Raw genomic sequence first — 72,089 nt, 5'->3', positions numbered from 1 at the left:
CACTGCGCGCTTCCTCTCCAAGGACACTCGGCTGTGAACATAGCCGTGGAGAGGGGCAGACAGTCAGGCCAGAAGATCCTATTGACCACCCACTGCCTGGAACTGTTATTTGGCCAGGCCCAGGGGCAGGCATACAAAGAGGCCCTCCTCCTTTCCCACCCCGCTCTGCACTGAGTGCCCAAAGATCAGGAGAGTGGGACTGAAGTGCAACCAAAACTTAAGAAACAGATTTGTGAGAAAACTAAAAATGGGATGTAAACATCTACAACCTATGTACACATGGGCCACAGACTTATCTAGGTTGCAGAAAACACAAGCGGCCTAGGAGTCAATGAACCACCGCAGCCTATGGGACTGCTGTGTGCAACATCCTCCACCCTAGATCCCCGATGGTAAGGGGGAGGATTCCAATGTAGACAGCTCCCCACTGGGGACTCTGCCTCCAGATGGCAAAAGAGCACGCCAAGTCATGTTTGGGCGGTGGATGACGGTAAGGAGATGAAGGGTGTCCAGCAGCAGTCCATACAGGAAACCCCTCTACGCCGAATGAAAAGGCACGGAGGAAATTTCCATGAGATGGCTCAAGTTATGGGACTCCAGCTCCTAATGGAGGACTCAGGGTCTGGGGCCATTAATGAGATGATAACAGGGCACTTAGAAAAACTCAAGAAGAGTCAACATGGTTTTGCGGAAAGGAAATTATGTTTGGCTAATTTATTGAGGTTCTTTGAGGAAGTAACAAGCAATGTGGATAAAGAGAAGCCTATGAATGTACTGTACTTAGATTTCTAGGTGACAAGGTGCCACATCAAAGATTACCATGCAAAATAAGTGCTCATAGTAGAGGGGGTAACATATTAGGATGGATAGAGGATTGGTTAGCTAACAGGAAGCAGAGAGTAGGGTTAATGAGTCTTTTTTGGGTTGGCAAAATGTGGCGAGTGGAGTGTCACAGGGATCAGTGCTGGGACTCAACTATTTACAATTTATATCAATAACTTGGGTGAAGGGACTGAATGTATGGTTGCTAAATTTTCTGATGACACAAAGAAAGGTGGGAAAGTAAGTTGTGAAGAGGACATAAGGAGTCTGTAAAGGGAAGTCAATAGGCTACGTGAGTGGCAAAAAATTGGCAGATGGAGTATATTGTGGAAAAATGTGAACTTCTCCAAATTTGCAGGAAGAATAGAAAAGCAGCATATTATTTAAATGGAGAGAGGTTGTAGAGCTCTGTGATACAAAGGGATCTGGGTGTTCTGGTACATGAATCAGGGAAAGTTAGTATGCGGGTATGGCAAGTGATTGGGAAGACAAATGGAATGTTTTTGTTTATTGCAAGAGGATTGGAATATAAAAGTAGGGATGTTTTACTCCAGTTGTACAGGGTATTAGTGAGACCACACTGAGAGTACTGTGTATAGTTTTGGTCTCCTTATTTAAGAAAGGATATAAATGTGTTTGAAGTAATTCAGAGGAGGTTCACTCAGCTCTTACCAGGAATGGGGGTGTTATTTTATGAGGAAAGGTTGGACAGGCTGGAATTGTATCCACTGAAGTTCAAAAGATTGAGTGACATATAAGATCCTGAGGGGTCTTGCCAGGGTGGATTCTGAAAGGATGTTTCCCTTTGTGGGAGAGGTAAGAACTAGGGGGAACGTTTTAAAAATAAGGGGTCTCTCATTTAATACAGAGATGAAGAGGATTTTTTTCTCTCAGAGGGTAATGAATCTTTGAAACTCTCGTCCCCAGAGAGCAGTGGAGGCAGGGTCATTGAATATTTTTAAGGCAGAGATAGATAGATTCTTGAACAACAAGGGATTCAAAGATTATCGGGGTAGGCAGAATGTGAAGTTGAGGCCACAGTCAGATCAGCCATGATCTTATTGAATGGCGGAGCAGGCTCAACGGGCAGAATGGCCTATTCCTGCTACTAATTTGTATATATGTACAACCCCTTTTTGCATCATGAAGCCCTGTGGGATTGATATGTAAAGTGCTGATATTCATGTCTGTATTATATGCAAATATCTGCCCTCAAGGGAATCCTGCCAGCTGCCTTGAAAATGCCTCCTTTTTGCAAGGAAGTGATTGGGGAGTTAGCTCTTCCAAATTAGCAGTTGTCACTTTCTTTGCACTGCCTGATGTGACAGATGTCACCTGGGCTGCTTTGGAAGGATGTAATAGCATGAAAGCATTATTCTAACAAAGGAAATATCCCTATAAACAGATGTTGTGTACAGTTCATTTTACAGCAGGTGGCTCAATTTTGTGGCAGTCTTTATTGCCGAGGGGTTGTTCACAAGAATACACTGAGCTAATCATGTCACGTAACTGGTTAATTTGGATTGATAATCCAGAGCTAATCATGCCATATAATGTTTGGCTAACTAGGGCTGATTCACAGAGAGATTCATGCCATTTAATGATTGGTTAATTCAGTTGAATTTTCCAGCGCTAATCATGCCATATAATTGGTCAATTGAGATTGATTCATTGAGCTAATCGTTTCATATAATGATTGGTTAACTGCTTCCTGGAAAATTACCATTGATGTGCATGATGTTTCTGAACAATAATTGTATGGAAACACTTGGAATGCAGTGCAATAGAGTTTTGGGGGTTTCTGGAAAAGTTGATACATGGCAGAATTGCCCCAGATTTGCACATATTGCAATAGCAGGCAGCAAAAAGGACTTTTTATCAACCAGCTGCAATGGTGGGCTTTGGCCCCGTATTGTCCCATTCCCGATGCATCCGGCCTGATTAATAATGCATTCCCGGGAAACACGCATGTTCGCTGGAGGAACCGGCCTCTGATTCACCCGCCTGTCGTCACCTCAAGCCTTCAATAACCCAGGCGCCATATTTAAAAGGTGCACCTGCACAGAGCTTGCACTCTCTAAGGCATCAAAAGATGCAGCAAAGTCAGGCCCCCCAAAGGGAGGAAACAAGCTACCCCCAAATTTAGTGACGCCTCCCTCGCGTGCCTATTGAATATTATGCAGGCCCCCCGTGAAGTCCTCCAACCCATCTCTGGGCAAAGACCAGGAAGCAGGGTCACCAATCCAGCATAGCAGGCGGTGGCAGTGGTGGTCAGTGTCAATACCGCGCAAAAGAGGATGAATGATCTCCTCTGTTCCACCAGGATAAGTCCCTCTTCTCATCACTCTCAACTCTGACACTCACAAACCCATCACACATCCACAGGGATTTCATTCACTGCCACATCACCATTCACTCTCTCACACACACAAACGCATGTGTGCGCGCACACACACACACACACACACTCACACACCCCTTCATCTGCCCTGTGGATTGTATCATCATCCCATCCATGACACGTCTCACCATCCACACATGACACGCATCCTTCTCATCTGGCCCTGGCAAACATCCTGCTTACACTCTCTCCAACTGTCTTCATGCAGGACAAGCTGGCACACAATAGAGAGAGGTCACAGACTGGTGGAGCAATGCCTGACATCAAGATCTTCACAGACTTTGAAAATAGAATCACCCAGCTGGCCGGTGATGATCTGGACCGTTCCTGTGCTGATGGCGAGGTTGGCGTGCTCAACCAAGTGAGGATCCAGCAATGCAACATCTGTCAGAGATTCATGCTATAAGTCCATTATCTCTCCTTTTCACAAACATATATGGGAAACAGCCGAGGGGGTCCATGACCTAGGTCCTTTACTCAAGCCCTGAAGGCACCTCAGAAGAAGAATATGAAGACACCCTGATTGAAGACCCGTTATAGCACTCACCCACACCCTCCAACAGCACAGAGACACACACCTCGGTGGGCCCTAGCTCTAGAGTAGCTTCAGGGTCACAATCTGGAGAGCACATCGCACTGTCTGATTCACAGCAGGCAGTGGCAGGGACTTCCCAGGCTTTCGGCACTTGGAGGGCTGCTGGATGCCAGAAATTTGCTGAGTCCGAGTCAGATGAGGAGCCTTTGGACTTAGACATGTCTCAGTTGCTGAGCTGCAAAGGCAATCTTAGGAACATCAGGAAGGGATGTTCACTGTGCTCCTCAGATTGCAAAGCGAAGATTCCAAAACGATGGAGGAGTCCGTCCGCCTTCAGTCTGAGGTGATAGTGCCAGGGTACCAATGCACAGAGGTCAACACTGGTAGGATGGCAGCCACCGTGGAGATTTTGGTCAAGGCCATCGGTCCTGCACTGCTGCATGGGCTGAACTCCATCACCGATGCCATAGTTGGCCTCCTGTCAATGTGACAGGGGTACAGGGCAGCTCCATCTCACTCCAGCTTCCCCTTCTCCTCAAGGGGTCAGCCACAGAACCTCGGGTACCCAAAGGGAGGAGGATCAGCAGGTGCACAACCTGGGGCCATCCACCCAGGTGACTCTGGGACTGTCCAGCCCATCTGAATCCCCTCTTCCTGTGACCCCAGTAGCTTCAGCTCCACAGGTCAAGGAGGGTGCCACTGCCCCGCAGCAGTGTTCCGCCCCAGCCTGTCACGCCACCCATTGCCGGTAGGGCTGGAAAATTCTGGCCACAGAAATGCCGTGATCTATTAATTTTAATAGCAGAAGATTCTGTGGTGATAGCATTGATGTAGGGTTGCTAATTATGTATAGAGCACAAGGGTAAAGTACTGTGGTGTCAGCTATGTAGTGGGTGGAGGAGAGAAGTGAGGGGCTTGTGGCATCTGATGTATATAAAAGTAATAGTGATGTAGGAGTGTGGTGGGAGAGGAAACTGTGAGCATAGGCGTTTATGTAATTTGTCAGGAGTTTATACAGCTCTTCTGTCAAAATAATAGTAAGCAATTGAGGGAACTTGTAGAAATTCCCGAGACCCCTGCCCGCAATGTTCTGATACTCGGCATCTCTATATGAGGGACAGCAGAAGCCTTGTAACATTAATGCTCCTGTTCTATCCAAAGCCTCGATTCGTTTTTCCAACTTGTGTGCTCCCAGTGCAAAACTTCACCCATTGTAGCAGAAATGCGGAAACTGTGCACGTGGCCCATATTTTGATTCATTCAAAGCTACACTCAGGGAGTGCCCAAACAGAAAATTTATCATAAAAGCAAAATATTGCGGATGTTGGAGATCTGAAACAAAAACAAAAAATGCTGGAAAAACTCAGCAGATCTGACAGCATCAGTGGAGAGAAAGACTGATGTTTCAAGTCTGTATGACTTCTTCACAACTGGTAAATTTATCATCTTGTACATATTGGGATTGCTGGTGTATGCTGACAGTTTAGGTATACTGGGTTTTGTGTATTAAGATGGAAATGTGTTTGAAAAAGTGTTTCTTAATTTGTTTGGCAGTTTATTTCAAATAAAAGCAAAGAATGGTCAGAAGACACAACAGGCTTATCAGCATCTATAAAAGGAAAAGAATATTGGTCATTTTGTGTGTAGGCTCTTCACCAGACTAAATATGCAGGTCTTTAACCAGTAATGGGTTTTTTAAATTCCAGTTTAAACTCTTAGACTTAAATGGTAGCTCAGCAGGAAGTCATGATTGAATTTAATGTAATGGAAGTCTGACTCTAAGCCTGTTTGTATTGATGAAATTCACTGACAGGTTACGTTGACAGATGCACACTGAACATAAACATTTCACACTAGATTTTGGTGATAACTACTGGTAAATTTTCAATGAAACAAATCCTGCTGTTAATCCACTTGCATCTAATAAACAGCAATATAATACAATTATTTTTCAGTAATTCTGTGGAGGAAAGTATGAGTGCTATACTGGTAGATTCCTAATTGATACATGCTGATGATTTTATGGTGCAGAGGGATTATGTCATTTACTATCTCATAATGGATTTTCCTGTAGCAGTGTTCATTGATCAAAGGAAGCCTTGTGCATGTCATTTCGTGACACAGTCAATTCTAATGAGTCAGAAGGGCTGGCAATGATGCTTGATATGAGGCCATTTGGGAGCACCAGGTTCTTCACCTTCCTCAAAATAATCAGGAAAGACGGTGAAAGATGGCTGCCCCAGTTGAAGGATAGCTCATCTCTTCTCTAAATAGCTCACCTATTCTCTAAATTTCTGCATAAAGCAATGCATTTTCATATGCATAAACATTTCAATCAAATAACCACTTATGATCTTATTGCACAAGAGTTGTAGTAATTTGCATAGGCAATACAGTGTCTTGTTAATTGGCCAGTGGTTGATTGGAGTACCGAAAGACAAGCAGAAATTTCCAAGTTATGTATTTTTGATATTTCACAAATCCTGCCTGTCCATGGTGTAAATGGGCTAATTTCTTTGGCTGCTCATTGAGAAGCCTCCAGCAGTCCCTTTACAGACCATTTGTTAGGTCACTCAACATCCTCTTAAAAATGTCCAGACCAGTATCAGCTCCCCTAGCAGGCAAACCTACCTGGAGCCAGATCTTGGATCAGAAGAGGCCCAGTTGATAAGTTCAAAATTAGTTTTGTAATACATGCTCTACATATTTGTACCTCAAAATTGTTATCAGTGGCCTTTGTGCATCATAGGATCATGGAATTGATGTTCTGCTTGAAAAGGGTGAGGACTTTGACTATCCTTTTCAGTGTGCTGCCCAAGAAGTCCCATTGGAGTGCCAGCATAAAAGGGCGAATAATTGGCCTATCCCATTTCAGGCCACGATTTCCCCATTTTGAGGGAGACGGTGGCATAATGGTAATGTCACTGAACTAGTAATCCAGAGGCCCAGGCTAACACCCAGGGACATGGGTTCAAATCCTACTATGGCAGCTGGCGGAATTTAAACACAATTAATAAATCTGGAATATAAAGCTAGTCTCAGTAATGATGACCATGAAATGATCATCGATTGTTGTGGAAAAAAAAACACTAATATCTCTTAGGGAAGAAAATCTGCTGTTCTTACCTGCAGTAATGAGGTTGACTCTTAAATGCCCTCTGAAATGGCCCAGCAAGCCACTTATTTCAAGGACAGTTAGGGATAGGCAACAAATGCTGGCCTTGCCAGCAACACCCATGAAAGAATAAAGAAAAAAATTGCTGAGAGGAGGAACTTAAAATGAGCCTTAGCAGGTGGGCAGTGAACATGCCTCATCTGCTGACCACACCTTACCCACTAACTGTGTTTCACTCGTGTCTCACCCACTGACTGCCAGTTGTGTGCCTAAAAATAAAACCATCCAGCTTGTTTGATGAAGTGATGCTGTGTTCAAACTCCAGACAATGACATAATGGGAAGGTTCCACAGGGAGGTGATGTCAGGCTTCATTGCTGGCTCTTTGGATTATTGCAGAACACAGAGGTATAGCTGCTGAACCTCTTGCATTCCTAGGAAAAAGAGGTCTGTCCTATGCAGCCTAAAATAGCAGTGGTGATAATCCAGCCATAATCTTGTATAAGACTGACATACGGTGATGGGTAGGGTTTTGGCCCCCTTATTGCCCCTTTACCGAAATGAAAATGCGACACTAGGGCCTGAATTTTACCCTTGGTGCCAGCGAGTGATCGGCGAGCCCGGGACTGGTCAGGAAACAGGCTCCCAACCACAATTGGCCCATGACCGCGATTTCACACTGGCTGGCCATGTAAGGCCCGCCCAGCATGAAACGTACCTTCCCAACGGTGGGAAGGGCCAGGCGAGAGCAGGGGCCTGTTGGGCGCCAGGTCCAATGGTGACCTGGCAGGTGTTTTAAAACAGCACATGAGCTCCTTGAAGGCTGCTGGGGAAGAATTGTACATTCTGCACTCTGGAGAATGAAGCTATGGCCTCAACAGCGGCTGGAGATGCCAGGCGGGATGGCAGATTGGGTGGGCACTTGGCACCCCCCCCCCCCCCCCCCAGGTTTTTGGACGAGTGCCTCACGGTGGTCTTGGAGGAGGTGGCTGCCAGGAAAGAAACTTTCATCCCCAGAGACCAGGCAAAAAAAGCTTGGGAGGAAGTGGCAGCCAAGGTCAGCAGCCACGATATTGTGTGGTGCACATGGGCACAGTGCTGCAAAAGGTTCAATGACCTGCTGTGCTCATGAAGGGTGAGTATTGTGTTGGCATGGATTAGTGTGGTGAAGTGTTAGGGGCTGGCCATCCCCCTGTGACACTCGAGGTGTTAGAGTCTGAGTGCCAACTGTCAATGACGCCAGAGCTGGCCAATGGGGTGAGCCCTGGCTGCTTGGACCGAATGCCTTGCAACTCTAGGGCCATGACTCGGATGTGCCCCATGAGGTGTTCCGCAGGTGGCGTTGGCCAGGCTGCAATGACGCTGCAGGTAGAGAGTGGACTAATCAATGCTCCTCTGTACTTTCAGGAGAAGACGACCCATAACAACGTTGAGAGCTTACGGACAGGTGGAGGCCCCCCTAACCTCCTAATATTGACCAGATTTGAGCAGAGCGCCTTGGAGCTGGAGAGTCAACACACTTTGTTCAGCCAGTTGTGGAGAGGCTGGGTGTCAGGCGAAGGTAAGAGTGCAGTGCACAGAGGTGGGAGTTTCAGTTGGTGCAAACATTCTTGTGTAGTCTCTTCATTGATGGGAGCCTGAAAACTGGATTCCTCATTGATCATTGAAAGACAATGGCACTATGATGTAGATCTCCATTGTCTCACCTGGGTGCCTGACATGCACAGTGACAGTGTGATGACTTAAACTAATAGCATGTTGTTGTTCTCCCTTAGATTCGCCAGCAGGCACTCATTTGCAGGACCCCAAAGAGCCACTCGTGACACCAGAGGACTGCTGGGTTTCAGCTGCACCTGCATCACACCCGCTCTCAGGACCAGACACTGGCGCAGATACCAATACCTCTTGGTCGACATTAGATCTTCGGTTAGAATGTTGGTGCACATTGTTGACAGCACTTCACACTCACTTGAGGTGCAGGCAGAGGTAGAGTTCCCAGGGCACCAACAATCAGAGGATTGCTGGAGACCAGGACAGTCCTGAGTTGAAGACAGATGTTGAGCCTCTGGAGTCGTCCATTAGGATGCAGATGCTGGATGTCCAGAGGGATGTGCGGGAGGATCTGGTGGAGATCCATGAGGGTATGCATGCCATGGTCTCTGGTGTGGAGGAGTCCATGCGGAACATAAGTGCTATGTTGACCCTCATGGCCGAGTGCACTGCCTCCTCCATTGAGAAAGTGGCAACTGTCATGGAGAGGCAGCTCCAGAGACAGAATGAGGGGTCCTTAGGGTTGCGCTCAGACCCGCAAACCTTCACACAGGTGGTTACTGCCAGTGTGGGAGATGGATGAGTTGCACTGGAGGTGGTTCAGAGGGGGTTCACTAGATTGATTTCAGAGATGCGGGACTTGTCTTACAAGGAGAGATTGAGCAGTTTAGGCCTATACTTGCTGGAGTTTAGAAGGATGAGAGGAGATCTAATTGAGGTATATAAGATGCTAAAGGGGATGTACAAAGTAGATGTGGGGCAGATGTTTCCCCTTGTGGGGCATTCTAGAACAAGAGGCCATTTTTTTAGGCTAAGGATGTAGATTTAAATCAGAGTTGAGGAAGAATTACTTTTCTCAAAGGGTCATGAATTTGTGGAATTCACTACCTCAGAGTGCAGTGGATGCCGGACGCTGAATAAATTTAAGGAGGAGATAGACAGATTTTTAATTAGTAACGGATTGAAAGGTTATGGGGAGAGGGCGGGAAATTGGAGCTGAGGCTGAAATGAGATCAGCCATGATCGTAATGAATGGCAGGGCAGGTTCAAGGGGCTGAATTGCCTACTCCTGCTCCTAGTTCTTATCTGGGCGCTTATCGAGTGGAATTCATTCCTGTTGACGAAGGCACCCGGCTGATCTGCTGGGACCTTGATGGCCACATGTGTGCAGCTGATTTCACCCTGGATGTGGGGGAGCCCAGCCATTGCTGCAAACCCTCTGGCTCGCTCAGCCTGGCTGGCCTTGTCCATATGGAAATGAATAAATGTCATTACCCACCTGAACAGAGCTGCTGTCACCAGCTTGATGCAACTGTGGACAGCTGATTGGGATGCTATACAAAGATCCCCCACTGGCCACTGGAAAGAGCCAGAGGCATAGAAGTTGAGGACCACTGTGACCTTCGGAGCTGCTGGCATGGGGTGTCCACCTGCACAGTTGGAGGTGATCTCAGGCCCAATCATCTCACAAATGGAGGTTACAGTCTCCCTGGAGATGCGGAGCCTCCTTTGGCACCTCAGACATATTGAGGTAGCTGCATCACTGCCTGTAAACCCTGGTGGCAGGATAGTAACATTTTCTGTGGCCCCTTCCACCTTGGACTACCTGCTGGCCCTGCGCTGCTTTTGCCTGCACCTCTCCTCCCATAGGTCGCTCTCCTGGAAGCTGCACTGGGATACCTGGCCTCATCTCCCTTCTACTCCCCTCTACCTCCTCAGAGGAGGTGCCTCCAGCGGAGAGCACAATCCCTATTACCAGGGTTACAAAAAACTGTCTGATAGGAAGGGTTCACATGGACTGAATCCTCTGGGGGCCTTGGAGACTCCAATAAATCCTGAAATGAAGGCTAGGAATGGTAAAAATGGAGCTCAGACAGGAGGTTATGCTGCCAAGTTGAAATAAGCAACTAGGTGCAAATTAGCCCCTAAACTCCTCGCTACTCACACTGGCAATGCTGCTGACCCTTTTTATCCCGCCCCTGGATGAAGTTTTGCAAAATATGGGCTGCTCGCCTGCCCGTTTTGCCCATGAGACAATTGTGAAATCGCATGGGCAACATAAAATCTGGATCAATTGGATTTTTAATGGCCTTAAGTGGCTTCTTAATTGATGGCGGGGTGGCTCCAACACCCATGCGCGCCCACCGACCTGAAGATTGAGCGTGATCAGGATGACGTTGGAGCGCTCGCCTGATCCGGTTGGGCACACGCCCGTCCACGAGGCACAAAATTCTGCCCTAGATGATGGAAAATAAAGGACCTGATTTTTACTGCCCCTACATGGCAGAAATGGGAAAAAGGGGCAGTTAAAATATCAGGAGTCACGTAGGTGCACATATCTCACTCCCCCTTCCAAGTCTCCAAATTAATCTGCTCTTTGAGCAGCCTTGCAGGTAACCCACAGGAAGTGGGGTATTGATTTAAAAATGCAGCTTAGATCTAATGATGCCATCCAATCTGCAACATCATCTAGAGACCCACGCCAGGAGAAATGTCAGCTCCCCCTGTCAGACAAACCTGCCAAGATCCAGATCCTAGATCAGAAGAGGCCCAGAAGTTAAGTGTAAAATTAATTTTCTCGTTTTTTTTTGTAGACCAGGAGGGGCAGAAGTTCTTGCCTGGGCCTCATGAGGAACCTCCCTTGAACTGAGCTACTCCTTTCTCCCTCCAATTCTGGCCCTGATCTTTGGCATGCTCCACACACCTTGTTCCACCACCAATGTCATTTAAATGAGCCATTTAGATCAGTAGGACCTCACACCCTGGTTGTCCAGTTTTCAATACGCTATGGTCCCTGCCTCCTGGTTAATATTGGGGCCAAGGGTCTGTTACTTCTATCTAGTTACTGCTGAATCTGCAACTTCCCTGATTTTCCAGGAGCCATAATTTCAGAGCTCTCAGCTGAAGCAAACTGAAGGCTTATGAATATTTTATACCTGAGATCATGTGATATTACTACATGGCCAACAACATTTCTTTGCTTTTGCACTGGTTTCTGCTCTCATCATCAACCATGGGCAGTAAAACTTCTAAGATGTCTATTTCAATATTAAAAAGGAACTTCAGCTCTCGTATAAAGTTGTATGATGATTTTGGCAACAAGCTTCTTTCAGTAGCTTCTGAATTTTCAACCTTAACAGATTTGAAACTCCTTTTAGTCGCTTTTGTAAGCTGACGTTCTGCCTCAACATACTTTCCTACCCGCTCCCTATATCCCACGACTCCCTGAAAGATCAAAAATCTGTCTATCTCAGGCTTAAATATATTCAATGATGGAACATCCAAAACCTTCTGACATAGAGAATTCCAAAGATTCACAATCCTTTGTGTGAAGAAATTTCTCCTCACCTCAGTCCTAAATGATCGACCCCTTATTCTGAGACTGTGTCCCCGTGTTCTAGATTCCCAAGCCAGCGGAAACAATATCAATGTCTATTCTGTCAAGCCCCTTCAGAATAATCTATGTTTTAATGAGACCATCTCTCATTTTTTTAAACTCCAGAGAGTATTAGTCCAATTTACCCAGCCGCTCATCATAAGATAACCCTTTCATCTCTGGAACCAATCTAGTGAACCTTTACCTCCAAGGCAAATATATCCTTCCAAGGCAAATATACCCTCCTTAAATATGGACACCAAAACTGTGCACAGTATTCCAGGTGTGATCTCACCAAAGCCCTGTAGAACTGTGGCAACGCTTGCTTATTCTTATACTCCAATCCTCTTGCAATAAAAGCTAACATACCACTTGCCTTCCTAATTGCTTGCTGTATCTGCAAGTTAAATTTCCAACTGAACACCAACATTAACTAATCTCTCACCCATTAAAGAATATTCTGCTTTTCATTCTTCCTATCAAAGTGGATAACTTTACACTTCCCCACATTATTCTCCATCTGCCACCTTCTTGCCCAATCTATTAAACAGCCTATATCCATTTAAGTCCTCTTTGCATCCTCCTCACAGCTTACATTTCCACCTAGCATTGTATCATCAGCAAATATGGCTATATTACACTCAGTCCCCTCTTCTAACTCAATAATATAGATTGTAAATAGCTGAGGTCCAAGCACTGATCCTTGTGGTACTCCATTAGTTACATCCTGCCATCCTGAAAATGATTTGTTGATTCCTATTTTCTATTTCCTGACCATTAACCCAGGGATACTTGTTTGTTTTGTTTCTGAGGTCCCCCTCCAATGTTATAAAAATTCCACAGACACCATATAACAAAGCACACAAGTATTTTTATGTATTAAAAATTAGTCACACAATTGAACATATGGATTATGATTTTTATTTTACTTACATCATGACTGCTATCCTCCAGTCATTTTCCTTCTTGGGCTGAGATTCTCTCCTTTCCCCGCGCTCTGACCGACCAGAGACATCTAATTATTCTTTTGATTTGTGAGTTCTTTGTATTTTAAGTGAGCATTTTTAAAAAACGCATATCGTGTATAAATATGCTGCTGGACACAATTCTAATTCCAATGGCACAGCAGATAGTAACCCAATTGCAACTCCCCCAGTCTTGTAAATTCACTGATGGAATTACGAAATCATAATATACAAATGCAATATTTGCATTAATAATTTAGTTTCATTCATTTCAGTTGCAAAGCAATTGTAACAAACCTTGTCTTGACCAATCTTTTTCCACTAAAATAGCAGATTCATGCACTCGCTCCAAGACATATAAACACTTTTCCAAATTTTGGCATTTGTGCAATGGCACTGTAATTATCCAGCACCGGTGTAGCCCTTGCCAGGTGCTGTTTTGCAAATAACACAAAATAAAAATAGTACAAACAAGGATGAGATTTATTCAGTGGCCCCCACAGCTCCACATTCTCTCCCCATGCATTGTGTTCAAACACCAACCACCACCACTGCCTTGTGCATGGAGCAGCTTGAATACTTATTCTCTCTTTCCATACTTCAACCAAAACCTGTGCAAACACAAGGAAATTCCAGCTTTGGTTCAATCTATTTGGATAGAATCCCTTGATTAGAATAGTGACATTATCACCATGTTAAACAAGACCTACTCACATCAGGTCTAGCGGATGTGGGCCATCAGCAGCAGCAGTATTGTATTCAACCCTAATCTGCAACCTCATGGCCCAGCATATCCCTCACCCTACCATTATCATCAGGCAAAGGGACCAGCCCTGGTTCAATGAGAACTGTGGGAGAGCACAAAAGAATCAGGGCCCAGCATACCTAAAAAATGAGATGCCAACCTGGTGACACTACAATACATGCTTGCTAAACAGTGGAAGCAGCATCACATAGACAGAGCTAAGAAATCCCACAACCAATGGAACAAGTCAAAGCTCTGCAGTCCTGTCACATCCAGTCATGAATGGTTGTAACAAATGAACAACTAATGGGGGAAGGATATTTCACAAGCATTTCCATCCTGGATGATGGGGGAGCCGAGCAGGTCACTGTAAAAGGCAAGGCTGAAGCATTTGCAATCAGCTTTAGCCAGAAGAGCTGAGCGGATGATCCATCTCAGCCTCCTTCTGCGGTTCCCGACATCACAGATGCCAATCTTCGGCCATTTTGATTCTCTCCACATGATATCAAGAAATGGTAGAACCACTGGACACAACAAAGGCTATGGGTCCCAATAACGTCCTAGCTTTAATAGGGAAGACTTGCACTCCAGAACTAGCCACACTCCTAGCCAAGCTGTTCCACCTGCAACCACAATCTACCCAACAATGTGGAAAATTACCCTGGTATGTACTGTCCACAAAAAAAAGGACAAATCCAATCCAGCCAATTACAGCCCCATCATTCTACTCTCAATCATCAGCAAAGTGATGGAAGATATTGCCAATGCTGCTACCAAACAGCACTTACACAGCAATAACCTGTTGGGTTCCACAAAGGCCCCTTGGCATCAGACGTCATTTACAGCCTTGGTCCAAATATGGACCAAATAGCTGAATTCCTGAGATTAGGTGGGAGTGCCTGACCTTAACATCAAGGAAGCATTTGACTGAGTGTGGCATTAGGAGCCATAGTAAAATTAAAGTCAATGGGAATTGGGGGAAAACTCTCCACTGTTTTGTGTCATACTAGCAGAAAGGAAGATCGTTGTGGTTGTTGGAGGTCAATCATCGCAGCCTCGGGACGTCACTGCAGGTGTTCCTCAGGATAGTGACCCTAAGCCCAACCACCTTCTGCTGCTTCATCAATGACCTTCCCTCCTTCATAAATACAGAAGTAGGGATGTTCGATGGCGATAGCACAACATTCAGTCCATGCCCACATTCAGCAAGACTTGGATATCATTCAGGTTTGAGCTGATAAGTGGCAAGTAGCATTCATGCCACACAAGTGTCATGCAATCACCATCTCCAACAAGAGAGAATCTAACTATCTCTCCTTTACAGTTAATGGCATTACCATTTCTGAATTCCTCACTTTCAACATCCTGGGGCTTACCATTGACCAGAAACCTAACTGCAGCAACTACATAAATATTGTAGTTACAAGAGCAGCTTGTAGCCTGGGACTTCTGTGGTGGGTAACTCAGCTCCTGATACCCAAAAACCGGTCCACCATTTACAAGACACACACCAGGAGTGTGATGAAATATTTCCCACTTGCCTCCAGCTCCAATAAAACTCAAGCCAGTATAAAGCACTTGATTGGCACTCCATCCACCATCTTAAACATTAACTCCTTCAATCACTGGTACACAATGACAGCAGTGTATACCATCTACGAGATGTACTGCAGAAACCCGCAAAGACTCCTTCAATAGCACCTTTTCTAAGCTGTGACTTCTACCTAGAAGAACAAGGGTTACAGGCATGTAGAACATCACAATCTGCAAATTCCCTTTCAAGTCATACACCATCCTGACTTGGAACTTACTCGCCATTCCTTCACCATCACTAGCTCAAAATCCTGGAGCTCCCTCCCTAACAGCACTGTGGGTGTACCTACATCACATGGACTGCAGCAGTTCAAGAAAGCAGCTCACCACCACCTTCTCAAAGACAATTACAGATGGGCAATAAATGCTGGTCTTGCCAGCAATGTCTACTTGTCCTGAATGCAAGAAAAAGGCATCACAGCCACCACTTGTCCAGACCCCAGTTCAGATTGGTTTACTGCCACATCAATCTTTTCTTGTTCTTGGCAAACCATTGACATAGAAACATAGAAAATAGGAGGAGGAGTAGGTCATTCAGCCCTTTGAGCCTGCTCTGCAATTCAATATGATCATGGCTGATCCTCTATCTCAACACCATACTCCCGCTCTCTCCCTATACCCCTTGACACCTTTAGAGATGAGAAATCTATCCATTTTTTTCTTAAATATGTTCAGTGACTTGGCCTGCACAGTCTGCTGCAGTAGAGAATTCCACAGGTTCACCACCCTCTGAGTGAAGAAGTTTATCCTCACCTCAGTCCTAAATGGTCTACCCCATATTCTGATATTGTGACCCTGTGTTCTGGACCCTCCAGCCAGAGGAAACATCCCTACATCCAATCTGTCCAATCCTGTCAGAATTTTATACGTTCAAATGAGGGCCCCTCTCATTCTTTTAAATCCAGTAAATACAGGCCTAGTTGGCCCAATCTCTCCTCATATGACAATCCTGCCATCCCAGGAATCGGGAGGCCATGGACACCCGGTTGAGAATCCCTGCATAAAGCAATCCTTAATCCATGCTAATTTATTTCCTCCCATGAACCCTAATCTTGTGTGGTACCTTATGGAATGCCATCTGAAAACCCATTACATTTACTGATTCCCCCTTATTGATCCTGCTAGTCAAACCCTCAAAAAACTGTAATATATTTGTGAAACACAATATCCCTTTCGTAAAACAGTGTTGACTCTGCCTAGTCATATTGTGATTTTCCAAGTGCCTTGTTACCAAGTCCTTAAGAATGGATTATAGCAAGTTCCTACTACTGACATCTAGTTTATAGTTCTTGTTTTCTCTCTCCTCCCTTTTTTGCACAATGGGCTTGCATTTACAGGCTTCCAATCTATGGAGTCCATTCTAGAATCTAGGGAATTCTGGAGAATCAAGACCAATGCATCCCTATCTCTGCAATCACCACTTTTAAAACCCTAGGATGTAAGCTATCAGGTCCTAGAAATCGGTCATATTTTAGTCCTATTATTTTTTCCAGTGCTTTTTCTTTATTAATATTAATATCTTTAAGTTCCTCAGTCTAATTAGACACTTAGTTCCCCACAATTTCGGGTGGACTGCATGTCATGCTGTATGCAAAGCGCTCAACCATTACTTAATGGGAATGATTCGAACTGGCTGCAGACTGGCATCTGTGATGCTGGGATCTCAGCTGGAGGCCAAGAAGGATCACTCAGTCAATTCTTCTAGCTAAAGTTGGTTGTGAACACTTATTAGCCTTGTCTTTTGCACTTGCATGCTGGCTTTCCTAACATTCAGGATTGAGATGTTCATTGAGCCGCCACAACCTTCTACTAGTTTGCACACCATTGTGCATGACTGGATGTGGCAGGATTGCAGATTTTTGACCTGATCAATTTATTATGAGTTTGCTTAGCTCTGTCTCTAGTATGCTGCTTATGTTCTCCAGCATAAATGAAGTTAAGGTTTACAAGTGATTTAGTCTCATTAGACTCACCGTCTGGAAGATAGGAGCAGATCACTGTCGTTCACTTATTTCATAGTAAAATGATACAATGGAGCTTTTGATCAGTTGAATATATTTGCCTGCCTCGTACTGACTGCCCTCTGGCTTCAATTCCAGCAATATAGGGTTCAAGTTTACTTGAACTCTTGATACTCTTTTGAGTAAACCTGTTTCCATCTGTTTCAGATGAAGTTACATTGTTTCATAGTTTGCCATTGTCAGATTTGAACTCTTGATCTTGGGGTTACAAGCCCAGTACCATAACCACTTGGCTATTTAGGCCAAGCTCAAGTTTACTTGAAGGTGAAGCCAGAACAAAGGACATCAAAAACTGTGTCTGTCTTAACTACCTTAGATAGTCAGCCATTCACAGGTTGCCAATTACATGGGATCCTTGTCCCAAATGACTTTAATCTATGATTAATGGAAATCAATCAGCTGGATATTAGGACACTACCAGATAAAAAGAATAACACTAATAGCTCGGCACACAACAAATATTAACCTTATTTGTGTAAGCTTTAGTTTGTTCATCTTGTCACAGACAATTAGCAAGCTTTAAGCTTTTGTGGTAAGCTCATGCTGCTCTGTCCAACATATGGATGGCTCTCAAGCTTATGATGGGCAGAATGCTAGGATAGGCACTTGTCAAGCTTTTCCATTCTTTACTAGATCGTTCCAGACTTTCATTTCTCTTGGGAAATCGAGAGGCAAAAGGTTATTTATAATCTCGTATTTCTTTTTGAAATTAATGACTATAAAGCATAATCCTTTTGCAGCAAGAGAATTTTTAAAAATTAGTCGAGATTTTTGCTAAACCTTTTACTGACAGGGACTAGCAGTCAACTTTGTTCCTGTTACTTCTAGAAAGGACAGGACCCTGAAAAAAATTAAAGCTGTTATTTTGTGCAGCAACCACCTAGTGAGGCAAAGAGCAGGAATTGCACCTGAGACCTTCTGCAGTGCAGATACATGGAGCAATACGCAACTTTTCAACTTGACAGTCAGGACAGGTGATACTTTTACTGTCAGCTTCTAGGTTGACCTGTAAATTTTGGGTGGGAATTTTATCTCTGTGCGAGGTGCCACTACTGAAGCTTTGTGCCCTCCTGGAGGTGCACACTGCCCCAGCAGGGGTTTCTGCCATGGGTCGGGTGGCATGTCTTCTTGAGAAGCATACCTGTGTGTGTGTCCCTTGAGTGCTCTGGTAGCTGCGAAGGGAACGCTATCCTGATGTCCCATAGGCCTACCAGCTATGTGATGCCAGAATGCCTAATATGGAATATCAGTCTAGACAATGAATTTGGGTGTCACTCAGCAAGTGCTGAGCTGCAAGGTGGGTCAAGCACTGGCGTTACTTAAAAGTCAGACACCCAATTTGTGGGTAAGATAATTTATAAAAACTTCTGCTGTTGCAAAATTGTCTGGAAGTACTCAGGAATGTTCTTGGCGGTGTTGTACTATGTTCCTAGATTTGCCAGAGAGTGTTGCTGCATCCTCACAGGGGGGCGGGGAGATGGGTGGAGGTATGGGGTGCAGAGGATTAGGTAATCTGTCCAATAAAAGGCTGTAAAACGTATGGGGGTAGCAATGTCTGTGCCTCTGGGTCTGCAGATTGATAGCAAGTTAGAGCAGAGATTGCAGAGAGGGCAAGTTCTGCAAGATGACCTCTACCATGCTCCATAACAGTGACAGGAGGCTGTCTGGCAGGTGAAACAATACACCCATAACTCAGTGCACATGCCCTTCCTGTATGCTGCCTCATTGAGGTCGTCATCTGCAGCAAAACCTGTCTGCAATCTTTGCCTCTGGTAAGCTGGCAAACTATCCTTCCCCCTCAACTTGCTGCAGTCCATATGTACCTAGTGATTCACCATGTGCTAATCCCAACTCTATACTAGCTTCAAAGCTATATGGAGTGTCAGTATCAAAGCTGATGACTGCGAGTCTCAGATCAAGTGACACGGTGGCTTCATCAATTCTGTGCTGTTACTCTCTATTTCCCTCCATGAGCTGCTGGCAGATGGACATCCTTGGGTGCCAGAAAGCGGGAACTCAGAAGGAGAAAGTTGGTGCTGGAAAAAGGTGTTGGAATGGGAAGCAAGATGTCCATTATCACATCTTCAGCAGCTTGCTCAACATGTCAGAAAACAGGATGAGGGTGAGCTGAGAGTTGAGAAGGGGCATAAGGCAGGAATGTAACATCGTCCTCAAAATATTAATGACATCATACGCCACAAACTCTGTTTCATCCGGCTCCATGACGCAGAGAACCATCTCCTCCATTGAGCTCAGGAGGTGTGGGTGCCCTTGTTTCCCACCGGTTTGGTACTGCTCCCTTCTGTTGTGGGCAAACTTGTCCTGCAAGAGAAAGGGATGAATGTCAGTGAATGCGTAGCACTATGTTTGGGTGATGTGCCTGCCATGGCCGAACTGCTGGAGACATGTGGAGCCAGTGAGAGGTGAGTGTGAGGCTGGTAGGATTGGTAAGAGTGTGAGGATGAGGTGGGGTACCTGATGTTAGGCATTGATCCAGAAAGTGCTGATAGCTGAGTGATGGGGTTTACTGAGCAGTGTGAGATTGATGGTGTGTTGAAGAGGAGATGTAATGAAAAGCTGCATTCCCTGACCTCCACCACCTACATGAGGTAATTGGACTTCTTGCGGCACTGCTGTCAGGTCCTCAGGTCCAGATGCCTGGAATTGATTTCCCTAGGCACCTACTCTTACTCCCTTCTGAGTGTGGTTATTGAGCGCCTTCTGGCCCTCCATGTTAATACCTCCATCACAACATTCATTATTCCCGAACCTTCTCTTTGCCTTGTGTTTCATAAACTATGTTTTAGATTGCTCAGTACAGCATCCCTTTGAGATGAACAGACAGTCTTTAAGTAGAGCAGGCTGGCTGCATCACATGCTATTAACACAATGCTAACTGACTCCTTGTTGAGCACAGAGGCAGCTGGCAGCACAAAGAGACAGCCAGCAGTGAGGCTGACACATAGGCCTGAATTTTCATGAAGACCAAAAGCCTCTCCATCATTATAACAATGTCTGCAGAGGACTGGATATAAAAGTCTCACCTTTGAACACAGCACATGCACTGGTTGCAGACATACCTAGAATAAAGGAAGATGGTTGTGGTTGTTGGAGGTCAATCATCTCAGTCCCAGGACATCACTGCAGGAGTTCCTCAGGGCAGCGTCCTAGGGCCAACCATCTTCAGCTGCTTCATCAATGACTTTCCTTCCAGGTCAGAAGTGGGGATGTTTGCTGATGATTGCCCAATGATCATGACTACTCAGATACTGAAGAAGTCTTTGCCCATGTGCAGCAAGACCTGGACAACATTCAGGCTTGGACTGATAAGTGGCAAATAACATTTGCCCCACACAAATGCCAGGCAATGACCATCTCTAACAGGAGAGAATCCAACCATCTCCCCTTGACATTCAATGGTATTACCATTGCTGAATCCCCCACTGTCAACATCCAGGGGGTTACCATTGACCCGAAACTGAACTGGACTAGCCACATAAATACTGTGGCTATAAATGCAGGTCAGAGGTTGGGATTTCTGTGGCTGCACTGGAGTGCCAGCCTAGATTTTGCGTTCAAGTCTCTCGTGTGTGACTTGAACATGCATTCTGACTCAGAGGCGACAGTGCAACCGCATATTCCTGACAGTTTCATCACATGATCTCCTGCTTCCAACCACCTCACCCCTAAACGCTTGCCATTGATCAACTGATATACCAAACTTCTTTCCCATGCTAACTAGAAACAAACAGAATCTGTGTTAACCAAGTTGTTTTTACTCTTGCCCTTCATTTAAACAGCTCTTCTTTTGCAAAAGCAAAGTGCTGGAAATCTGAAATAAAAACAGAAAATGCAGCAAATACTCAGCAGGGCTGGCAGTATCTGTGGAGAGAGAAACAGAGTTAACGTCAGAATTGGAAAAAGTGAGAGATGTAACAAGGGTTGAACAAATGCAGAGACAGGGAAACGGGCAGGAAGGAACAAATGGGAAAGTCTCTGACAGGGTGGACAGCAGGAGAGAGTAAATGACAAAAAGGATGATGGTACAAGGCAAACGGAGATGGTAATGGGACAAGGAAAGTCATTTTTTGTCACATCTAATGTTTTTTTAATTAATAAACTAAAGTGTTCCAAATGAAACAATGTTTTTAATGTCCCCATGCTTTTTCTCCTGGGTTGTTTACAGCAGTGTTTGGGGATTATTTCCGTAATTCCTGGAGACTGCAGAAGGGTTCCAACCCTAGAGATTCCTCACATTTGGCTGAGCCCCCTGGGCATGGATCCCCTAGGCCCATCTATTAATGTGGCCTTGGTTATGTCACAGTTTGTGCCTTTTCTGTCGTGGGAATATTTGGAGTTAACATAATATGGCCATATAAACTCACTGCACAAATACACCTAGTGGCTGACCATCAGATTCACAACCCGAGGAGTTACAGCAGCTGATTCCTATCTATTTCTCTACTGTTCATATGCTAAGCTTGTATCAGGTGAGGACAAATTTGCCAGTAGATAGCCTTGAATTAAGAATAAGCAAATAAAAAGGCGTGCTGTGGTGCAAGAGGTTGCGAATTCCAATCTTGGGGAAAATGAGACCGTGGACAGTGCCTTCTGGTAACGTGGATTGGCAAGAGGCAAATTACATAACTCGTGAAGCATTAATTCCTGAGACCAGTGACGGTCCTTTCTCCGTTAATTGTCAGGATGTTGACAGCCTCGACCGATTTCCATAACCATTTGAGGTTTATGCAGAAACTCGTTTTGTTGCTTTCAAATTGGAGACCAGCGAAACGCAGCAATTTTGTTTACCTTGTTGGCGCGTTATTAAAAACTGACTACGCGTTTGTTTTTTTAAAGTTTAGGTTAAAATTGTGGTGACAGAATATAAATAGGAAGATTTTAAAGAATATAAATACATCAACAAAGTCGTATTTTCCAAGCTGTCAATACTTAAGTTAAAGGACAAACAGCGTGCGGTCCAACTGGGTCTCATCAACATAATGTCCAGTATTTAAAATTCTATTATGGTTTAAATAAGGAGTGATGGGATCAATTGTTTTGCTAATCTTCCAAATTAAAGGGTGGGGCATTGGTTTATTAAACATTGTAGCACAGTCCATTCCCGTGACTGTTTACTACTGATGTGAGCTACTGTGTGGCTGTTTTATATACATCCGTACAGTAAATGGTCCTTCTTCCTCCTGGAACAGTAACGCTGTACCTGCGGACTGAACTGGCGTTGCAGTGATTGGATTCGGAGGTTTGCCACAGTGCGCTGCAGTCAAAGGAACATTGTCGTAAAATCTAACCAAATGATGCAGCAGTTTTGATGTTTATGATGCGGATTTTTTTTTTGCGAGTGTGCACGGCGTCGTGTGCAATGAGGATCTTACCGGGGTTGCCTGCACTGCGTCTAAAATGTCTCGATTTGGTATGTGAGAAATAGTAGAGATTCTTTTTTTTATAAGGAAGCGGCTGTTTTCACTGCAATGTGGGAGCTGCTTTGCTGTAGCTGTAAGGTTGCTGTCCGGACAACGGTGCCCTGTCTGCACTCCACAAAACACCTCTTATTTTTGCTGATACTGCAATGCTAAGGGATGTCCAGCTCTCTTGACTTTTAATGCATTCAGTCTTCTACACTGCACCACATGATCCTTCAACAAGAGGCCAGGATGCTGTACCAGAAGATTGTTTTCCCGTTACCTGCCATGAATTCCATGTGCAGAGTTTGTTTTTGTTTCTCTCTTTAACTGATGGTGTTTTAAAATAGCGCTGGGTGAATTTTCAGCCTTAACCTAGCCGGCTACCCGCTGTAACAAACGTCAGGAACAAATGACTTGTAAATGGTGTCAGTACAGTATAATATAGGCTATTAATATTTCAGCAGATCTCATACACACAAAGCTGTAAAGCGATATCCATATTAAGGAGGTAGAAGTACGCTGGAGGAGAGCTTTGCATCGCTGCGAGGCTGGGTCGCATTCCTGCACATTCTGTCCTCCTTCACTTAGCAGGTAAGGCTTCATTTTTTTTGCCACTTTGCTCCAAGTGAACCCTCTGCAGTTGCAGAGTTGCCGCTCCTCCTTTCTCCCCCTCCTATCCGAGTTACTGCAGCTGGGTTTGTGTTCGCGAAAACCACTCACTGCCTTATGCGAAGATGTAAAGAGAGAGAGAGAGCTCCGGGCTGACTGAGAACTGTGCATGAGCCACGCTCACAGAGGTTTCTCTCACTCTCCCTCGCTCAACTTTTTTTTGCCCGTTTATGTCAAGCTGAATGTTGTTTTATGCTAACCTTTGTATTCCGCAGCACCTTGGTCCTGAGGGGGGAGAAAAGCGCCACGGAAATTTGCTGAGCTGCCACTTTGGATCCATTTGGAAGTGCTGAGCCCTGCAATGCTCGAGTCAGCTAGAAAGCCCAGAGCCATCCGTTAGCCCAGCTCTCCCAGTGCCCCCCCCCCCAACTCCCACCAAACCTGTCACATACCCACCACCCCCCCCCCCCCCCCCCCCCCCCCCCCGCCTTCCCCAAGCCCTGCCTCCGAATGTCCGATCGGGGGGGACTGACAGCCAGTGAATCGGAAGCAGCCAAATCTGCCGGAGCGCCCCACTGAAGCCCTCCCTTCTCCTGGCCGCCAGGATGACGGTGCTCGCCGGCGACAACATCGACGAAGCGTCAGCTCTGCCCGGCCACCCTCAGGACAGTTACCCTCCGGACAACGATGACCACGAGTGCTGCGAGCGGGTGGTCATTAATATCTCGGGCCTCAGGTTCGAGACTCAGCTGAAGACCCTGGCCCAGTTCCCCAACACCCTTCTGGGGAACCCCAAGAAGAGGATGCGCTACTTCGACCCCTTGAGGAACGAGTATTTCTTCGACCGGAATCGGCCGAGCTTCGACGCCATCCTGTATTATTACCAGTCCGGGGGCCGGCTCCGCAGGCCGGTCAATGTGCCCCTCGAGATGTTCTCCGAGGAGATCAAGTTCTACGAGCTGGGCGAGGAGGCCATGGAGAAATTCCGGGAGGACGAGGGCTTCATCCGGGAGGAGGAGCGGCCCCTGCCCGAGAACGAATACCAGCGCCAGGTGTGGCTGCTCTTCGAGCACCCGGAGAGCTCGGGGCCAGCCCGGGGCATCGCCATCGTCTCCGTCATGGTCATTCTCATCTCCATCGTCATCTTCTGCCTGGAGACCCTGCCCCAGCTCAAGGACGACAGGAAGAGAACCATGCAGGTGGGCAACACCACCATCCCTTACAAATCCAACATCCTCAGCGACCCCTTCTTCATCGTGGAGACCCTCTGCATCATCTGGTTCTCCTTCGAACTCTTAGTCCGCTTCTTCGCCTGCCCCAGCAAGGCGGAATTCTTCAAGAACATCATGAATTTCATCGACATCGTGGCCATCATCCCTTACTTCATCACCCTGGGCACTGAGCTGGCCGAGGAGGAAGAGGGCAACATGAGTGGGGAGCAGGCCACCTCCCTGGCCATCCTCCGGGTCATCCGCCTGGTGCGGGTTTTCCGCATCTTCAAGCTGTCCAGACACTCCAAGGGGCTGCAGATCCTGGGCCAGACTCTCAAGGCCAGCATGAGGGAGCTGGGCCTGCTCATCTTCTTCCTCTTCATCGGGGTCATCCTCTTCTCCAGCGCCGTGTTCTTCGCGGAGGCGGACGACCCCGAGACCCACTTCAGCAGCATCCCGGACTCTTTCTGGTGGGCGGTGGTCTCCATGACCACGGTGGGCTACGGCGACATGTACCCCATCACCATCGGAGGCAAGATCGTAGGATCCTTGTGTGCCATCGCCGGCGTGCTGACCATCGCCCTGCCCGTGCCCGTCATCGTCTCCAACTTTAACTACTTCTACCACCGGGAGACGGAGGGAGAGGAACAGGCTCAGTACCTGCACGTTAGCTGCCCCAACATCGCTTCGGACAGCGATTTACGAAGCCGCAGTTCCTCCACTATCAGCAAGTCAGACTACATGGAGATCGAGGAAGACGTGAACAACAGCATAGACAATTTCAGAGAAGCAAATCTCAGAACTGGCAACTGCACTGTAGCAAACCAAAACTGTGTGAACAAAAGTAAACTACTGACTGATGTTTAAACAGCTGCGGGCTCAGTGAATGGGACCCAGCTTTCTAGATACTGTTACTGACCCTTTGTATTGCTTTGTTGACCTCGTTAATGCGTTGTTGCATTGCCGTTATGCTCAGCAAAATAAGCTTTCAGAATTACGTGGAAGGTATATTTTCATTTATTTTTAAATGGCTTTCTTTCTCCGACTGGGTAACCAGGGGAAATCTTTTCCAGATCCGTTCACGTGAGCATCCCTAGGTACATTCTTTGAGACTTGGACTTATAGGTGCTCGCCAACCTCGAATGGAAATTTTTGTTTTCTCTCAGTTCATTTACAAATACCAATGCATGTATTAAGGTACAATTTTGCAAGCTGCACCGTGCATCTAAAATAAAAAAAAACAACCAACCAACCAACCAACCAAATGCACCAGGTTCCTGAGTTCTGGTCAAACTTGCAAGCGTCTGCAGTTTTTTGATCCACTGATGAATATTTCATTGCGAGCGGTGATGTGACGCCCTACATCAAGGAAAACAAGTGACTGCTTTTGCCTCAAATTTATAATCAAACAACGAATCTGCTGAAAACATCTGCAGTGCTGCAATTTGGCAGACACTGCAATTCATCTGCTTCCAGGACTGAACGTAAAATTCCCCATGCCCCCGATTTAATGCGAGGAGCACCATTCAAAAAGAAAATCCCTAAAATAATAGCATGCCTTGATACTTTTCTACGGTGGCATGCCACGGACATTACCTCAAATAACAGAAAACAAGTTTGCATTTTAAATTATAATTCTGGAGAGTTAGTTATCATTTGCTCTCACCAAAAGTGCAATGGCTTATTATTTAATTTATTACTTCGAAGCACTCATGGCCTGAATGTTAACTTGTATAGGGCAACTTTAGATCATAGCATGTTTTAACTATTTAACATTATGGCCTCTTTAGAAAAAATAACAGGTAACCCACTATAACTTATGCATGATATCAGGTTACAAAAAGAGATTGGAACTGTCACAATAGGATATTGAGGGACCTGATGATTTTCCTGCAGAATTTCAGGGAAATGAGTTGGTTCATGTCCTAACAATCCTGAAAATATGATGCAACAAGGCCCAGTTCCTGATGGGAAATCTCCGAACTAAATGAAAGCGGGCTAGATGATGTATATACTTATATATGATACAATTTAATTTAAAATGGAACTAATCAAGCAGATAAGAAAGCATGCCTTTCATGCATTTTAGCAGAATGTAAATGCAAAGTATATGTAAATTACGCATCTAATTTTCAGTTTATTTCGAAATCTGTCCTGATTGAGATAAGACATTTTTTTGAGCTTCCCTCTACATTACTGCAGAAACTCAGCAAATGACTTAGTTAGTTGCTAGTGCCTTTTAAATCCTTACACTCCCAGGCTGCTGGAAGTGCCTCCATGTACAAAGAATGGATGAATGAGCTGATATCCACTGAAAACTTTAATCTGTAACACCGTGAAAATATAGCACCTCATTTATGTCGAACAAAATTTTTACGTGTGAGGGCCAGTCTTGGCAAAAAACGTTGCTGGAAAAGGCAGATCAGTTGTTTGTACATATTTCTGAAGATGACAGGATTTAAACCGACTGTTGAGAGAGATGGGAAAAACATGGAACACCTTGGCAACTGGACATTACAGCTGAACAAGAGCCGCATGAGAATGCTCTTGGAACTTCTTTGAGGACCCTATCAAATTAAGATTTCTACAATGAGATCAGCATTCAGAACCTGCTAACGAATTGCACAGATGTTAATGGCATCAACATGAGGCATTAAGGTGTTGAACTGAAAAAAAACACTGAAGAATGTTAACTTCATCTCTTTCTGCCCACCTGCATAAGCTGCAATGTACCAAAAAGGAAAATGCAGTGTTTCCTCGGCAGACTACCTCAGTTTAGTTTGATGAAAAGGACAGTTTAATTTTGTGGCCCCAGGCTGAGGGAATTCTTTTTTGTTAGTAACCCTGAATTCACATAAATGGCTATTTAAATGCAGGTTCTTCCACAATATAATTTCTTATCTTCTTTTCTGGAGCCATATCTACAAGTCAGTTTCAGTGGTTACATATAAATATGTTGCCAATGTCTCTTGTTTAGCCTATCATTGTCCTTAGCCTAATTGTTATGCAGAAACCTGTCTTAGCTCACTCTGACATGCTACTTAAGGCCAGAAGCTCTCAAAGACATCTTGAGACTATTACATCAATATTTGGAAAACTATATGGCAATTTCCCAAAGACCTGGAGAAACAAGAGTTACATTTTTGTAATTAACATCATACAAGTCTTCAGACAGAGTGATTTACCTGGAGATGGATGTGTTTATTGCAAGAGACAGTTTGTCGCCCTAGGATAATACAGACTGAAACAGGTAGATTAAGACATGATTAAATCCCAAAAAGAATGATGGCACTTGATTATCAATTGTAATTTCTTGGAAATTTAAGGAATGCGAAAGATAAAACGATTTCACAAAGAATGAAACCACTCCAAGACTACGTGACTGAATTTGTTGATGCAACTAAACTGAGGGTACAAATGAAAGTTACACAGAGGAATGTTGAATGACTCTTGATGAACTGCAATTGCTGTTGGCAACAGGGCATTAACTTCATCATGTAGAATATGTAAACCACCCATACTCTGGTTATCCTGACCCTTCTGCATCACATAAACCTTGAGGTAGGAGAAAACTTTCCCCTGTGTTAAATGACTTTAATACTGCACTTAATAAACAGCAATAAATGATCCAATGCTGCAGAACTGCTTTGATAAAATCTATGTGGCTTCTGGCAGCTCATGCTTACATTAGCAATTGAGTTTCTAGTTTTTGGGAAATTGCGCCTTAGGTTAACATTTATCTGCATGTGACTGAGAAGCGTGCTGCATGCAGTTTTTTTTGATAATGAAGGTTCTGAAAACCAGTGGGATGGGTTAGGGTTTGGTGATGTTTATTTATAACCATTACAGCTGAGTACAAAATATGGATAGAGAGAAATCTGATGTAATATAGGCATGTCTTTATGGTTATACAGTTTTGGTAGATATTCTTAATCCCGGACCAGCTTGGCAAACATATTGTACATAGGCCTGAATGTACACAAGGTGGCTGGTTTTGAACAGAGTCATGAAAGAGCCTCTTCTCTATTTATAGTAGAACCTTTAATAATAGTAGTGAAAATGAAGCAATTCAATATACCAAGAATAGCTGTCTTGGTGTAATGTTTTGTAAAGTGACTTTGCCCAGTTTAAGTGGTTTGCACTGAATAATAAGCATTACAGAAACATCATCTGTCATTTGTTTCTGCGGTAAAATTTAGTTTATTTGCTCCAGAAAAATGAACAATAATTAAAGAATAGGTGATAAAATGGTGGTGGTGATGCCGCACAACACATTGCTGATGAGCACATTTCAATTCAGTTCAGCAATAAGTGATGGAGCGCTTCTATTTTAAATGTTGTAAGGATCACAAGTAAAACATACTGTTACAGTACTAGTCTGATACTTTGTAGGTATGAGGACATAGCAGAAACATCCTATATTTTATTCATTTCAGATTTTTAATTCAGTTCAGTTGAATGCTTAAACGTAGAATTAGCACCTGATGAGGTCCAGTTTCCCCGTGTGGTTGAGGTGACATATTTGAGGCTGTGCACATTGCTGGTTAACACCTTGTTTAATATGAAAGTATTGGTTGCTGAAGTAGGAAAATAATCTTAATTACTAAGTACTGTCAAACGTAACTTTAATGAAGCATAAAAATGCACTTTAAAATTCAGCACAAATTGCCTTAACTGGTATATGATCTCTAAAGTGAAAAGAGGCTCTGCAGCCTGTGTACCATCAGGTCCAGGACATTCAAGTTTGAATGGCTATAGTATTACTACTGTCATTTTTCAGTGATATCATTTTGAAAACATTTGTGTTGACAGGCTTGTTCAGTTCCTGTTTAGGGATGTCATAATACTTTCATAGGTCAACATATTGTAATACTTAATCTCCCCCATAATCATAGTGCATTCATTTATTTTCCTCTATTAAGGATGATCTTTACCATAATATCCAAAACCTTGTAATGGTGTGAAAGAAAACACAGTGAAGGCATCTGTGAAAGACAGATTATATTTCTAAAAAAGGTAGCATTGAATAGAATTATTCTATTTTTCCTTACTCAAAATATAGTTAATTTAAAAATGACTATTGTACTGTCAAAACTTATATTGTGACATCCCTACTCATTAGCATACAATGTTTCAATCTTCTGATCTATTTATTCTTTTGCTTGTTTACTGTCATAAACATGCCTATAATTTGGGTTTATAAAATATTGTTATTTAAAAACATAGTTTCTTGCCCTATGCAATCTGCTCAATGTATCAAATACTTTACCTTCCCCTTCTACTTAATAACAAATTAAAGATGAATTTCCAGGTCTGATTCAGCTATGTCCTGACTGGTTATTTTCATATAACTTCTAAGCACATTAGTGTACAGGATATGTCAGTAATGTGTGAGTTTAAATCATTACTGTACAGGATTTATCAGTAATGTATCATCGAGCACACAGAAAATTCATTTGTATCCATTCAGTGTTAAAGCTGCTTCAAATCCATATCAATGAGAGTTTTTTTTTTCTGGAGGCTGAGGTAGATTTTAAAACTTTTTATCTTTTATGGACAAAATGATCAAGACCATTTGTTTTGTGTGCATATTTCTACTGACTTTGACTGTAATTCTGAGTTAATTAAAATAAATACTGTATTATATAATATGTTCTCTGGAAGTCATCTCTTCCAAAGCAAAATGCAGGATAGCTCAGCAAAGACAGCTGAATATGGTGCAAGACCTATGGCTTGAGTAGCTCTGATGTTCTTTTGTATGAGTTACAAAAAACAGCATATTTTACAATCTTGGGTGAGTTTTTCAGTTTTATTCTAAATTATTATTGATGTACGCTATTCTTTTTGTGTGCAAGTAAGTGTTTTGCATGGAATTTAAAAGCATTATATCACTATTGTTTCATTGCTTGTTTGATGTAGTACTTAGTTTAATTCCTGAACCATAACATTAAAAGGTGTTGTACAGTAATGGAATACGTGAATAGTTGAGCTGATAGTTTTAAACTTATGTTGCATTGATTTCTTACACATGCAGATTTCTTTTCCTCACTTTTCCTCCCTTGTCTCCCCTGGCCTTCAGTCAGTGCTTACGCTTTCTGGGGTGCTTCTTTTCTCTTTGTCTCAGCCATTTCTCATTTAGGAACATAGAGCTACATCTTGCCCTTATCTGGTGTCCACACTTGCACTCATCTCAGTAGCAGCTACTGGATGGTGATCAAAAATCTTGGATGAGCTTTTGACTTTTCCCTGATCCCAATTGTAGCACTCCCTTTTTGGTTACAAGAGTATCAGAATATAATAGAAGCATGAGAAGGCCATATGACCTCATGAGCCTGCTCATCCATTTAATAAGATCGTGGCTGATCCTCAACCTTGACTCTAATTTCCAGCCTGATCCAGATACCCTTTGATTCCCTTAGAGCCAAAAAATCTGTTGATCTTAGCCTCGAATATACTCAACAACTGAGCATTTACAATCATTTGGGTTAGTGAAATCCAAAGATTCATAATACCTTGAGTGAAGAAATTTCTCTTCTTCTCAGTCTGAAAAACCTGGACCCTTATCCTGAGACTATGTGCCTTAGTCTAGACTCTCCAGCCAGGGAAAACAGCTTCTCAGCATCTATCCTTTCAAGTCCTCTCAAATACCTCTGAAGAAGAGTCATACGGATTTGAAATGTTAACTCTTTCTCTCTCCACAGATGCTGCTAGACCTGCTGAGTTTTGCTAACATTTTCTGTTTTTGTTTCAGATTTCCAGCATCCGCAGTGTTTTGCCTTTATCCTCTCAGAATAGCCTTTGTTTCAATGAGATTACCTCTAATTCTTCTAAACTTCAGAGAGTACAGGCCCATTCTACTCAATTTCTCTTCAAAGGACAACCCTCTCATCCCAGGAATCAATCTAGTGAGCAACACAGAATAGGGATCTAAAATGTAAAACCTTCTAATATCTAATGATCCATTACTATGACATTAATGGGATTTTGATTGAATCATTCCTGAGCTTTCTTTGGGTTTTTTTGGCCCCATTCACAAAGGAACCTCTAAAACTGAATCTTAACTCATGGGCATTCATTTGATTGTGATATTACCAAATATCTGTTCCTTTTTGGGGGTGGATTTTAATTACTTGTTTCTTTCTGTTCAGAATGAATTGGAGATTCTTTGTTGTTCATTGATGTAGTGTTTCATTTTGGCCCTAACAAATTCACCCTTTGGGATCCAAACTGCAGCATTTTTGTTTACAGTTTAAGATCTCCAATTCAATTTTGGACCTAGGAGGTGATGGGGATAGGAAATTGGGCCTGGAGATCAATTTGGTTTGCGAGTCTATAATTACACACTACGTTTCTTGTTGCTGTCTATTGCAGACAGTTCACAGTGAGACTTAGGGTGGTGTGCAAATGCACTCAAAGATCCTTGATCTGCATGGCTCAGTGCCAAAAAAGATGTATCTCCCACTTCGTCATCAGGGGAAATAATCATGTTTAATATTTGGTTAATACTTGAAAGTAGAGTTTCTCTGGGATGTGATTACATTTGGAGATGTTTAGCTTTGGAGGCCAGTCTGTAGCTGCAGAAGGAGTGTCAGCAGATATATCTTAGTACTTTTGTGTTTGTGTTGCTTTGTTTTCTCTGCGTTTCACCTATATACTTCCTTATGGGAAAATTTAATGAATGGATGTGCATGATTTGTTGTAGACATCTGGCATTGTTTATGATTCTCATTCAACAAATTGTTCATTATTGCAAACTGATAGTAGAATTATTGCTTATTTTTGTAAATGTACATACAGTTGCTTTTGTTACTGCACTGCACCAATTGTTTGTCATAGAAAGAAAGTCTTAAAATATCTGTAGCACCTTTGATGATTTCAAGATGTCTCAAAGTAATTTACAGCCAATTAAGTATTTTTGAAGTGTTGTCACTGTTGTAAAGTTGCGGATGTGCCAGCAAAATTTCACTGTGTAATGCCCCACAAATAATAATGTGATAATGACCAGTTAATATGGTTTAGTGACGTTTGTTGAGAGATAAATATTGGTCATAATACAGGTAGATCTCCCTTATTCTTCTTTGAAATTCTTCTTTTACGTCCACCAGGGAGGGCAGACGGGCCACAGTTTAATGTCTCATCTAAACAACAGCACTTCCAACAGTGCAGCAATCAGGCAGCCCTGAACTGAAATGCTCACCTCAATTTTCCGTTTATTCTCTGGTGTGACACTTGAACCTTCTTACTCTGAGGCGAGAACGCTCCAACTGTGCCTCAGCTGACACTATTTTGGTAGAGGATTAAAGGAAAAGTTATCATTCAAGGAGCACATTTATTCCCAAAGAGTTAAGAAGCCTTATGTTCAGCAGCTATATTTTATGATTTCCCTAAAGCTGCATGAATGTAGTGGATGTCCATTCTTCCTTGGTATTATTGGAAGAAGTGCCAGTCTGGAATAGAGCCATAATTTTAAATTAGAATTAAAACTTAGCTTGATGCAACCCACTCTTTGCAGAAGATCTTGCACCTCATGTCACTCATTTGGTACTATGTTGCCTCTGATTTAGTGCTGTCAGTGCAAAGCTTCATGCAACAGCATTTCTTGTTGGGAATTCAAATGCAGAGGTTAGCTTGTATAATTTGTAGTCTTTGGCGATAGGTATACCCAAATTTCAGATATGAGTTCATGTTGTATGAAAACAGGAATGTGATTTACAAAGTAAGCTTTAGACAGATACTAAAACATCTATTACCACCACGTTGACCTCTCCCTGCCTCCACCCCCACAAAACACAAATACAAATCAGTTGAAGTAGAGTAATATTGGTTAGAGATGATGGCTTGGATTTTGCAATTAAAAATAATGGTGAAGCCATTAGTGCCCATTGTTTTTTGTGGTGTAAATGGAACAGCAACTTCTGGTGTCTGCATGTAGTGGTAAAGTGTAAAAATCTAGAAATTGCTATCCAATTTGCCCTGCTCCTGCACAAGCTTCATTACACTGGTATCTTGCTTTTAGATTCAGCATTAAAATACATAAAGGGTGTGAAGTTGCGGGACTTACCCACTATTTACCCATGAAACATGTTAGAAAAAGTTAGAGCTGGTGCATGCAGGTGGCAGTGATTTCTTTTAAAGTGATTTGATAAAGTCTTAATTACTGCCAAACAAACTCTGAATATTTAATTTTACAAGGATTGAGGCTCATTCCTTCAGAACTTAATTATTGTTAGAGATTTTAAAAATATTTATTTTTACTTTTTCCTTTCTGTCTCTTTTATCTCTCAATTCCATCTTTCCCTTAGTATTTCACTTTCTGTCCCTGATTTTAGATTTAATTGGATTTTCTAATTTATTCTTTCTGGTTTTGACTCTGTGTTTCAGTGAAGATTCTTCAATTTGATTGATTGAAGAGACATGCTGTTGCTTACGCTGTTTATACAGCTCCCAGATTCACTGTGTCCACTTCACTGAAAAAAAACTCTCTAATAACTATAAATTGCTGTTCAAAGCCAACAAAATGTCTGTGGGCAACTGCAAGTGTAATGAATGTTAAGCACTATTCATTTTCCACTGACTACAAAATCTAGGAATATTCTTCCTGGTTTGTAGGGCCACTGCACATCTTTGACTCACCCGATTCTTTTGGATCATTCAGTACTCACAGATGCAATTAGCGACTGTCAATCTGACGATGATGTATTGAACTGGAATTCACTGAAAAAATAATGGCATGTGTATTATGCACCCCATTAATAATGTGTAAATTATCCAGCAACATTTGGTGAGGAATAGACACCCTGTAGATTGTGAACTGTCATAAGTTTCTGGATGATTTGTGCCACTCTGCCATTAGCTTCACAAAAATGGCAACTCGCCTTTAATCTCCTGTGAGTTTCATGAAGTCACCACATTTTCACATTAATTGTCCATTAAACTGGCATTAGAAAATTAATTTAGTAATTACTAGCACACCTTTTTTAACAATGTAATTATTGTTAATGACTGCCATATTAGTCTTTCTAACCTGAAAATTGAGGAACTAGAAGTGTGGAGTTTATTTAAAGATGGGAATTGTTGTTGGAAACTTTAAAAAAAATCAAATTTAAGATTAAAAAAAGAATTTTCTTACTTTTCCTTTCTGTGTCTCTTTTTCTCTCTTGCAAACCAATCTCCTTTTCCCTCTCTTTATATGTTTTCTGAACCTGATTTGACATTTAATTCACTATTTTAAATTGCCCTCTTTCTCAATCTTTCCTCTGGTTAATTCTCAATCCTTTAATCCCATTGGCTAAGGGATACATTGTACTCCCTGTTGTTCACCGCAATCCCAACCTCCCTCATTATCCAGTCATCAGCTTACATTTCCAGTAATTTAAAGGGCAACATTTCTTTGAGCTGAACAGTGTAGGAAAATGTATAACCAGGTAAAATGCAAGATGGCTTAACCTAGTGAATTACAGCCCATTGTTATGTAACATTCTGATCTTTCCTCCAATCAATGCTATCCTTACTCAGGCTCAATCTTTCAAATACTAATATTGGTCAGCGCTAAGTATAAAATTACCACCAAACTAAAATTGTAACTACTAAGCCTATATTTATATCTGCCATCAAAATAATCTCCAGATCTATTTGTAAAGGTATCTGTCTTTGGTTTATTTCATATATTTCTTTGCAGTTTTGACAGAAGCTTTAACCTGCACATTGCCTGCAGAATGGAGTTTTGCAATGTGATTACATTTAATACTAGAGTGAGGAGCAGTCTGTAACACCTTCTCGCTGACTTACTATCTTTGTACTGGCCCATGAGCACCTGTTATCACTCATTGTGATACAGGTGGGTTCAGAATCATGAGCAGGGTGACAAAGTGGCGCTGAGCATTTGCATACTAATGTTTAATGCCAAGGAGCCGAAGCAGCTGCAGGTGTGCGTCACATTTAATTAGGCGAATGTGTCAAGGAAGGAGCTGCTGAATGGCAACTGTCACCTCATCAAGCAGGAAGAAGTGGACGGTCATATCTGGGCTGTCTACAGCTGTGCATCTGGCATCTCAATGCTTCTTTTATTTGTTCTTGGGACATGAGCATTGTGGGCAAAGCCAGCATTTATTGTCCAGCACAGTTGCCTTTGAGTAGGCGGTGGTGAGCGTCTACAACTGAATGGCTTGCCAGGCCATTTCAGAGAGCAGTTAAGAGTCAACCAGATTGGTGAGGGTCTGCAGTCACATGTAGGGCAGACCAAGTAAGGAATTAGATTTCCTCCCGGTAATTTCATGATCATTATTTATTTATCAATTTCCAGATTTATTAATTAATTGAACTGAAATTTCTCCAGCTCCTGCGATGGAATTTGAACTCATATCTCTGCAGCATTAGTCAAGACAGCTGGATTACTAGTCCAGTAACATTTTCACTATAAGACCGTACCCCTGGATTGCAGGAGGTGTGCAAAGACAGGAAATAAAAATCCAATATACAGCAAAGTATATTCAAATAAAAAACACATTACTGTAAACTCTGATAATGTAGCACCGCTTTTTGTGTAGCCTCTATATGATATTATTCTGACTGAACTGTAAAAAGTATTTTAAACTATTTTAACTTAATGCTCAACCAAATTAGCAATAGGTTAATCTTTCGCAGTTAGACTAGAAACACTTGTAGTAACATTTATTTAAAGGGACACAAATCATTCATTGTCAGTTTCTGAAAATGCTAAGTGACATAGAGGCAAAACAAAATATTACAGTTGGCCACTGAGTATACAAATGTCCATACTTAATGTCAACATTTAATAGCTGTCTTTGAAGGCAAATAAACATTAGTTTACAAGTTCAATTTTTGTATCTCCTTGTGTACGGAGAGATGTCTGAGCTTTGCAGAGCACTGGACACAAAACAGCAAAAGTTAAATAAACAGAAACAGGAAATGAAAGTGGCAACATGATTAGACAAAAATATTTTTCACGGGCTTTTGAAAGTAGGAAGGGAATTGATGAAGTGGAGGCATTGATGGCAAAAGTTCCAGAGGGCAGCTGATTGAGCTGTCACCAGTAGTGGAGTAGAGGGGCAAAAGAGCTTCGACTAGGCAGAGAATTGGAGAGCGCACAAGGGGATGAATCCTGAAGTGGGGCTGCAGAGGGTCTTTGAAGGTGAGGATGAGAATTTTAGAGTCAATTTGAGTGGATATGGGGAGTCAGTGAAGTTTTGCAAGGACGAAGATGATGTAGATGTTGGCATTAGCCCAGTAGAGTAGGTGAGGTATTGTATCCTGGAACTGTGGTTTGTGGAAGGTGAAAAGATGGAGGTCAGTAAGGACAGCATTAGCAAAACTGATGTGATAAAGGCCTGGATTAGGATTTCAGCAGCAATGCAGAAAAGGTAAACGATAATCTGGACATGAGATATAACCATCTTGATTAAATACTATTAATATCCCAACAAACACTAACAAAAGAAAGAATAAATATAAACTGCTCTAATAGTTGGAGCATTTATTTACTAAAAGTAACCCTGTCACAGACATAGGTGGGGTTATACTGGATGGTGCCCCCCTCAAAAAAAGGGGTGCAGCAATCACGATGCATAATTAACCCATGCCCTCTGCTTCCAATGCAGGCAACATGCCAATTTTGAGCTGCCTGCTAAATTGCATGATTATTCCATGCATCCAATGCTAAACATGCTGTTGAGTGGCTGCATGCCTCAGTAGGGGGCCCAAGTTTGTGTGAGGCAAGTGCTACTTAAAGTTAGCCTACATGTCTTAAAGGCAGTCTGCATCTTTTAAAGGTGTGGTGCATTCTGTCTGGAGCAGGTGCTGCAACTGTTTGTGGATTAGCAGATAGAGTGTGCTCCAAGGTTCCTTGATGATGGTGGAGGGGTTGGAGAGGAGGATAATGCAACCATGGGTCAAAACAAATCTGGATTATTTCCATTCTAAAATGCGAACAAATTGAAGTGTTAATAAGTTTAATTGCCTTCTGAATCCATATAAGAAAAGATATCAGGTGAAAATTTACCACCTTCCTCTGCTCTTTATTTAAAAGAGGTGTTAATCCATTTGAAATACGTAGATTAATGTATACTTTACCATTGGAATGTCACATGAATATATTATGTTTTTATCAACAGTAACCACTAGATAATAGCGATGAGGAAAAGAGATCAATATTTCTTAAAATACAAGCCCTGAAACCCTCTGTTATTTTTTCTAACCAGTTACTGTAACTTCAATGGGAGATAATTGAAGCCCCAGAAAAAAAAAACAACCTAAATGGGTGAAACTGACAGGAGAATTACCAGGTCAAAGTTTCTACTTTGTTAAAAGAAGTTGTCAGTTTTTTGCAGTGTCCTCTTTTTTCTTGGGCAATGAATATTTAGATTAGGATTTGAAGGAAAAGATCACATTGGTGTAAAACCTTTAAGGTGTTGCCCAGCACTATCAACAAGCTTGCTTTGTGAACCTTCAAACCAAACTTGTGAATAAAATGCAGTCATCACATCTGATATATTGTAATACATTGCTGAATACTAAGACATTAGAATGCCTTCCCAATAATCGATATGTTTTCTAGTTAAATAGTGTGCTTAGCACTATGATCTTCCTGCAGTCTTGAATCTTCTGTAGAACGGAATAATATTTTCAAGGCACAAGTTCTGTTCCTTGGAGTACAACAAAGTAAAAAAAATTGGATTACAATTAATAAACTTAATTTGTACTAGTCTACATAAAAATAAGTCAAATTTTATTAGGTGAAAGAAAGGAAGAATATACCTTCTTCTATTGAAAAGAATGTAAGGGATGGTGCATGTAAGAATGTCCTGTTGCATTGGTCTTTTTGCAATGGAGCAAATGCAGGAAAGTTTTAGATGACGTTTTTATATAGCATCTGCACTCTTATTTGTGACAACAATGCACCGTGCACAATTCTTCATACAATTAAAATTAGCTTGCACTGCAAAAGCGAAAGATGGATTGTTCCGTAACTTTTCATTATTGGCTTTCCACCAACGGGAAATTTTAAAAAAAAACACGGGGTGAGAAATCTGGCGCTGTTGCAACATTTAAATGAATGTAAAAGCTGTAGATAGTTTCTGGCAGCTACAATTTGGAGCAATGTTACAACTGGCGCAGTTTAATACCCTGTCCCCTGGCAAGTTTGGTGGTGGGAGCATTTAATCGGGTGGGAGGGTAGCAGGTGGGGAACCTTCCACTTTCCTACCTCTTCCTGATTAAATCCATGGTGGTAAGGCTTGTGGACGGCCTTCATGCCCAGCTGCAGATTGAGGCCATTAAGTGGGCAATTAATGTCCACTTAAGGGGCTCATCCCACCGTCGCTGGTATTCACCCAGTGGCGGGCTGGAGTTTCGCCATGCAGGAAGTCCTGTCGGCGTTGCTTGCGGGCTTCTAGGGTAGGGGGCCTTTGCTCAAATTTCCTGTTAAATTGGCCTGGCTTACGGAAGATGGGGGGACCCACTGTGAACTACCCCCTGCCCTTGATGCCGATCCCCCTTGGCCTCCCCCACAACCCCCACCCCTCAATCATTCACCTGTGGCATGGGTCCCTTGGGGATCCTGGGGCTCAGGTGGGTGCATTACCAGCAGCAGCCATTGCCTTCCCAATGGTGCTGTGAAAAAGTGAAGAACTGACAGCCTCTGATTGGCTGGCAGCTCTTGGCGGGCAAGACCTCCGCCTCAGAGCTCATGATCCCTGGAAGGCCCATGGCTACCCAGTTAAGTGTCTGATTGGCATTTAATTTGGCAGGTCTTCTAGAAAAGTGACGATGTGGAGCTGTCTCCAGCCAGAAGGTGAGACCCCTGTTATCTGCTCTGAATATTGCTCAATGTCTGAATCTGGTGTTTCTTCACATATGTCTAAAACTTGACAAAGAAAGCAGCAGATATTTCACTCAGTGAGAAGGATACCCACAAGGGCATGGCAGAATGGAAGGGGGCACCTCCAGTAACCTCAAACACAGTCACTCAGTGCCAGGAAAAAAATTAGCCAAAGTAAAAGTTTGGCACTGGGGCTTTACAGCTCTTCTAACTATTTCAACAATACCCAGCTTTCCCTCGGAACTATCAGTCCGGAGGCACTCCGCTGAGGGATGTTGGGCTGTGTGGATGGTGGTGGTGGTAGGGAAGGGAGAAGGATTAGTGGTGGGGGCTAGGAGAAGAGGGTGGTGTAGGATGTGAGGGTGCTAATTGGATGGAGAAAATTTGACATTGTAAAAGGCAAATCATGAGTGATCAGGAAGAATTGGAGTAGAAATAGTGGAGAAACTTGTTGCCATCTGAAGGGACAGGAAATAGACATCCGCAGCTGAGGAGCCTCAGGTTCCAAGTCTCTGAGGGCTGGCATTTAAAAGAAAGATGCCTGCAGGGAATCAAACAGGCATTGAAGATGATATCACGGAATTGTGGCTCAGCTGGAGAAGTCCACCACTCACATCTGAGACACCATGATGGATGTGCACATCATGTAGTTAGTCATGGAGCACACACATGCTCTAACAAAATCTCACAACAGTGTCCATTCTAACAGAAGATCTAAGTAAAGCCATAGATTCTGGCATGATAACTGTGATTGTTCCTATGGACAGGCTATATCTGAGGGTTTCAGTGATTTGCTTGGTTGTTGATCAATGACCAACCAGACTCAGAATCTAGCACTGGTGATCTGACAGGTCTGAGTGTGCATGACTCTGCTATCATTTGAGACAGCGCTACAAGTGAATTCCCTCACCTCCAACCCCCTCCCCCGATGTCTAAGTATACTGAATAGCCTCCTTCAGTGCCATAATGACAATGACTCTGGCATACAGGAAAAAGCAACAAGGACGAGGCAGACCTACCAACAACACAGGAGGTCCAGCTGCAGCAGCTTCCTCAAGCACCTCAGTTGCTTTACGACAATGGCCACCTCAGTCCCCCAAGATGCATGGTGGAAAGTAGCAGCCCAGAATCTTAGAACATCCTGTCACTGAGGGAGCATTAGAATAGGTAACTAGGACTGAAAGTTCACAAAATAGAAGGCACCATGGAGTGGTGAAAAACAACAAAGGCACACAAATCTTTTTGGAATAATATTTTTGGTCCATCAGAATATATCTATAATGATTTGGAGCAATGCTCCACACATGAAAATGAGTTCCAAAATATTTCCCAAATGGCAAACTTGCCTGTAGAGGAAATCTATATGTTAGCATATCAGTTGTCAAGGTGGAAAGGGCATGGTGCTAGGCTTGATTTTGCAATAGGCAATGACTTTATTTAGTATCCCCTAAAGCTGTAACTGAACTGCTTGCCTCAGTGTATGAATGTAGATGATTTCCGCAATATGTATATGGAAAGGGAATTGGAATTGAGACTGTCCCAGAATCCCATGGAGCACATTTTTAAGAAAGTCCATGATTAGATAAGAAAGCAATCCATTAAACTGGCTGCTGTATCTAAAAACTATCATTCTTCATGTGCCATTTATTGTGGTTAATAATGATGGAAACTGCGACATATAGTTGGTGAAATGGTGTGAGCCTGAGCATGAATTTTTAGCAGATTGGCAGCCAATTTTTCATTGTACCCAATTTCCTTCCACTGAAGTTCAAGAATAATAGTTCAAACTCTTTTTACAGACTTGATTCCAAGTTTTACTGTCGCTTTTGCTTGATTTGAAATTAAAAGTCTTGGCAATATTTTCCAAGTCAATGGAAAATAAAATGGCACCATGAAAAATCAGTTGTTGATTTGCTACGAGGCTGTTTTAAGCCTGCTGGCTTAGACTAGTTTCACTCCTACAATGCCAGTGCCTTAGTATTGCTTCATTTGAATGTGTATCCCTATAGTTGTGTTGTCCGCTGTCACTTCCAGTGGAAAAATTTCCATCCTCTGCCCACCTTAATGATGTTGCAAAAACTACTGGAAAGATAGAAGAATCTACTTTGCTTTACTCTTGCCTTGCTTTACTCATTTACATTACTTTGTCTGCACTTCCCAAAACAGTTAAGTACACTTTCAGATGCAGAGGAGTATATGAAATCTCACAATTACTGAAACATTGTCATTTGCCTTCGCTGTTGCATACAACTATTTTGGAATGGTGGTTTCTTTTTATCCATTTCTCTTGCCGCTCTAATTGTGCATATGTTTTTATTGCCTCTATGGATTACAATTATTTATTTTCTTGACTCTCAGTGGCAAGTTCTGTCTTGAATTTTACCTACTCCATGTCTATCTGAAAGTGGACACAGATTCTTATTGTTTGAATGACAAAATTGGCACTCAATCAATTTGTATTTATTAATTCAGGTTTCTTTTTGCTGGGTTTCTGACAAAATAGCTTATTCCTGGTGCTCACTTTCAGCCTGACTATGTTGATAGCTCATATTGAGACCGAAGCTTCACCTCTTCTTACAATAGCTACAGCTTTCTTGAGTTTATCATGGTCATCAAGACACTTATGACTGTGATTGTAGCTAGTTGTCACTTGTCCACGGCTAAACATTTAATTTTGATGCACCAACTGATTACCACTTGTCCATCTTACCTAACTCCAAGGCTATGCCTACATTTTCCCATTCCCTTCACCTGTAAGTCTTGGCCAGTAATACTGAAGGCAACAGCACCTCTGTCTGCCGATCTGGACTCCATCCCCTTTCCAGGTGCTCCTTTATCAATGTAGAACATGATGAACCTTAGTGTCTTGGGTTAACTCCAAGCTAATCTTCCTACACTACATCGAGATTATTTTCTACATCACTGTCTTGAAACTTCTTGGATATTGTCCACTTATAAACACCCACTTTTTAGCCATTGCTTTAACCATTATCTACACTTCATCAGTGTTTTCAGTGCTACACTGCATGGCTGCTCCATTATCATCCTTCACAAACTCTAACCTATGGAAAATTTCATGGCACTCTGCATTCTCTCATTCATGAAGCCAGAACATCTATCACCTACAGCCTTTTCAAGCTTCATTGGCTCCCTTTGACTCAGCTAATAGACTTCAGGATCTCCCTTCCCATTTTCACATTTCTCCACAGAATCACTAACTTAGCTGAGTGATCCTTCCTCATTTCTATAACAATGGGTTACTGCACTAACTGTTTCAGTTACTGTGGCTCTGTATTCAGAATATTTGCTGAAAATCCCTTCAACTTCCTATGTCCCTGCCTACCTTGAAAGTCTACTTAAAGCCTTGACATCTTAAAGGCAGTTGAGTGGCATGCATTTCCAATCAGCCTGACTAGAGTGCAGTTGATCTCTGGTGAATTTCCAGGTTTAACTCATTAGCATGGCCTGGTTTACTCTAGAATGGTTACAGGGGCTGGTGAACATAAGAATTAGGAACAGGAGTAGACCATTCGTCCCCTCAAGTCACCGTTCAGTAAGGTCATGGCTGATCTTCTTGTGTTTCGATTTCCACATTCTCAACTAATCCCGATAACCTTTGATTCCCTTGCCTAACAAGGATCTATCTACCTCTGCCTTAAAAATATTCAATGACCCTGCCTCCACCACCTTCTGAGGCACAGTTCCAAAGTCACACAATTCTCTGAGAGAAAAAAATTCTCCTCATCTCTGTCCTAAAAGGGCGACGACTAATTTTAAAACAGTGCCCCCTAGTTCTGGACTCACCCACAAGAGGAAGCATCCTTTTGATGTCCACCTTGTCATGGCCGTTCAGGATCTTGTGTTCCTCAGTCAAATCACCTCTCACTCTTCTAAACTGCAGTGGAAACAAGTTCAGTCGGTCCAACCTTATCTCATAAGACAACCCATTCATTCCTGGTATCAATCTATTAAACCCTCTCTGAACTGCCTCCAGTGCATTTACAGCCTTCCTTAAATAAGGAGACCAAAACTGCACACAATGTTTGAGGTGCGATCTCACCAATGCTCTGTATAACTGAAGCACAACATCCTTACTTTTATGTTCAATCCCTCTTGTAATAAAGGATAGTATTCCATTAGCCTTCTCAATTACTTGCTGTACCTGAATACTAACTTTTTGTGTTTCGTACTAGAACACTTAGATCCCTCTGCACCTTAGAATTATGCAGCCATTCTTCATTTAAGTAATACTCTGCTTTTTTGTTTTGGTGGCAACCTGTAATTCCTACTCCTTCTTACAATTCCCTTGTTAGTCACCCATCTAAACCACAGATGAGGGAGGGGTGATATCATGCCTACAACATTACGATCTAATTTAAAATATTGAAATAGGGTTGAACTTCCCTCACATGCTGATGGATGTCCATAGAAATGCACATCAAATGAAAAGGGGCTTCTACCCATCACCTTAGAATCTAGGTAAAAGCAGGCTGTTGAGCAGAGGCTGATTGTACCACCCACTCCCTCCTCCAAAAGTGCTTTCAGCCTTACCCATTCCCCACAAAAAAATGCTTTATCCCTACTTGTTGTTCACATGTTCTCACCTTGTTAATTTTTTAAAAATTCGTCCATGGGATTTGGCTGTCACTGGCTAGGCCAGCATTTATTTTCCATCCCTAATTGCCCTTGAGAATGTGTTGGTGAGCTGCCTTCTTAAACTGCTGCATTCCATGTAGTGTAGGTACACCCACAGTGCTGTTAGGGAGGGACTTCCAGAATTTTGATCCAGTGACAGTGAAGGAACGGCGATATAGTTACAAGTCAGGATGGCGAGTGGCTAAGAGGGGAATTTCCAGGTGGTGGTATTCCCATATGTCTGCTGCCCTTGTCCCTCTAGATGGTAGTGGTTGTGGGTTTGGAAGGTGCTGTCTAAGGAGGCTTGGTGAGTTTCTGCAGTGCATCTTGTAGATGGTACACATTGCTGCCACTGTGTGTCAGTGGTAGAGGGAGTGAATGTTTGTGGATGGGGTGCCAACCAAATGGGCTGATTTGTCCTCAAGCTTCTTGATTGTTAAGCCCTGAGACATTCTCTTCATTCATGGAGCACTCACAAAATGCACCACTGTTGTTCCCTATGCTATTGATGCTCTTGTTGCAATTATTTATGTTGATGTTGTTGCTGTGCCCATTTCTGTTGCTACTGGTGCTATTGCTCCTGTAATTGCTGGTGGTATTTCAATTGCTTGTGATGCTGTGGCTTTTATTGTTGCTTTTCCTTTTGCTGTTGTCGTTATTCCTGCTGTTGATGTTGTTGCTATTACTGCTAACATTGCTATTGCTTCCCCAGACATTGCCAGCATTGCTGCTTTTGGTACTACTTTGTCTGACATTTGCTTTGAAGTTATTGCTTTCATTGTTTTAATTCTTGTTACTGCTGTTGTTGGCTTTTTTTTAATTTTTACCACTACCGTAATTCAGATATTGCTGCTGTTTTTATTGCTGCTGTCATTATTATTACTGCTGTAGTTTTTATTGATATTGCTGGTTTTAGTTTCTGCTGTGCTTATTATTTTCGCTCTTTCTGTTGCCTTTGTTATGCTATTTTTAAAGTTCTTGCTACTGCTGCTGTTCCTATTCTTGACATTATTACTGTCGAATGTGACAAGCAGCCTTGTGATCCTGAAGTACTGTTTCTCTGGTACACCTGGATGATTCACAATACATCCATCTTTGCTTAAACTTTTTCCACTTCTGTGCTGAGGTTCCTATAAGAAGGTTGAACAATATTGGTCCTTGCATCACTGCTTTCAGTAAGCGGCAGTCTTTAATAATTCTTTTAGTTTTCCTTATTTTTGACATTGTTATCAGATTCATCTACGGACATCAGACTGCTTCAATATCTTTACATTCTGGATGCTTCTTTTCAAATGCATGACCTAAACATTGACTTGTAGAACTGCTTCATACTTCATTACTATATTTAGATACTGCCTTGTACAGAAAAACCCCAAAGCATTTTCATCTCTGATTCTCAATATTATAAAACCAAAGATCAGAAACTGCATGGATGGAATGTGTGGTACAAGCAAATAATTCTAAATTGAGTCATTAAGCTAACCACTTTGCTGTTTCTCACAATGAATTACAATTCTCACTTCTTGCAATCGTCTCTGCTTGTTCCCCACTCCAAAGTTAATTCCACTTCCCTCTCTATTTTCTAACTGACCTCTCACTCTCGCTGTTTTCCACTTAGATGCCCCACATACTTTTTCACCATCACCTTTGCATTTCAATTTGTCTCCAGGGTGAAAAGAAGCATTTTTCTCCATGACAGATAATATTGCATTTTTACAAAATCAGCTACTTTACAAATGACAGCATAAAAATATTGACTCCGTTTTTTTCCCGTTGGCTCATCCTTCATTGGCAGTTACTGTCTATTCAAATTACTTTTAAAGTCCTTATTTCAGGAAATCACAATTTTTGCCCTCCAAAGGTATGGCACCCTAATTGCATTTTTACGCTGTGACACAGTGGATATCTGGTAGATGTTATATCTTGAATTATGTACATAAAATAACGTAATTCTGCATTGCACATACTTAATAAATAACAAGTTCACCTGTGATTGGATTTTTTTTTTGTTTGGCTGTATTGCTGTTGGTAAAGGGGAACCAGTGGATGTACTGTACTTAGATTTCCAGAAGGCATTTGATAAGGTGCCACGTCAAAGCTTATTGCAAAAATAAAAGCTCATGATGTAGGGGGCATAATATTGGCATAGATAGAAGATTGGCTAGCTAACAAGAATCAGAGGGTAGCCATAAAAGGTTTTTTTTTCTGGTTGGCGGAATGTAACGAGTAGTGTGCCACTGGGATCAGTGCTGGGCCCTCAACTTCTTACAATTTATATAAATGAATTGGAGGAAGGGGCAGATGGCATGGCTGCTAAGTTTGCTGACGACACAAAGGTAAGTAGGAAAGTAAGTTGTGAGGAGGACTGAAGGAGGCTATAAAGTGACATAGATAGGTTAAGTAAGTGAGCAAACACTTGGCAAATGGATTATAATGTAGACAAATGTGAAATTATCCATTTTGTCAGGAAAAATAAAAAAGAAGCATATTATCTAAATGGTGAGAGATTTAGAGGGATCTGGGTGTTCTAGTGCATGAATCACAAAAGGCTAGTATGTAGATACAGCAAGTAATTAGGAAAGCTAATGGAATGTTATCATTTATTGTGAGGGGAATTAAATATAAAAGTAGGAGGTTATGCTTCAGTTGTACAGGGCACTGATGAGACCACATCTGGAGTACTGTGTACAGTATTGGTCTCCTTATTTATGGAAAGATGTAAATGCATTAGAAGCAATTCAGAGAAGCTTTACTAAGCTAAAACCAGGATTGAGTGGGCTGTCTTATGAGGCAAGGTTGCACAGGTTAGGCTTGTATCCACTGGAACTTAGAAGAGTATGAAGCGACTTAATTGAAACCTTTACGATCCTGAGGGGTCTTGACAGGGTGGATGTGGAGAGGATGTTTCCTCTTGTGGGAGAATCTAGAACTATGGGTCACTGTTTAAAAATAAGGAGTTGCTCATTTAAGACAGAGATGAGGAGAATTTTTTTTCTCTCAGAGGGTTGTGAATCTTTGGAACTCTCCTCCTCAAAAGGTGGTGGAAGTAGGGTTTTTGAATATTTTAAAGGCAGAACTAGATAGATTCTTGATGAACAAGGGGACGATAGGTTATCGAGGGTAGGTGGGGGGTTACAATCAGATCAGCCATGATCTAATTGAATGGTAGAGCAGGCTGGAAGGGCCGAGTGGCCTACTCCTGCTCCTAGTTCGTATATTTGTAAGTGTTTTCTTTGCCAAAAGTCTCAATTTTCTATCGCTTAAATGTCATTTTGGTTCATTTAAGTAAAGTTCCAAAAATGAGAGCAGAATGAAGCCAAAGACATATATCTGTTCAACTGCAGATTAAGTGCTTTTAGCAAATTAGCTGACAGCCCAAACCAGAAACCTCTGGTTTTTCAGGGATTTTTGTGGATTCTCTGGCTAAATTGTGGTGGAGAATTGGAAGAACCCCATGGATATTCGTCTCCTTAGAAAAATAAAAAAAAGGTTGCACTGATACAACATCTTTCATAACCTCAGGATGTACGAAAGTGCTTCACCCTCAGTAAAGTCCTTTTTGGAAGTGCGAATACTGTTCCAGTGTAGGAAACACGGTAACCAATTTGCACACAGCATGACCAGATAATCTGTTTTAGCTTTTGGTTGAGTGGCGAATATTCACCAGGACAGCAAAGATAATTTCCCTCTTCTTTGAATTAGTGCTAAGGGATCATTTGTGTCCAACTGAAAGGGAAAACAGGATGTCTGTTTAATGAATTAAGTTGGGAACTTAATCTTACAGGTGAAAGGAAATTGCTGTACAGTTAGTAGTCTACCAAACCTAAGCATTAAATTTTAATTTATCTTATAGTATGATATATACTGAGTTCATTGCAGTTATTGGGCCGTGACTTCCTCGGCGTGGCAGTCAGCACCAGATTGCCACTCCGTGCCCATTTACTTATGCCAAATTTCTTCTGTGCCTGTCTCATCCGACCTTCCGTCTCAGGCTGGGCGAGATCCAGGCAGCACTGCTGTCTCCGAAGTCCAGTGTCAAAGTCCAGCACTGTCGAATTAAAGGAGGACATGCCCCTTTTTTTTTTACAGTACTAGCTGCCATAAAGTAGGTAAGTTTAAAGGTCCCATTGAAATTGACAGGCCAAGGAGAACGTAAATGGACAGGATTTGGGGGGGTGGGAGTGTTCGGAGATCAGGGGAGGATGGGGGAAGGGTTACAGACATCGGGACGGGGTGGGAAGGTTGGGCATTCGGAGGGGTGAGGGGCTGGGGAGTTGGACAGTGGGAAAGTGTGGGAGCTTTGGTCATTGGGAGGGTGAGGGGGGGTTTGGACATTCGGGATGAGGGGGATTGAACATTGGAAGGGATTGAGGGTATTGGACATCCAGGGGATGTGGGAGGATCGGATATTGGAGGGGTGTGGCAGGGTTGGACATTTGGGGGTGTGTGGGTGGGGATCGGATATTCAGGGGGTGTTGGACATTCAGGGCATGGGGTCAGGGTCCGGGGCATGGTGGGGGGGGGGGGTTGTCGGACATTCGGGTTGTGGGGGGGTAGTCGGACATTTGGGGTGTGGCGGGGGGTTCGGACATTTGGGGTGTGGCGGGGGGTGTTGGACATTCGGGGCTCTGGTAGGGGTTGGACATTCAAGGGTGTGGGGGGGTCGGACATTTGGGAGTGTGAGAGTGGTCAGAACATTCAGGGGTGTAGGGGGTCAGGCATTCAGGCGGTGGAGGCATCAGACATTCGAGGGGTGGGGGGGTTGTACATTTGGGGGTGCGTAGGAGTGTGGAATATAGGGGAGTTGGGGTGGTCGGACAGACAGGCGGGGGGATTGGAATTTTGGGGGCTGAGAGCTCGTCAGACTGGGGAGCGTGAGGGTCTGATCAGACCTTGGGGGTCTGATTGGGTCAGGTGGGGGGGTTGAGTGTCGGGCCCTTTAGGTGGAGTGGGGTGGTTGGGTGAGGAGTTCCGTATGGGTGGGGAGAATCCAATCGGGGGTTAGGGGATGGGGAATACCATGGGAGGTGGTTAGTCAGGGGTGGGAGTGTCCCCTGGGTGGCCGGGTGTGTTGGGGGAGTCCCGGGGTGAATCGGTCTGGGTCTTTACAATTGTTACCCAGAAGTTAGAAGAGATTTTAATTCTTGTAACTTTTTCTGGGTAACTATTGCTATAACCCTGTCGGAACTATCTGAAGTTTGCATTTTGAATCGTTTTGCTGGTTGGTTCCCAGTGCAACGCAATTACCCAGAGGAAATGTGCACTTATGGGCAATTGCCAACCAAATGCTTACCTGTGAAGGTCCGAGAGGGATTCATCACTGCATCTTTGGGGTATCCGCCAATCCAACGCTAGGGAGCTCAGAAGTTACGGCCCATAGCTTCAGCATATATTTGAACCATTATTTAATAGTTACGTATTTGGGTAGCACTATGGTTAAAAAATAATAATGTGGAACTTTACATTAACAAAGTGGGGTGGGGGGGGTGATGCGGCGGTGGGGCGAGTGACTCACATTTGCTCCAGAATTTTTAAGAGTACCCTTAGTCAAGCCTTTGTTGAATTTGGAACTGCAATATTCAGCTAATTGGATTGCAAGCATTGTAAATGAACAAAATAAACAAAAATATAGCCTTATCACATCCTTAACGAACACTTCACACCCACTCAATTACTTTGAATGCAGTCACTGTTGTATCACAACCACAGCCGCCAATTTTCACATGTCAAAGTCCCACAAATAGTACTGTAAATAAGATAGTGTATTTTGGTGGTCTTGGTTGTGGGAAGGCCAAGATGTTGGGAGAAATCCATGCTCAGCAAGCAGAGGCAAAATATTGCAGATTCTGGAAATTTGGAATGTAAACTGGAGAAATACAGCCACTCGGTGAGCAGCTGTGGAGAGGGAAATAAAACGAAGTGTATGGGCTCAGGTTGATGACTTTTCATCCGAGCTGGAAGATGCTAGAGAAAGAACAGGCTTTAAGCAAGTACAGAGGCAGGGAAAGGGGAGCAGGCCTGCGATAGTGTGAAAGGAAGGAATGCTTAGATGACAAAAAGAATGTTGGTACAATGCAAAAGAGGTGATAATGGGCATGTAACAGCACAAAGAAGTGCTGTAAATGACAACATTAGAATCATTACCAGCACCCACTGTCTGAAAAAATGGGTACAATTTTGTGATCAGTAATTGTTGAACTCAATGTTGAATCTGAAAGGCTGTAAAGTGCCTAATTGAAAGATTAGGTGCTGTTCCTTGAGCTTCTGTTGAGCTTCATTATAATAGTGTAGCGGACCAAGGACAGAGAGATCAGATTGTGAGCGAGGTGAAGTTAAAATGGTAAGCGACTGGAAGCTGAGTGACGCTTGCAGCCCGAATAGAGTTGTTTAGTAAAGCAACCGCCCAATCTGTGTCTGATCTCCCCGATGTGGAGGAAGCAACATCATGAGCAACAAATGTAATACACTAAAATTGAAAGAGGTACTTACAAGTAAATTGCGGATTCACTTAGGAGTGTTTAGGATCCTGGACAGTCAGAAATAAAATGGCTGGCTTTGCATCTCCTGCACTTGTGTGAAAAAATTCTGTAGGAAGACGAATAGGTGTTGGGGGTCATTGAAGAGTGGACCAGGGTGTCACAGAAAGAAACAGTGACTTCTGAATGACAAAAGAGGAGGGGAGGAAAATGTATGCTTGTTGCTGGAATTTCATCCAAAAGCCAAAATAGAAATTCACCTGGGTCGACATTAAGGAGGACTGGGTTCCTGGGTAGAGAAAACATCAGCATGTCGCAAGCCTTTCCAGGAGCCTGTACAATTTTCCTTCCACTTAAGTTAATGAACGAAAGATTGGGTAGCTTCTTTCACAGACGTGCATTCTATCATCTGCTCTCCTTCCCCCTCTGCCTTGTCCAGATTTTCTAATATTCTGTTACAAGCAGATGAGCAAGGGTGAACTGGCTCCTCTCTTTGTCCAATTCCTGAGATGGAAATAACAGAGTTTGAATTTAAAAGGGAGATGATATTGACAATTTATTATATATTTAACTGTGTATACTTGGTGCAAGAAATAAGCCAACCAGGTTCCTTAAGTTGACAAGTAGTTAATTTTATTGCTAAAGCTTCCTCAGGTAAAGATGCGGAAATTATTAACAAAAGGTTTGGAATGTACAAATATGTCCAACCACCTACTAATGCAAAAACAACACACACACAATCCTCCCAAGAAGGCATAAAAAAAGAACTCTGTAGAGTATCAGATCTTAAGAAACATGGTCAAGTAACAAATAAAGTCAGAAAAAAAGTATTTGTGGATTGTCGAGAGGCTTGTTTACAGCTGAAGGGTCCCTTTCCATAGTGAGGCAGTCAGTCTGCAATTGCAGCTGGTTGGTTCGGAATTGTCATTTAAGAACTTGTGGTTTGCAGCAATGAGGTCTTCTAGCGAGTTTTTCAAATCGCAAACAGCTCAGCTTTGATGAGAGAGATTTCGGAAATAAGAGAGCTGGGGTAAAGCTTTTGCTCCTGTGGCAGTCTCTCTCTGACTAATCAAAATACAACATCTTTCCACCCAAGGGATGGATCATGTGATCTCTCTCTAAGAACTCCGTAGACTTGGTGTCTTCATAAAATGTCTTAAGTTCTTCACAAATGCAACAACGTGGCTGCTGTAAGCCAGTGTCCTTTGCTTAGCAAAAGTGTCCTTTTAAAAAAAAATCAATACATATGTCTGTCCAGCTGATGACATTATAAAATGATATATGTCCATCAAATGATATTATAAAGTAATATATGTATATAACACATCTTCACAACAATTCACTTAAGAGCATGTACTCCAGGGCTGATTCTAAGGTCCCAAGTATTTGTTTTTTCATGATGACAGCATATATCAGTATTTTTGCACTGGTGGAGGGAGATCTGACTTTGTTGGCTATTTAGCATATTTTCAGTATTCTTTCCACATTCATTGGAAGCAGTATAGCTGAGGCTGGCTTGCAGACAGTGAACGCAGCAGCTCCTAAAGAGCTACTCCTCCTTGTTGTCGTAGCCCATTATCTATCTAAGTGTCGCTGAGACCCAAATGCCAAAACTACCTCATTTGATGAGTTGACATTGGATGTGTTAATTGAGATACTGCAGCACAGGGGACCTTCAATTTTAGGACAATGGCAAATGCTACACTCATAGCCAAGCAACAAGCATCTCCTATAGGTTTTGGGGACAGATTAATATCTGGCCTGAGTTGCAGTTACCTATGGTTTTTCAGATCAGCTGATATGAATGCCTTGTAGTGTACATGAAACAAGCACTGATTCCCCCAACATTGTACAAGACAGATAACATCAACACAGTCTGTCACATTGTGCACCTGCAAACTACCACGCCTCCAATGTTTTAGTTGGAGTTTCATGGCTGAAAAGAATGAAACTTTCTTTATCTCACATAACATAATACTCCCCACTTGCCTGGATGAGTGCAGCTCCCACAACACTCAAGAAGCTTGACACCGTCTAGGACAAAGCAGCCCACTTGATTGGCACCATATCCATGAACATTCACTCCCTCCACCACTGACGCACAGTAGCAGCAATGTGTACCATCTATAAGATGCACTGCAGGAATTCACCAAGGGTCCTTAGAGAGCACCTTCCAAACCCACGACCACTACCATCTAGAAGGACAAGGGCAGCAGATAGATGGGAACATCACCACCTGGAAGTTCCCCTCCAAGTCACTCACCATGCTGACTCGGAAATATATCGCTGTTCCTTCACTGTTGTTGGATCAAAACCCTGGAACTCCCTTCCTAACAGCACTATGGGTTTATGTACACCATATGGGCTGCAGTGGTTCAGAAGGGAGCTCACCACCCCCTCAAGGGCAACTAGGGATGGCAGTAAATGCTGGCCCAGCCAGCAAACCCCTGTGAATGAATGAAAAAAGGCATGAAGGTGGATCGTGATAGGGTCCAGGGTAATGGGAGAAGGTTTAAGGGTGACAGAAGGGAGAGGAATTGTGATATTGGATGGATCTGTGTTGATGAGGTGAAGTTACTGGGTGATGGGGCAGGGTAGAAGGTAGTGGAGCAAGTTTGAAAGGTAATGCGCATCATTTTCCAATCTGCCCTTGACCACGCAGTTAGTCAGTCAGTGAGATCCCTCGAGATGGGAGGAGAGTCTTTCCGGATGGGTGAAGTTCAAGGTCAGCGCAAATGGCCGACTAAAGGGACACCCTAAAAATTATAAGGCAACCGGATGTCAAAGATGCCCACTTGTGTTCTCCTGTCTGTGGTGAATCCCACATTGCAGCAGGTTTGTTCCCAATTCATGGGTCTCATAACATGGAGATTCCAGCAAGGTGTGGAGTTGCCATTCATTCCATGCTATTTGCCATCAGCTGCAGTCAGGGACAGGGATTAAAGGAAGGGAGACAGGTGGATGCCTCCAAGGGGCACGGCTGGTGGAAGGCAGCCAGCTTGTGATTCCAAACCTCCATTCTCTCAGATGAATGGTCATGGCTAACAAGGGCTCATAGGGTTAGTCTTTCTATGCTGCCAAGGCAATGGTCTCTATACGGTTTCATGGGTAGTGGAGACAAGCAGAAAGGTGGGCTTCTTGCACGTGGTTCTCATTAGCCTGCTCAAAGAGCAATGTCTCCATGCGCATAAAATGGAGGAACACCCATCTCTGGTCCTCCAGTATGTCCTTTACCTGGAAGGGGTAGAGTGGAGATGCCATGTCTAGGTGGAGGCCAGGTGAAGGGCTTAGCACTTGCCTGCTGGCTTTGAGATGGTGAGAAACTTGCAAAGGACATGCTCACTAAATGCATCACTTCAATTCGTTCACACAACCACTGAAGCATCAATGATGCAGGTGGCAGGGCACCCTACCTTGCTAACTGCTCTCATCCAGATGAGAAGGATGGCCTATCACAGGTTGGCACAGGCCAGGAGGAGCAAGGACCTGAGCAGCAAGAGGCAGCGGGGCCTCTATAATATCAAGAGGCTGGCGAATACAGACCACTGCAATGGTGAGCATTGGCCCGACCATGGGTGTATTGCCGATGGTGCTCTTATCTAGTGATGAGTGAAAGACAATGCTGGAGCCGCCCTCATATATCCTGGTTTCTCACATCTGCCAGTTGCTCCAGTATGAGCTGTGGCCACAAGGACTCTGTCGGAGTAATGCGGAGCTCCTAACCTAAATGTGTGAATGTTTGTCCGGGTGCCATTTAAATATGGAGCCAGGACCTTTGGCCTCATGAGGTAACAGGGGAACGGGTGACTTCCTGCTTGCCTCCACCATGAGATTTGCCCAGGCCCTCGCTGATGCATAATTAATGAGCTGAAAAGTGGAAGGTCGTTTGTGTTTACCTGTCCCTTATTGCAGCAGAAATCATGCTGGCTTTCCCACCTGCCACCGCACTTAGTCTCCAGAATGGAAAAATTCTGCCTGATGTGTCTATTTTGAAAGAGGAAGGTTGCCCACAGCCATTGACAGAGAACCTATACTTGCGATGCCCTAGCCAACCTGCAGTGTTTTAGTCTCACTAGAGGTCACATTACAAATTGTTGGAGGTGAGGCCATTAGCAATGTGGGCACATGAGAGTTCAGGGGCTTCACACCATCCTTACAAGCAAGGTAAGCATTTGCTTCATTTTTTTCTTGCTCGTGTTTCAAGCTCATTTAATCAGTCATTGCTGCAATATCTGCAGCAGCAGGGCGCCATGTTTACCTCACTACTGTGTACAGAGCCATTTTCCATATATCCCATGCTGATACCTGTTCCTTTTCTCTTTGATTAGTGCCCTCCCAAGATGCTGTCCCTGACAACATGATATCAGCTAGCTGGCTTCTCATCTGGGCATCCATCAAGCATTCTCACCCCACAAGAACCAGCTCACATGCATCCACCTCAAAAGAATTGGAAAGAGAGGGTAAAGAGGTATCACTTGGTGAAGCACATCATGCATGTGAGGAGGAGGAAGTGAAGGTGTTAGCGGATGAGCAACAAGAGAGAGGCAAAGTTAGTTTGAGACATGTACTTGCTGTGGGTCTCCTGGATAAGTATTTCACATAGCATGTGCACAGAACTGAGGAACTAAGTAACAGAGGCATGTCATGCAGCTTCTAAGAATCTTGAGAGCTCAATGCATGGAATGTTAGAGGAAATACAGCAATGGAACGCTGGCAATATATGCAGCCATATAGTTGGCTTCCATACCTCAAGATTGGAGGAATGGTAAATCCACAGCCAGCTGCAGAAAATTGCTTTGACTAGCACTGAGTGGAGTTCAGTTTACAAAAGACTTTCACTTCTGGCTTTGACAGATTTGAGGATCAGGTTGAGGCAACCTTAATGGTGAGCTTCACACTGCCCATTGGTGGCCAAAAGTCTGTCTACACACTGGCCCAAGGTCATCTTCAAAGGAAACACAGGAACTGTGACATGGCAAGAAGCATGGACGAGGCAGGTACTTCTCATCAAGATACTCTATTTGCTCAACTCAGCTGTCCCAGCCAGAGGACTAAAGAAGAGCCAGGTAATGGAGAGGAGAGTATGGGTAGTGTGGAGGCAAGCATGCTGGAGACAGTTTTATGGCCATTTGATAATCCAGGAGAAAGAGTTGTCTCATTTTGAAGCAATAAGCTCATACCGAGGAAAAACAATAAACTGCCTCTGAACAAGTTCAGTGGAAGAACTTGTTTCTTCCTGGTGAAGTAGCAGTTAGAAGATGAAGCATCAAGTGCTAAATGACACAGCCTGCACTGCCACTAAAGGCAAACATCAGGGAAGGAAACATTAAAGTGGTCACAGAATTTTTTGGATTGTGCAGTGTAGATCTATTGTCAGGACCAACATGTTAATAGTACAGTTGGTGGGAAACAGGCATGAGTGGTAGTAGAGGCAGACTATTTTCTTGTGGCAGATGAGTAGGAAACAAAGGTCTTTCAGAATGCTGGAGGCGGGCTACAAGTATAAATAGTAAAGTCCTGTTTAACAATGATTGACACACTAGTTACCTTGACTGCACTTTAGCCTCACCAATTTTAGCTTCCTCTTGTTGTTCCTCCTTTACTTTCCCCCTCTTGTTGGTTAAGGCTGCATGGTGTCATTTGGCTGAGGAATTTGCCTCACTGCAATGAAAATTTATGTATATAATTATACATATAATTATGTAGATCTTCACAGAACTTGGGCTAGTAGTCCACTTGATCAATTAAACTATAGAATCACGGTTTCAACATGCCAATTGTATGCTCCGCCAGAATTCAGATGGAGGAAAGAGTTTCATTTCCTTTTGGCTTCTGTTCATGGATTCCTTATTCTTGCTGGTATGAATAGCAGGTTTCTGTGTAGTTTCCTGAAATACTAGTGATTACTCTCTGTAGTAATTTTCTGAAAATTGTCTGGGGGATATTAGTGCGTGAAAACTTAATTCATTCATCGAAAATCATCTGTTTTAGCAGAGATGCCAATTCATTTATAAGAAGGTAAGAAATAGGAGCCGTAGACCATATGGCTCCTCGGACCTGCTCCATTATTCAATATGATCATGGCTGATCTTCTGCCTCAACTCCATTTTCCCATTCATTGCTTTGATTCCCTGAGAGATCAAAAATCTACCTATCCCAGACTTGAAAATATTCAATGATGGAGCATCCACAACGCAATCGGGTGAAGAAATATCCCTCATCTCACTCCTAAATGATTGACCCCCTTATCCTGAAACTATGCCCCTGTGTTCTAGATTCCTCAGCCAGGGGAAACAACCTCTCAGTGTCTACCCAGTCAAACCCCTTCAGAATCTTGTATATTTCAGAAACAGATAAATTCCTCCACTAGAGCACTGGAGGAGGGAACTTTAGATATCTGCATTTGACATTCAGATGTCATTCCAGGACCAAAATATTAACTCACATCAGCAATATGAAGCAAACTGGCAACTAACATTACAACTGAAGCAGTAGAACACAAGTAGAAGAAAATTTCCATAAAGGCAAATCTTCCACTGCTTTATGCCAGCTATGGTTTTGTAGAATTGGCACTTGGAGGCTGGTGTTATGGGTAGAAAAAGGTGTTACAGATTCGACTTCCATTTAATGCTGTCTTACCATTTCTAGTCAGATGTGAAGTCAGCATTCTTTCCAAAAAGCAGCTGATTTGAATTTTGTACAGAGTAGTACAATGAACTGCCAAGGGCAACATATAGCCAACGAAATCACTGTCCAACATTGTGAAAAATATAAGGAGTGTGCTGCCTCCCCAGCGCCCTGCCTCCCCATCGCGCTGACACCCCAGCGCTAATACTCCCCATCGTGCTGCCTGCCCAGCGCCCTGCCTCCCCATCGCGCTGACACCCCAGCGCTAATACTCCCCATCGTGCTGCCTGCCCAGCGCCCTGCCTGCCCAGCGCCCTGCCTCCCGAGTCTGAGCAATGTAATTTCAAGAGGCTTTTTGGAAATCTTCAATTTTCATTTGTTTGTCCTTTAGAAGCCTTGCTAGGGGTTAGTGTGAAATTTGCACCATTTTATTTCCGCTTTGCTTCAAAATAGCAGCATAGGATTGTGTAGCATTTAGGTTTTCTTAAGGATGAAAAAGAGATTTAGAGGATGGAACACTGACAGCTCAGGTTGTTTTATACATTTCACTCACCATGTCCACTACCCTACAGGCTGCATCTATCAACTGAGGCAATCATACCTCAATTTTTTGAGAACCAATGCCTCAGGAGGCCTTATTTCAGTCAAGAGACTGTGACAGGGTCATGGCAATTGCCTGACGTAGACTGGTAGTCATACCCATCACAGGAACTGCATTGCCAGTAGCAATAAGGTTCATTGCTCTCGTCAATTTCGAGGTTAGGATCCTTTCCAATGTCACAAGAACAGTGCTCACATCTGTCAGTCTTTTACCCATGCGTGCGCACAGCAGCTCATTACACCTGCCTGTGCATTGCTTCTGTGTAAGAGATATAACTCTCTTTGTGTGTGGCCATGAACACAGAATTAATCTTGTAAATGTCCGTTATGTGGCAGCAACAATAACGGAAATTAAAAGTGCCTACATTATTTGAATTTCAAAGAACGTTGTCTGCAGGGGACCACTGGCACCCCTTGCAGTTTAGTCTAATGACACCTCCCAGATACCCAGAGATGAAAAGCCAGATGGAATCTCCAAGATGATCATCGTACATACACCATGTCTGCTAAGGAAATACTTCAGGTGTTGGATAATGTAGGTGACATGCCGCAATTTAGACTTGTGGGTGCCTTTAAAAGTATTGTTGAATTTTATGATTTTTGCCTTGTTAAGCGGTATCCATATAGAATCACTGCAGAAGAATCCAAACCAAATGTGACCAGGAGAAGATCCACATAAGCAGGAGGGTACAGAGAAATAATTGGAGAATAAATCACACTTTCTCCACATAGGCTGGGATTTTCCGTGCCTGCTGGTTTCAGGCGTGTTTGGCAGAATAAGCTAACAATATGGCGAGATGGCCAAAAAGAGGTTTCACAATGTCGTAAAACCAGTTTGCGATCTTCCACTCTGTCTGTTGACGGCGGCCACGTTCCCCACCATCAGATGTCAGGAACCTTAGCATATCATAAAAGGCCAGACCATTGGACATTGGACTCATTCCCCCACACCCCACCCCCTGACCCCGCCCCACCCCGGCACCCCGCTGGATCATCTGCCCACGTTGACGGGAAAACACGCCAGTGCAGAATACTGTTTGAAAACTGTGACCTGCAGAAGTTGGACATCCGAGGAGCAGAAGATGCTGGAGTCTGATAAGGATCCTGGAGAGCATCCATGAGTGATGGGAGAGAGCTTGCACGAGGCTCTGAAAAGCTTGGCCACATACACACTTCTCCCTCCAGAATCACTCGTTGGCCAGCTGCTCCCTCTGCGATGACAGAGGACGAGGTTGAGGGGCTCACAGGCGGAGGCAACTCAGAGGGAGTGGAAAGCCTCTGAGATTCCTGAGTGGATGACCCAAGGTTGTCCAGCTGCCACTCCTCTTCCCTTTGGGTGCCTGGGCCTGACTCCTTGAGAGGAAGGAGCACCTGGAGGGATGTCAAGGTGCCCTGTTTCCTTCTTGTGTTGCCACTGCAGGAACTCACCCATGGCTACTGTGATGGAGTGCAGGTCTGCACACTCCTCCTCATTCTGCAGAACCAGGGTGTCCATGGCATCCACCATCCTCCCCATGGAGGCCTCCATGCGCGCACATGTGGGCACCACTTCATCAGTTAGCAGGCGAACACACTCCTCCCACTTGTGTTCCACTCTGTTGAAAGCTTCCAACAGCTCTGCGGGATGTTCCCACGCCTTCTGCTGACTCTCCATGATAAGTTGGAAGGCAAAATCTAGAGGCTCGTTATCTGACTTGGATCTCACAGGTGCCTGATCCCCAGCCGTCATCTGAGTGCTGGGGAGCTTGCCCGGACCTACCTCCTGCTGCTGCAAACATGTGTCTGTGTGGTGACCACCAGATTGTGAACCAGAGCCTGCTCTAGCTCTAGGGCCCACCGAGGTGTGTGTCTCTGTGCTGGTGTAGGGTGTGGGTAAGCGCTGTGACGGGTCTTCCAGGCTGCTTATTTTCACTTCTTCAATGGAGGAGTTGTCCTCTTGGCTGGAGGTGAGGACATGGACGGAGCTGAGGGAATGGTTGGCTGCGGGTGTCGTTCACTTGGCAGAGCTCCCTGTGAACCAAAGTAGAGATAATTAGTGCATGGCAGCAGAGTCAAAAGCGGGAGAGAGAGCACTCACAGTTGCATTGAGAGAGATGATATGGTGCAGGATCCTTATCAGGGCATTCATTGCTGACCTCACCATCAACGCAGGCACTGTCCATGTCCTCACCAGCCAGTGCAATGGCACACTCCTTGAAGTGAGTGAGGGGCCTAATATGGGGCACTCCACCCCCAGCCTGGGACCTCACCCTGCTGATGTGAGCCAGCTTCTCCTGCATGAAAACAGATGGAGAGAGTGTGAGTAGGACACATGGCACTGCATGGAATGTTTGTGTGGTGAGTGGAGACATGTACGGGATGAGGACACGAGCTCCAGAGGATATGAGCCTGTTGGAGATGTGAGGGTGTGCGTGAGAATTAGTGGTGTTGTCCTTTGAGGTGTGAGATCTCTGTGGATGTGTGATGGGTTTGTGAGTGCGGGAATTGAGAGTGATGAGAAGAGTGAATTACCTTGGCGGAACAGATGAGACCATTCGTCCTGTAGTGGCATTGGGTGGCATTGGCACTGATCATTGCTGCCACCGCCTCCCAAGCTGGATTAGTGGGGTGCTGTCCATCCTGCGATCAGAGTGGGGGTAAAGAACATCACAATGAGCCTCCACTGCATCCAAAAGACACTCAAGGGATGCATCATTAAACTGGGAGGCAGCAGTCTTTTTGCCTTTCAGGGCCATGTCTTCTTTGCAGCAGTCATGGGCAGGAAGCATTGAGAGGTGTGCATGCGGCTAGACTTTAAATATGGCGCCCTGGCATGAGGAAGCACGAGATGATGGTGTGGTGTCTGAATGAGAGCCCGCCCACCATGGAAACGGCGTGTTTCTTGGGAATGCATAATTAATGAGGTGGGTTTGGGACGATATGTGTGGAAATCCGCCATTTTGGACGGCGGGTAAAACCTACCGCACCGAGTGCAAATCTGAGATGTATCCACCCATAGATTTATAATGCAATCTAAGTCTGATTTATCCTTTTCCTTTACGATAATGAATTATTATAAAACATAATAGCAAGATCACTTTCCAATGGAACTATTTAAGTGCCACCAAATTTGTACAGGTATTCTTTACACTTGTTATTTGCATGACTACCAATGTACATCTCCATGCTTCCCTTTAGTGATTTACCAGCTGCTGAAGTCAGGGAAGTGATTTTGTGCTGCGTGTCAGCACCTCTTGAGCTAGGTCAGCTGCAGGGTTCCCCTTTCCTGCATGTTTCTGGAATGTAAAGGGGACTACATTAACCCAACTTGCTTGTTTGTGAACCTTACTAGATCAGATGCAATGCTGGCTTTACATACAATATTACTTTCTATTGAATTCAATGGAGATTAATATTCAGTGAAATGTTCCACCTGATCCCTTTGATTTCCCGCCCAGTGGAATAGGTTAAAATTACTGCCAGTTAATGGAAGGGGATGGTTGGGAGCAATTAGAGTTAGGCCTTTCTGATTAGGGGGCCCTTCTTCCCTGGTTCACTATGCCCATTCCTGGGTGACAGAAGGCCTGATGGTACCACTGAGATCTAAGAGCAACTTGGTGATGTTTTGTTTAATCTAAATTTTCAACATTTATAAACCAGAGGAGGCAGCATGTTCTACAGTGCAGCCGAGGTGTTTACTTGTAGAAGGTCCACTGATGACATTTCTGGAATTTGTTATGACACAGCAGTTTGTACAGGCTGAGTTCTTTAAATCCCAGAGGGAAACTCGAACAACTGTCATAACCTATATTTTCACTTGGTACGTTTGAGATGCAGCTCTGAATTCAGGAATAAAACCACCAAGCCTCGAGATTTTTTTTATATAAAACTAAATTAAATATTTATTAATTTAACAACAAATTAAACACATACACATGTCTACAAATTACTACCATAATAACTTTTAAACAAATCTCCAAATTAATCACTTCCAGGTAAATCTTCACCAAGGCAACAATAACCCATAGACTTTAAACAGACACCAGGCAAAACACATTTGACCATACAAATTGAAAATTAGGTTCCTTTCAATTTGGTTCCTTTGCAGACACGTTTGTAGGCTTACGGGTTGGTTATATCTTAAATGCCTCTGACTCACACACAAACTCCTTTCTGTTTATACCTAGCTTCCCCTTTGAATGTAAATTTTCCATTGTATTCTGGGCTTTTAATGTCACATCTTCTAACAATAACACTTTTATCCCACTAATTTTTAATATAGAGAAAAATAAACACATTGCTTGGCTTCTCCCAGTTAGGTGCAAAATTTTACCCATTCTTTTGAATGATTTATTCAACAAATGCAAATTTACATTTTACCTTTTAACTTCTTTACATTTATCTAATTAACATCTCAAAACTACTATACATCAAAGCAAACAGACCACCTTTAATCCAATTAAGACATACATAGACATACACATAGATATACATATAGACACAGACCCTACTACAATTCCAATTTAACAATAATTTCCAATAACATAGACATTAATATCTCTTCATGACAAATTGTTGAATGCTTCACAAAGGAATGCAGGGCACCAAATGCATCCTCTTTTTATATAGATTTGGCTATGTACTCCTCTGCAGTGGTCTTCCGCTGTTCCAAGTTGCTTGGAATATTCTCCACTATCAAACTATGTTCTTTTAAAAGAGGTTCCTGTGATGTCAGTACATTTTTTGACTGAGGGAGGATGTCAGCTGGTCTTTTAGACAATAGGCACTAGCTTCCCCTGTGCCGACACAACCTGCTTACCTGTGCCTTGAGAGTCACTTTGTGGACTCCTATCACTATCGCTCAAGAGGTCCCATGGGGTGAATGCATCAAGGGTGATGTTTCAGCAGGTACCAATGAGAGGTACTGACTACCATCTACATCTGGGTCGCCTCCAACTAAGTTATTGAGAACAAAGCTCCACCGTACATGCTACTGATACAGCCTTCACCAAGATCAGAAAATTAATGTAAGACTATACCAAACATATGATAACAACAAATAGTGGGGAAACATTTGAAGGCTATCATTCATCTTGGACCATAGATGATGATTATGAACTCTTGGATCTTTGCTCCTGAGATTTATGATGTCATCAAGGCTTCTTTTGATTTAATTTCTATCCTCTACTCATTTTCATATCCCCATTGACCTCCATGTGATCACTCTCAAGTATTTGGTCTTTTCAAGTATTTTAACATTTTGCTTCAATCACCTGCAAAGTCAAAGCATCACAACCTAGTAAACATGCATTGTGTAGTTTCTTTGCCTCTCCTTAATATACCTTACCTATTGTTCACCATTTGTTTGTATATGATAAGGTGCAGAGTCAGAAATAAATATGCAAAGTTTAATTGCCATCAACGGTTTTATAATAGTCATTCAGTGGAGCCGTTATTGGAAACCATGGAGAAATTCAAAACCTTGTTACCTAAGTTCCCTTCTTAGCATACTGCATGCATTGCTAGAGATAACTTGTGCTTTGGTGTTACCCTAAGCTATTCTGTGGCAAAAGTCACAGTGGGTAATCCTCTTTAAAGATCTTTAGCTAGATAACTTGTTGTTGCTGGCCATGTGTCACCTAATTTCTCCTTTCAAGCCCAACATCTCCTGAGGCATTTGTCCATTTTTTTTAACCGTCCCAATTAAGAAACATGTTTTAACCCATGATGTTTTGCACCAACATAATCAACAATTTTTGTATGTTTAGTGTATTTTTGGCTGGACCCACTTAGATAAATGGTAAATAATCCATCACACTCCTGGAATGAGCCTTGTAGATGGTAATGAGTCTTTGAGGGTTCATGAGGTGATGCGTTCATTGCAGAATAATCAAGTTTTGCCATGGTGTTAATAAGGTTGGTCCAATTCAGCTTCTGATCAATGGCACTCCCAGTTTTTCCTGGTGGTACCATTGAAGGCCAAGGTAAGATACTGAGATTTGTCCTGATTGAGAAGGTTATTACCTGGCATTTTTATGAGACAGATGTTACCTGACAGTTGTGAGCCCAATTCAGAATGTGCTCATCCTGTTGGTATCTACAAAAAAAATGTCCTGGGCTAGATGCAATTATATTAGTGATATGAGCAGCTGAAATAGTTATCACAATTGGCTGAAAAATAATGCATTATTAATGTGCAAATTGACCAGCTTGTGGCAAGGGAGAGATACCCAATGAATTGCAAATTGCCACAAGTTGCTAGATGATTTGAGCTGCTCTGCTATTTGCTTTGCGAAATGATATCTCACCCTTAACCTCCCCATGATGTTCATGGGGCCAGACTTTGCTGGAAAGAAATTAAAAGTGTCTGAATGCTGCATGCTATAATTAATGCACAAACCGGCTAACAGCTTGTTGTGAGAAAGTGACACTCCATGAATTGTGAATCAGTATTAGTTGTTGAACATGCCACATCATTGTTAGCTCCAAGAAAATGGCACTTCCTATGACTTTCCTGCATTAGCTGTATTTTTATATTAATTGCCCATTAAATTCACTACCAAAAGTTAAGCTATGGTAAATTGTATTGCAGAGTCTGCTTGAAAATGCTTCTTGGCAGAGCGTTTTAGCATAAGTTGATTTTTCATTCTTGTGGGCCTAGAACAGACTTTGTATCTTTGAGGAAGTGAGCAGCCCTCTCCACCCTTTGTCGGTCTTGATACTTTTGTACAGCACCAGTATGGTTACACATACCAGGGCATGTAAATAGTAAAGCTGAAGAGCTGACAGGCAGGATGAGTAGGTGGTAGTAATAGCTGAACTGTAGCAGTTTGCTGTCCAGATGCTAGGATGTTGCATTTTCAGTTGTATCATATGTGTTCTCATGATATGGGCAACACTAACAAGCCCATCCCAGTTGTCCAGATGGCATTAAGAGTCACAAGAACACAAGAAATAGGAGAAGGAATAATCCATAAGGCCCATCGAGCCTGCTCCGTCATTCAATACAATCATGGCCAATCTTGGTCCTCAACTCCACTTTCCCGCCCACTCCCCATATCCCTTTATTCCCTAAGAGACCAAAAATCTGTCTGTCCCAGCTTTAAATGTCTTCTTCAGTGGAGCATCCACAACTCTCAAGTAGAGAATTTCAAAGATTAACAACCCTTTGAGTGAGGTAATTTCCCCTCATCTCAGTCCTAAATGATCGGCCCCTTATCCTGAGACTGTGCCCTCATGTCAACCAGGAATCATGTGAGACTGATGTCACACATAGCCCAGACCTTTCCTGAAGATTATTAGTGAACCAGATAGGTTTTCACAACAATCTGTCTGTTTACCTGTTAGTTTATCCGTTGTCAGCTTACCATTCTACGCAGAGTAATGATTTGGATGCTTGCATGGACTTTATATTGGCATTTTCTTGCTATTCATGGCTCCTGCAAGAATGTCTATAGAAAAGGCTGAGGGAGCAATCATGATCACTAGATCATTCTTCTAATATTTTTCACTTTCAAATTAAATTTGACTTTAAGGAAAAAGCAGAGGACAAGATAAATGAAATTCCCAATCAAAAATATTCAAATTTGAAAAACACAGAGACACTCATGTAGAGAGCACAAATTAAGATCTTTCGGTTCAAAATATGACCTGATCCACATTTTAAGTTTCAGAACAAATTGTGTATCTAGGTTTATTCAGGGAAAGAGTGCGCATTTTTGAAAAATGAATATTTGCAAACATAGAAATGTTGTCACTCTTTTGTATGTTCCCTGGAAGATTCAAACCAAAAAATAGCTCAGAATGTGCCTTGTGCAACTTGTTATTTCCATGTATGTGTCTGGTCTGTCAGCATGTACTTGCCTCTCCCTGGAATATAACAGAATAATTAGATCCTGCAGTGAAGCATAAATTTTTGTAATCCGCTTTTCAGAGCATCCAGAATTAGACTGCACCATGAGAAATGTTTCATTAATACGAAGTTCCCTCTAACTCTGCTCACAATTCTATAATTCTTTATTTCCCGAAACCTACTAAGTCACACAACCATCTGCTGCTGCAATAACAGATGCCTCTGCACATTTGGCAGTTTAGGGTGAATACAGAAACCAGGATGCTGTCCTTCTGATCAATCCAAATTTAGACTAGGTCTATGTATACAATCTCCTAAAATAGTGAGAGGAAACAATATGATCCTTCTATCACAAATGCAATTAATATTTGTCTTACATTAGTTATTCTAGATGGCTAAATTTAACCATGCAAATCCAGATTAGAAAGCAGGAACTTCTAGATTATTGTCACTGTGATTGTGCTGAAAACTGGGTCCCCGTTACAGATGCGTATAGCTATCTTTTTGTAGATTGGTTACAGCACAGAAGGAGGTCACTCTGCCTTTTGTGTCTTTGCCAGCTCTCTGCAAAAGCAACTCAGCTAGTTCCACTGCCCCACCTTTTTCCTGCAATTTTTCTCTCCACAGATAATTATTTGATTCCCTTTTGAAAGCCATGACTGAATCTTCCACTACCACACTGTCAGCCAATGCATTCCAGATCCTAACCATTCGCTGCATAAAAACACTTTTCCTCATGTCACCTCTGGGAACAATCAACATAAATATGTGTCCCTAGATTCTTGACCCTTCTGCCAATGAGAACCTTCTGTTCTCTAATAAGTACAGCTCCAGCCTTGCCAATCTATCCACATAACCACAGTTTTCTGTTAATTTACTTCTGTTCATTCTAAATCAGAGCCCATTGGGCCGCACAGTTCTTATCTGTGTAAGCACTGAGGGTATTGCAACAATGAGCCAAAGAATGCATTCAGTCTTTTGAACAAATTGAGGCTAATTTGTACATAACAGAAGGGTCCACCAATTTCTGCACTCTGTGTGCAATGCACTCAGTCCACTGAAGTAGGTTTTTGCTTGTTGACATTTTGCAGGCAACTGCTGCTGTTTCATTGGGTTTCTACTGACAGAGAGCTTCCCATCTTTCATTGAAAGGAGGAACAGAGAAGAAAACACAGATACCAGATGGCAGTGTAGGACTGCTGTCTCGATCTGCTGTTATGCTTCCCATTGCACATGTAGATTTAGAAATAACTACCCAGCAATTACTGGAACTTGCTGACTTCCAAGGCCATGAGGTTCAGCAGGGACAGTGTTGCTGATATGGGCCATGTATTTTAGGAATATCTACATCCACATTTCCTGTAGAATCAACGCTGCCAGAAACTGTCAAGGTGGCTATTGCCCTCAACTGGATCTTTCCAGGGTAGAAGAGAATGGTATCAACCAATTTGCTGTCATCAGAAAGGTGACCAGTGTTGTATTCATCAGGGATAACGCCTTCAACTTTCCTCTTGAACAGCAACAGCAATGTAACAAGGCTGCCCAATTCTGCTAGTTTGCTATTTTTTTTTAAAGTATGGTGGCCTAGATGGTCATCTGGACTTCTAGAAGCAATGCTCTGGCCTACAAGTGCAGAAAAGGGTTCTATCACTATGTAGCTGGTTAGTAACTAACATCATTGTGTTACGTAGGTCGACATTTGCTTCACAGCCAACACCCATAATGTTTTCATCTTAAGGCACCTGTGCCAAACTATTGGCTTTGTCCCTAATGCAGCAAAATACTTGCATGGAAAGGAGCACATACTTTAACCTCAGTAAGATTGAAATTCATCTCGGACAGTGGTGCAGAACAGGCGGAATTGGATTGGCCGCCTGGCGTTCGCATTGTCTGATCTTTATTTCCATTGGAATGGAGATGAATATCAGGCACTGTGTGTAATGAGCAGCCTGTCTTGATACTGCCTGATTTGCACTGCTGCCCAAGGTGAATTTCTATCCCTTTAAGTTTTCACAAGGGTTTACCATTTCTATTTATAGTGAATCACCCTGGAATGTCGGAAAGTACAGGGCCGTCAGGTCAGTCTCAACAAGTAATAACACCAAGTGATCTGCTCCTTTAAATCTCTGCCCAAATTTCCATTGAGTGTTCTCATACTATCCAGCTCCACTACCTCCAATGACAGTTCAGGCACCATGCTCAACATAAAGTAATTATTTCCAAACTGAACTTTTTCCCTCTTTTCAGCCTGATACTCTGTTTCTTTCTTCAAGAGTTTGTGTCAATCTCAACCATATTAAGGTGTTTCATTTATCTATTTCTTTTGAGGATTTTGAATAATGTCACTCTCAATCTTTTCTTCTCCAGAGTAAACAATATTTTATTGTTGTTCAGGGGTGGAATTTTCTATTCTGTAGTCTAAGTCCAGTGATGGGCGGGAAAGTCGGCATGATTCCGCTGTGCGGCGGGTCACCTGTGCATGCACAGTCTTCTGCTTTTTCCCTTATTAATTATGCATCAGCAAGGAGCCCAACGAATCTCGTGGTGGGGCGGGCAGGAATTCTCCATTACCTCAGGGTCAAATGTCCTGGCACCATATTTAACAGTGCCCGGACAGACATTCATTCACTGCAGACTAGATGTTCTGCTGCACAGAGAATCCATGGTGCTGAGGAGAACCAAATTGTCAGCACCATGTTTCAGTGAAGCCTCCCTGGGGATTCTCCTCCAGGCTGTCCAGGAAAGGCGAGAGGTCCTCTTTCCTTGGGATGGAGCAGGAGGTCCTCCCACCTGACCACCCTGGCCTGGGAGGAGGTTGCCAGGGAGGTTAGCTCCCATAACAAACAAAAAAGGACCAGCCTGCATTGCCATGAAAGGATGAATGCACCGCTCCATTCCGCCAGGGTAAGTGAAACTTCTGCTCACTTCAAACTCGCACTTTCTTTAAGGTATCAGGCAGCCTAAGGGTAAGAGTCCACAGACATATCACACACTACCAGCAGTTGGGACATCAGCACCATCTCATGTAATTTCCTGCACAAATCGCTTCTTAATCTCTTACTGGGGAGGGCTCAGCAGACACAACAGGCAATTTCTGAACTGCTTGTTCATCCATAGTGCTCACAGTCAACGCATCGGTCTTAATGCAGGACAAGATCACCCATAACAAAAGGGAGAGAGCCAAGACTGGAGGAGGCTGCCAGAGTTGTGAACACTCTCCCCATTTGAGCAACAGGCTGCAGAGCTGGCTAGAGAGGATATCGAGCATTCCTGCATGGAAGGTGAGATTGGCCTCCCCAACAAACCATTGTGGGTGCATCCAGTATACCACATGTGGAGAATGACTGTGGGTGATCGATAATGTATGACCCTAGCTAATTATCTCTTCTCTCTTCTCCAGGTACTAGCAAGAAAAGGGGGAGGGCATCCTCCTTCAGACAACTCAGCCCCAGCCCCCAGACCACCTCAGATGAGGAAGCAGACTTACTCTCTGAAGAAGGTCTGTCATTGCATTCACCTATACGCACCACCTGTGCAGATACATGTACCTCAGTGGTACCTGGTTCTAGAGTAGGCTCAAGTTCACACTCAGGTGATCACCTCATGGACATGTGGAGGCAGTGGCAGCTGAGGAGGCAGTGGCAGCTGAGGTCTCTGACACTCGGAGGACTGCTGGAGACCAGGTCCCTGCTGAGTCCGAGTCTGATGATGAGCCCCTGGAATGGACAGTGAGAGAAATGTTGGAGATGCAGAGACAGGCAGGGGAACATCAGGCAGAGTTGTCAGAGGCCATCACGGACTGGAATGAAAGATGGAGGAGTCCGCCCACGTTCTGTCTGCTGCTGTGGCTCCAACATACAACCACATAGAGGTCTCCATTGGAAGTTAGCATCCACCTTCGAGACCCAGGTCCAGCTGGGTTTGCACTCAGACCTGCACACCATCACTCTAGCCATGATTGCATCCCAGCAGTGGCTAGGTGAGAGGGAGACAGGGCATCTTGACCTCCCTCTGGGTGCCCATTCTCCTCAATGAGATAGTAAAGGGCATTCAGGCAACTGAACATAGAAGGAGCACCAGCCAGGCACCCTGGGTGTATCTAATGCACTTAATCCCCTCTGCCAGTGATCCCATCAACTCCAGCAGGTCAGGCTGAGGAGGGTGCACCTGCCTCAGGGCAGGAGACACTTGGCAGGCCGGGGCCTTCAAGGCCTCGCGCCACCAGAGGACTCGTATATATTTTTCACTTCTGTAACTATATCTTGCATTAATCCGTCTCCAAGTCTCAGGGATTCAATGGCTAATTATGCGATTCAAGGTCCCATGTTCATTCAAGGGTCAAACATGTAAACCCCGTAATAAATTCCCATCTGGATCCTCAATAGCATTCGTTCTCACACAATCTCACCACAATGAGTAGCCTTTATTTCCACCTCTGTGACATTGGCCAAGGCACATCATACGTGACACCGATGGCTGGACAATAGACCTGTGATCCTTAAATCTCAGGTAGACATTATTTGGGCTCAGGAGAATTTCTTATCAAGGTTACTGGTTATCCTGCTTCTGTCGCATTGATCTTTGTTGTTTGTGGATGGCACAAGTATTTGTTGCAACTAAGGTTATAATTGTTTCTCCAATGGGTACTTTGCAATGGCATTTATTTTATCACAGTGAGTTTTGGAATATTAATATTTATCATTGAGCACCATAGGTTTTCATGCCTCCCTGCAGCTTGTGTTTCCGCACTTAAGGTTGAACATCTTTCCCTTCTTAGTTCCCACTCTCCCCATACTTGAACTAGGTAAGTAAGGATCAATCAGGAACATTACAAATGTCTGCAAGAGGGGTATGAGTGTGTGATGTCAGAGGTGTGTGCTCATCTTGATGAAGCCATCTTCTTACCTCTTAGGATCTTACCTTGCTCTTGTATGGCTGCGTATGTGATCATTGTGTAAAGGCACAGCACATAACTTTATATGGAATTCATTTCAGGGCAGTGCACACATTGGTATATGGAAAGGATTGGTCTTTGTGAGATGGACAATGTCGAGGACTGTCTTGCTCTGAAAGTGATGCTTTTGCGCATCTCCTAAGCAGGGACTACTGACTGGGCCATGTTTCTCCCTAATGCAAAGATCATCCAGGACAGAAACTTGGCAGGCTTTTGGTGAATGCAATGTCCTGAGTGTTTGTAACTAATGGAACATGGTCTTGGTCAGGCATTCTCTGTGAGGACAACACAAACAAACCTCACGGTTTTGGATGAATGATGTAGTTACTGGTCACTGCGTCCTGATCTGTGAAGGCCAACTGGGGATCAATAGCAAGATGATGCCTTTGCATTATTCATCCACGAGAGCTGGTGATTGGAGAGGTGGAGTTCTCCGGATGATGCTTCCTCTTGAGACGTCCAAACACAAACCATGGATTAATGTTTTTGTTGTTCAGGACGCCTCGCTAAGCTGATATCATACTGACATGGGTGCATTGGCTTTTTAGCTACCATGCTCACTGACTTAGTGCAGTCCCTACAACCATGGCGTCACCATGTGGAATTGCTTAAGGGCATATGCTAATGGGGTACTAATCACATTCCACAGCTGCACACACTGCCAAGTCTACAATGCCTTCCAAGGATGATCCCATCGTTAGGGCAGGATGTGACTTATGCTGCTTCCGTGACCATTGTGATATTTCTGAACTTTCTTGAGATGTTCACACTGAGAATGAAGGTGCTATTGCATTCCCTGCATCAAAGGCCAAAGAGAACTTTGATTGTGAATATTTGTAACCACTTTATTCCTTCTGGAATCTTGTAGCTATGGGGTTGTCACGGACACATCTGCCACATCGTGCCCGTTCATTGGCATCCTCGTGTGGCTTGTGTGAATCCTCACCCTCTTCAGAGTCATCCTCTTCCAAGTCTTCCTTGTCCAAGGGGAGATCCAGCTCCACAATGTGTCTCCCTCCAGCAACACACCCTCCCTTTGCAGTGCAAGGTTGTGCAGGGCGCAGCAAACAACCATGATGTGGGACACTCTTTGTGGTGTATATTGAGAGCCCAGACTGACTAGTCTAAATATCGGAAATGCATCTTTAGGAGGCCAATGTTTTGCTCTATTAAGGAACTTGTTGTTGAATGTGCAGCATTGTATCTCTCCTCAGATGCACTCTGTGGCTGGCAAACGGGCGTCATTAGCCACATCTTCTGAGCGAACTCTTTATCACTGAGGGGCCAATGCTCAAAGCGCCAAGGGTCCTCAAGCATCTGTGGAACCTATGAGTGACTTAGAATGTAAGAGTCATGAGAGCTCCCTGGGTACCCATCACAAATACGCTGGATTTGTTTTCTGTGATCACAAATAAGCTGAACATTCAGAGGGAGAGAAATCTTTTTCTATTACTGAATCTCACAGGCTGCTGCCAGGGAGTTGTCAAGACACATGTGCAGTCGATGGTGCCCTGAACCTGTGGGAAACCTGAGATTACAGCGAAT

General features: G+C 43.3%; 1 protein-coding gene across 1 annotated transcript; it reads left to right on the top strand.

Moving 5' to 3' along the window:
- The first annotated feature begins 23,979 nt into the window (after positions 1-23,979).
- Positions 23,980-25,628, top strand: LOC121285858 (potassium voltage-gated channel subfamily A member 1). Its single transcript, XM_041202754.1, has one exon. The coding sequence runs from the start codon at positions 23,980-23,982 to the stop codon at positions 25,450-25,452; it is 1,473 nt and encodes a 490-aa protein (XP_041058688.1). The 3' UTR covers positions 25,453-25,628.
- The last annotated feature ends 46,461 nt before the right edge of the window (positions 25,629-72,089 follow it).

Source organism: Carcharodon carcharias, chromosome 13 (genome assembly GCF_017639515.1).
Source record: "Carcharodon carcharias isolate sCarCar2 chromosome 13, sCarCar2.pri, whole genome shotgun sequence".
NCBI classification, from domain to species: Eukaryota; Metazoa; Chordata; class Chondrichthyes; order Lamniformes; family Lamnidae; genus Carcharodon; species Carcharodon carcharias.
The sequence above is the reverse complement of the archived record's forward strand: the minus strand, read 5'-3'. Positions and strand labels throughout refer to the sequence as shown.

What these genes read in the sequence shown, in the direction of transcription:
- LOC121285858 (XM_041202754.1), top strand. Translation starts at nt 23,980, where the DNA reads ATGACGGTGCTCGCCGGCGACAACATCGACGAAGCGTCAGCTCTGCCC.